Genomic DNA, 72,089 nt, shown 5'->3' on the forward strand with positions numbered 1-72,089 from the left:
ATATATCTTAATATGATATATATACATTTAAATGTCGTTACAACGATAATCGTTACATATATGTCTCGTTTCGAAATCGTTAAGTTAGTAGTCTTGTTTATATGTATATAACTCATTGTTAATATACTTATGGAGATACTTACTTATCATAATCTCATGTTAACCATATGTATATCCATATATATATCGTCATGTCATTTTTACAAGTTTTAACGTTCGTGAATCGCCGGTCAACTTGGGTGGTCAATTGTCTATATGAAACATATTTCAATTAATCAAGTCTTAACAAGTTTGATTGCTTAACATGTTGGAAACATTTAATCATGTAAATATCAATCTCAATTAATATATATAAACATGGAAAAGTTCGGGTCACTACAGTACCTACCCGTTAAATAAATTTCGTCCCGAAATTTTAAGCTGTTGAAGGTGTTGACGAATCTTCTGGAAATAGATGCGGGTATTTCTTCTTCATCTGATCTTCACGCTCCCAGGTGAACTCGGGTCCTCTACGAGCATTCTATCGAACCTTAACAATTGGTATCTTGTTTTGCTTAAGTCTTTTAACCTCACGATCCATTATTTCGACGGGTTCTTCGATGAATTGAAGTTTTTCGTTGATTTGGATTTCATCTAACAGAATAGTGAGATCTTCTTTAGCAAAACATTTCTTCAAATTTGAGACATGGAAAGTGTTATGTACAGCTACGAGTTGTTGAGGTAACTCAAGTCGGTAAGCTACTGGTCCGACACGATCAATAATCTTGAATGGTCCAATATACCTTGGATTTAATTTCCCTCGTTTACCAAACCGAACAACGCCTTTCCAAGGTGCAACTTTAAGCATGACCATCTCTCCAATTTCAAATTCTATATCTTTTCTTTAATGTCAGCGTAGCTCTTTTGTCGACTTTGGGCGGTTTTCAACCGTTGTTGAATTTGGATGATCTTCTCGGTAGTTTCTTGTATAATCTCCGGACCCGTAATCTGTCTATCCCCCACTTCACTCCAACAAATCGGAGACCTGCACTTTCTACCATAAAGTGCTTCAAACGGCGCCATCTCAATGCTTGAATGGTAGCTGTTGTTGTAGGAAAATTCTGCTAACGGTAGATGTCAATCCCAACTATTTCCGAAATCAATAACACATGCTCGTAGCATGTCTTCAAGCGTTTGTATCGTCCTTTCGCTCTGCCCATCAGTTTGTGGATGATAGGCAGTACTCATGTCTAGACGAGTTCCTAATGCTTGCTGCAATGTCTGCCAGAATCTTGAAATAAATCTGCCATCCCTATCAGAGATAATAGAGATTGGGATTCCATGTCTGGAGACGACTTCCTTCAAATACAGTCATGCTAACTTATCCATCTTGTCATCTTCTCTTATTGGCAGGAAGTGTGCTGATTTGGTGAGACGATCAACTATTACCCAAATAGTATCAAAACCACTTGCAGTCCTTGGCAATTTAGTGATGAAATCCATGGTAATGTTTTCCAATTTCCATTTCGGGATTTCGGGTTGTTGAAGTAGACCTGATGGTTTCTGATGCTCAGCTTTGACCTTAGAACACGTCAAATATTCTCCTACGTATTTAGCAACATCGGCTTTCATACCCGGCCACCAAAAATGTTTCTTGAGATCCTTGTACATCTTCCCCGTTCCAGGATGTATTGAGTATCTAGTTTTATGAGCTTCTCTAAGTACCATTTCTCTCATATCTCCAAATTTTGGTACCCAAATTCTTTCAGCCCTATACCGGGTTCTGTCTTCCCGAATATTAAGATGCTTCTCCGATCCTTTGGGTATTTCATCCTTTAAATTTTCCTCTTTTAAAACTCCTTGTTGCGCCTCCTTTATTTAAGTAGTAAGGTTATTGTGAATCATTATATTCATAGATTTTACTCGAATGGGTTCTCTGTCCTTCCTGCTCAAGGCGTCGGCTACCACATTTGCCTTCCCCGGGTGGTAACGAATCTCAAAGTCGTAATCATTCAACAATTCAATCCACCTACGCTGCCTCATATTCAGTTGTTTCTGATTAAATATGTGTTGAAGACTTTTGTGGTCGGTATATATAATACTTTTGACCCCATATAAGTAGTGCCTCCAAGTCTTTAATGCAAAAACAACCGCGCCTAATTCCAAATCATGTGTCGTATAATTTTGCTCGTGAATCTTCAATTGTCTAGACGCATAAGCAATCACCTTCGTCCGTTGTATTAATACACAACCGAGACCTTGCTTTGAGGCGTCACAATATATCACAAAATCATCATTTCCTTCAGGTAATGACAATATAGGTGCCGTAGTTAACTTTTTCTTCAATAACTGAAACGCTTTCTCTTGTTCATCCTTCCATTCAAATTTCTTCCCTTTATGCGTTAATGCAGTCAAGGGTTTTGCTATTCTGGAAAAGTCTTGGATGAACCTTCTGTAGTAACCAGCTAGTCCTAAAAACTGGCGTGTGTGTTTCGGAGTTTTCGGGGTTTCCCACTTTTCAACAGTTTCTATCTTTGCCGGATCCACCTTAATACCTTCTTTGTTCACTATGTGACCGAGGAATTGAACTTCTTCCAACCAAAATGCACACTTTGAAAACTTAGCGTACAATTCTTCCTTCCTCAATACTTCTAACACCTTTCTCAAATGTTCACCGTGTTCTTGGTCATTCTTTGAGTAAATAAGTATGTCATCAATGAAAACAATGACAAACTTGTCAAGGTATGGTCCACACACTCGGTTCATAAGGTCCATGAACACAGCTGGTGCATTAGGTAAACCAAATGGCATGACCATAAACTCGTAATGATCATAACGTGTTCTGAAAGCAGTCTTTGGAATATCATCTTCTTTCACCCGCATCTGATGATACCCGGAATGTAAGTCAATCTTTGAATAAACAGACGAGCCTTGTAGTTGATCAAATAAGTCGTCGATTCTCGGTAGTGGGTAGCGGTTCTTGATGGTAAGTTTGTTCAACTCTCGGTAGTCGATACACAACCTGAATGTACCATCTTTCTTCTTGACAAACAAAACAGGAGCTCCCCACGGTGATGTGCTTGGTCGAATGAAACCATGCTCTAAAAGTTCTTGTAATTGGCTTTGCAGTTCTTTCATCTCGCTGGGTGCGAGTCTGTAAGGAGCACGAGCTATTGGTGCAGCTCCTGGTACAAGATCTATTTGAAATTCAACGGATCGATGTGGGGGTAATCCCGGTAATTCTTTCAGAAATACATCGGGAAATTCTTTTGCAATGGGAACATCATTGATGCTCTTTTCTTCAGTTTGTACTTTCTCGACGTGTGCTAGAACAGCATAGCAACCTTTTCTTATTAGTTTTTGTGCCTTCAAATTACTAATAAGATGTAGCTTCGTGTTGCCCTTTTCTCTGTACACCATTAAGGGTTTTCCTTTTTCTCGTATAATGCGAATTGCATTTTTGTAACAAACGATCTCTGCTTTCACTTCTTTCAACCAGTCCATACCGATTATCACATCAAAACTCCCTAACTCTACTGGTATCAAATCAATCTTAAATGTTTCGCTAACCAGTTTAATTTCTCGATTCCGACATATATTATCTGCTGAAATTAATTTACCATTTGCTAATTCGAGTAAAAATTTACTATCCAAAGGCGTCAATGGACAACTTAATTTAGCACAAAAATCTCTACTCATATAGCTTCTATCCGCACCCGAATCAAATAAAACGTAAGCAGATTTATTGTCAATAAGAAACGTACCCGTAACAAGCTCCGGGTCTTCCTGTGTCTCTGCCGCATTAATATTGAAAACTCTTCCGCGGCCTTGTCCATTCGTGTTCTCCTGGTTCGGGCAATTTCTAATAATGTGGCCCGGTTTTCCACATTTATAACAAACTACATTGGCATAACTTGCTTCGACACTACTTGCTCCACCATTACTCGTTCTGACACCATTTGTTTCTTTCATTCTGTTAACCCCTGGTCCGTAGACCTCACACTTCGCCGCGCTATGACCATTTCTTTTACACTTGTTGCAAAATTTGGTGCAGAACCCCGAGTGATACTTTTCACACCTTTGGCATAGCTGCTTCTGATTGTTGTTGTTGTTGCGGTTGTTATTGTTGTTAGGATGATTGTTGTAGTTGCTGTTGTTGTTGTTGTTGTTAGGCCGTTTGTTGTAGTTGCGATTGATGTTGCGATTGTTGGGATTATTGTTGCGATTATTATTGTAATTGCTGTTGTTGTTGTATTGGTGATTCTTATCACCGTTTTCCTCCCACTTTCTTTTGACTTGCTTCACATTGGCCTCTTCAGCCGTCTGTTCTTTAATTCTTTCCTCAATCTGGTTCACTAGTTTGTGAGCCATTCTACATGCCTGTTGTATGGAGGCGGGCTCGTGTGAACTTATATCTTCTTGGATTCTTTCCGGTAATCCTTTCACAAACGCGTCGATCTTCTCTTCCTCATCTTCGAATGCTCCCGGACACAATAGGCACAATTCTGTGAATCGTCTTTCGTACGTGGTAATATCAAATCCTTGGGTTCGTAACCCTCTAAGTTCTGTCTTGAGCTTATTGACCTCGGTTCTGGGACGGTACTTCTCGTTCATTAAGTGCTTGAATGCTGACCACGGTAGTGCGTACGCATCGTCTTGTCCCACTTGATCTAGATAGGTATTCCACCATGTTAACGCAGAACCTGTGAAGGTATGCGTAGCGTACTTCACTTTGTCCTCTTCAGTACACTTACTTATGGCAAACACCGATTCGACCTTCTCGGTCCATCGTTTCAATCCGATCGGTCCTTCGGTTCCATCAAATTCCAAAGGTTTGCAGGCAGTGAATTCTTTGTAGGTGCATCCTACACGATTTCCTGTACTGCTAGATCCACGGTTATTGTTGGTATGTAGCGCAGCCTGTACTGCGGCTATGTTTGAAGCTAGAAAAGTACAGAATTCCTCTTCATTCATATTCACGGTGTGTCGAGTAGTCGGTGCCATTTCCTTCAAAATAGTCAAATGGAACAAGTTAATCATACAGAATATTAAGAGTAGTTAATAGTATTTCGTAGCATAATATGAACTCATTTATAAAAGCTTTTTCTTCATATTAGCGTTTTATAAGTTTAAATTCGGGTAGTACCTACCCGTTAAGTTCATACTTAGTAGCTAATATACAATTCAACTACTACAATTCTATATGAAAAACTGATTATAATAATATTTCGCGTTCAAACTTTTACACAATATTTTACAAACTTACAATACCGCTTATTTTACATATAGCATGAAATATAGCACACAATAAATTTGATACAAGATGGTTGTGAAGATAATTCTAGCTAGTACACAAGTCGTTCAGCAAAGGCAATAAAGACACGTAATTCATACGTCCAGAAACAAGTCATGCATTCTGGTTTTACTAAGATTACTTCCCATCCTTGGTCTTGTGGAACATAACCGTTATGGCCGTTGATAAGACAGCGTGTTGTAACGTCGTCAAAGGGACGAGGGTTACGTAATGTCCAACAGTCCCGTAACAATCTAAAAACCTCATTTCTTACCCCAATTACCGACTCCGTCACTTGTGGGAACGTTTTGTTTAATAGTTGTAGGCCGATGTTCTTGTTCTCACTTTGGTGAGAAGCGAACATTACTAATCCGTAAGCATAACATGCTTCTTTATGTTGCATGTTAGCCGCTTTTTCTAAATCACGAAGTCCAATATTCGAATATATTGAGTCAAAATAATTTCTTAACCCATTGCGTAAAATAGCATTTGGGTTCCCCGCAATATATGCGTCAAAGTAAACACATCGTAACTTATGGATTTCCCAATGTGATATCCCCCATCTTTCGAACGAAAGCCTTTTATAAACCAAGGCATTCTTGGAACGTTCTTCGAATGTCTTACAAACTGATCTCACCTTAAATAGTTGTGCCGAAGAATTCTGACTGACTCTAGACAAGATTTCATCAATCATGTCTCCGGGTAGGTCTCTTAAAATATTGGGTTGTCTATCCATTTTGTGTTTTTATACTGTAAAATAGACAAGAGTTAGATTCATAAAAAAAAATACTTATTAATACAAGCAATTTTTACATATATCATAAAGCATAAGCACACTATATTACATATATTACACCACACGAATACAACTATCTTATTCCGACTCGTTTGTTTCTTCTTCTTCGGTTTTGGTTCGTTTTGCCAAGTTTCTAGGGATATATGATGTTCCCCTAATACGAGCCGTCATTTTCCACATTGGTTTAGAAAAACCTGGTGGTTTAGAGGTTCCCGGGTCATTGTTACAACTTAAGGACTTCGGGGGTTGACGATACATATAAAGTTCATCGGGGTTGGAATTAGATTTCTCTATTTTTATGCCCTTTCCCTTATTATTTTCTTTTGCCTTTTTAAATTCAGTTGGGGTAATTTCTATAACATCATCGGAATTCTCGTCGGAATCCGATTCATCGGAGAATTGGTAATCCTCCCAATAATTTGCTTCCTTGGCGGAAACACCATTGACCATAATTAACCTTGGTCGGTTGGTTGAGGATTTTCTTTTACTTAACCATTTTATTATTTCCCCCACCGGTTCTATTTCTTCATCCGGTTCCGATTCTACTTCCGGTTCCGACTCTTCTTCCGGTTCCGACTCTTCTTCCGGTTCCTCTTCGGGAACTTGTGAATCAGTCCACGAATCATTCCAATTTACATTTGACTCTTCATTATTATTAGGTGAGTTAATGGGACTTGTTCTAGAGGTAGACATCTATCACATAATATCAAACGCGTTAAGAGATTAATATATCACATAATATTTACATGTTAAAAATATATAGTTTCCCACAAAATTTGTTAAGCAATCATTTTTCAAGTAAACACGGTCGAAGTCCAGACTCACTAATGCATCCTAACAAACTCGATAAGACACACTAATGCAAAATTCTGATTCTCTAAGACCAACGCTCTGATACCAACTGAAATGTCCCGTTCTTATTGATTAAAAACGTTCCATAGTAATTGATTTCGTTGCGAGGTTTTGACCTCTATATGACACGTTTTTCAAAGACTACATTCATTTTAAAACAAACCATAACCTTTATTTCATCAATAAAGGTTTAAAAAGCTTTACGTAGATTATCAAATAATGATAATCTAAAATATCCTGTTTACACACGACCATTACATAATGGTTTACAATACAAATATGTTACAACAAAATAAGTTTCTTGAATGCAGTTTTTACACAATATCATACAAGCATGGACTCCAAATCTCGTCCTTATTTAAGTATGCGACAGCGGAAGCTCTTAATAATCACCTGAGAATAAACATGCTTAAAACGTCAACAAAAATGTTGGTGAGTTATAGGTTTAACCTATATATATCAAATCGTAACAATAGACCACAAGATTTCATATTTCAATACACATCCCATACATAGAGATAAAAATCATTCATATGGTGAACACCTGGTAACCAACATTTACAAGATGCATATATAAGAATATCCCCATCATTCCGGGACACCCTTCGGATATGATATAAATTTCGAAGTACTAAAGCATCCGGTACTTTGGATGGGGTTTGTTAGGCCCAATAGATCTATCTTTAGGATTCGCGTCAATTAGGGTGTCTGTTCCCTAATTCTTAGATTACCAGACTTAATAAAAAAGGGCATATTCGATTTCGATAATTCAACCATAGAATGTAGTTTCACGTACTTGTGTCTATTTTGTAAATCATTTATAAAACCTGCATGTATTCTCATCCCAAAAATATTAGATTTTAAAAGTGGGACTATAACTCACTTTCACAGATTTTTTACTTCGTCGAGAAGTAAGACTTGGCCACTGTTGATTCACGAACCTATAACAATATATACATATATATTAAAGTATGTTCAAAATATATTTACAACACTTTTAATATATTTTGATGTTTTAAGTTTATTAAGTCAGCTGTCCTCGTTAGTAACCTACAACTAGTTGTCCACAGTTAGATGTACAGAAATAAATCGATAAATATTATCTTGAATCAATCCACGACCCAGTGTATACGTATCTCAGTATTGATCACAACTCAAACTATATATATTTTGGAATCAACCTCAACCCTGTATAGCTAACTCCAACATTCACATATAGAGTGTCTATGGTTGTTCCGAAATATATATAGATGTGTCGACATGATAGGTTGAAACATTCTATACGTGTCTATGGTATCTCAAGATTACATAATATACAATACAAGTTGATTAAGTTATGGTTGGAATAGATTTGTTACCAATTTTCAAGTAGCTAAAATGAGAAAAATTATCCAATCTTGTTTTACCCATAACTTCTTCATTTTAAATCCGTTTTGAGTGAATCAAATTGCTATGGTTTCATATTGAACTCTATTTTATGAATCTAAACAGAAAAAGTATAGGTTTATAGTCGGAAAAATAAGTTACAAGTCGTTTTTGTAAAGGTAGTCATTTCAGTCGAAAGAACGACGTCTAGATGACCATTTTAGAAAACATACTTCCACTTTGAGTTTAACCATAATTTTTGGATATAGTTTCATGTTCATAATAAAAATAATTTTCTCAGAATAACAACTTTTAAATCAAAGTTTACATAGTTTTTAATTAACTAACCCAAAACAGCCCGCGGTGTTACTACGACGGCGTAAATCCGGTTTTACGGTGTTTTTCGTGTTTCCAGGTTTTAAATCATTAAGTTAGCATATCATATAGATATAGAACATGTGTTTAGTTAATTTTAAAAGTCAAGTTAGAAGGATTAACTTTTGTTTGCGAACAAGTTTAGAATTAACTAAACTATGTTCTAGTGATTACGAGTTTAAACCTTCGAATAAGATAGTTTTATATATATGAATCGAATGATGTTATGAACATCATTACTACCTCAAGTTTAGTAGGTAAACCTACTGGAAGTGACAAGAAATGATCTAGTTTCAAAGAATCTTGGATGGCTTGAAAGTTCTTGAAGTAGGATCATGACACAAAAACAAGTTCAAGTAAGATTTTTACTCGAATTAAGATAGTTTATAGTTATAGAAATTGAATCAAAGTTTGAATATGAATATTACCTTGAATAAGAAAGATAACCTACTGTATATAACAAAGGTTTCTTGATCTTAGATGATTACTTGGAATGGATTAGAAAGCTTGGAAGTAAATTAGTAAACTTGAAGGGATTTTTGAAGTGTTCTTGAAGTGTTCTTCCTATGATGATTATAGCTTGATTCTTGAACTGATTTTTGATGAAGACGATGATTAACTACTGGAAAAATACGTTCATAATAGTGTGGGTGTGTTGAGAGAGAATTAGAAAGAGAATTGGAAGTGAAATGGAGTGAATGATGAGTGGTAATTGGTGAGTGGTGAGTGGGGTTAAAAGGAGTTCTAGTTAGTTGACTAGCTCATGGTAGAAGTTAAAATTGATTAGTCATACATGACATAATCAAGAGTGGAATCCCATGCTAGTTCCTATTGGTATATACCCATAGTAAGTACGTTTTGAAGCTGTGTATAATACGGGTAAGAATACGACTAGAATTCTTGATGAAAGAAAAGAATGGGAAAGTAACTGTAACCATTTTCGTTAAGTATGAGTGTTTTGATATATGTCTTGAAGTCTTCCAAAAGTATTTTAATACATCTAAATACACTACATGTATATACATTTTAACTGAGTCGTTAAGTCATCGTTAGTCGTTACATGTAAGTGTTGTTTTGAAACCTTTAAGTTAACGATCTCAATTAATGTTGTTAACCCATTATTTATTATATCTAATGAGATGTTAAATTATTATATTATCATGATATTATGATATATTAATATATCTTAATATGATATATATACATTTAAATGTCGTTACAACGATAATCGTTACATATATGTCTCGTTTCGAAATCCTTAAGTTAGTAGTCTTGTTTATATGTATATAACTCATTGTTAATATACTTATGGAGATACTTACTTATCATAATCTCATGTTAACCATATGTATATCCATATATATATCGTCATGTCGTTTTTACAAGTTTTAACGTTCGTGAATCGCCGGTCAACTTGGGTGGTCAATTGTCTATATGAAACATATTTCAATTAATCAAGTCTTAACAAGTTTGATTGCTTAACATGTTGGAAACATTTAATCATGTAAATATCAATCTCAATTAATATATATATAAACATGGAAAAGTTCGGGTCACTACACTAAGTATGAACTTAACGGGTAGGTACTACCCGAATTTAAACTTATAAAACGCTAATATGAAGAAAAAGCTTTTATAAATGAGTTCATATTATGCTACGAAATACTATTAACTACTCTTAATATTCTGTATGATTAACTTGTTCCATTTGACTATTTTGAAGGAAATGGCACCGACTACTCGACACACCGTGAATATGAATGAAGAGGAATTTCGTACTTTTCTAGCTTCAAACATAGCCGCAGTACAGGCTGCGCTACATACCAACAATAACCTTGGATCTAGCAGTATAGGAAATCGTGTAGGATGCACCTACAAAGAATTCACTGCCTGCAAACCTTTGGAATTTGATGGAACCGAAGGACCGATCGGATTGAAACGGTGGATCGAGAAGGTCGAATCGGTGTTTGCCATAAGTAAGTGTACTGAAGAGGACAAAGTAAAGTACGCTACGCATACCTTCACAGGTTCTGCGTTAACATGGTGGAATACCTATCTAGAGCAAGTGGGACAAGACGATGCGTACGCACTACCGTGGTCAGCATTCAAGCACTTGATGAACGAGAAGTACCGTCCCAGAACCGAGGTCAATAAGCTCAAGACAGAACTTAGAGGGTTACGAACCCAAGGATTTGATATTACCACGTACGAAATACGATTCACAGAATTGTGCCTATTGTGTCCGGGAGCGTTCGAAGATGAGGAAGAGAAGATCGACGCGTTTGTGAAAGGATTACCGGAAAGAATCCAAGAAGATATAAGTTCACACGAGCCCGCCTCCATACAACAGGCATGTAGAATGGCTCACAAACTAGTGAACCAGATTGAGGAAAGAATTAAAGAACAGACGGCTGAAGAGGCCAATGTGAAGCAAGTCAAAAGAAAGTGGGAGGAAAACGGTGATAAGAATCACCAATACAGCAACAACAGCAATTACAATAATAATCGCAACAATTATCCCAACAATCGCAACATCAATCGCAACTATAACAAACGGCCCAACAACAACAACAACAACAACAACAACAACAACAACAACAACAACAACAACAACAACAACAACAACAACAACAACAACAACAACAACAACAACAACAACAACAACAACAACAACAACAACAACAACAACAACAACAACAGCAACTACAACAATCATCCCAACAACAATAACAACCGCAACAACAACAACAATCAGAAGCAGCTATGCCAAAGGTGTGAAAAGTATCACTCGGGGTTCTGCACCAAATTTTGTAACAAGTGTAAAAGAAATGGTCATAGCGCGGCGAAGTGTGAGGTCTACGGACCAGGGGTTAATAGAACGAAAGGAACAAATGGTGTCGGAACGAGTAATGGCGGAGCAAGTAGTGTCGGAGCAAGTTATACCAATGTAGTTTGTTATAAATGTGGAAAACCGGGCCACATTATTAGAAATTGCCCGAACCAGGAGAACACGAATGGACAAGGCCGCGGAAGAGTTTTCAATATTAATGCGGCAGAGGCACATGAAGACCCGGAGCTTGTTACGGGTACGTTTCTTATTGACAATAAATCTGCTTACGTTTTATTTGATTCGGGTGCGGATAGAAGCTATATGAGTAGAGATTTTTGTGCTAAATTAAGTTGTCCATTGACGCCTTTGGATAGTAAATTTTTACTCGAATTAGCAAATGGTAAATTAATTTCAGCAGATAATATATGTCGGAATCGAGAAATTAAACTGGTTAGCGAAACATTTAAGATTGATTTGATACCAGTAGAGTTAGGGAGTTTTGATGTGATAATCGATATGAACTGGTTGAAAGAAGTGAAAGCAGAGATCGTTTGTTACAAAAATGCAATTCGCATTATACGAGAAAAAGGAAAACCCTTAATGGTGTACGGAGAAAAGGGCAACACGAAGCTACATCTTATTAGTAATTTGAAGGCACAAAAACTAATAAGAAAAGGTTGCTATGCTGTTCTAGCACATGTCGAGAAAGTACAAACTGAAGAAAAGAGCATCAATGATGTTCCCATTGCAAAATAATTTCCCGATGTATTTCCGAAAGAATTACCGGGATTACCCCCACATCGATCCGTTGAATTTCAAATAGATCTTGTACCAGGAGCTGCACCAATAGCTCGTGCTCCTTACAGACTCGCACCCAGCGAGATGAAAGAACTGCAAAGCCAATTACAAGGACTTTTAGAGCGTGGTTTCATTCGACCAAGCACATCACCATGGGGAGCTCCTGTTTTGTTTGTCAAGAAGAAATATGGTACATTCAGGTTGTGTATCGACTACCGAGAGTTGAACAAACTTACCATCAAGAACCGCTACCCACTACCGAGAATCGACGACTTATTTGATCAACTACAAGGCTCGTCGGTTTATTCGAAGATCGATTTACGTTCTGGATATCATCAAATGCGAGTAAAGGAGGATGATATTCCAAAAACTGCTTTTAGGACGCGTTATGGTCATTACGAGTTTATGGTTATGCCGTTTGGATTGACTAACGCACCAGCTGTGTTCATGGACCTTATGAACCGAGTGTGTGGGCCATATCTTGACAAGTTTGTCATTGTTTTCATCGATGACATACTTATTTACTCAAAGAATGATCAAGAGCACGAAGAACATTTGAGAAAAGTGCTAGAAGTATTGAGGAAAGAAAAACTGTACGCTAAGTTTTCAAAGTGTGCATTTTGGTTGGAAGAAGTTCAATTCCTCGGTCACATAGTGAACAAAGAAGGTATCCAGGTGGACCCGGCAAAGATCGAAACCGTTGAAAAGTGGGAAACCCCAAAAACTCCGAAGCATATACGTCAATTTTTAGGACTAGCTGGTTACTACAGAAGGTTCATCCAAGACTTTTCCAGAATAGCAAAACCCTTGACTGCATTAACGCATAAAGGGAAGAAAGTTGAATGGAACGATGAACAAGAGAAAGCGTTCCAGTTATTGAAGAAAAAGCTAACTACGGCACCTATATTGTCATTGCCTGAAGGGAATGATGATTTTGTGATTTATTGTGACGCATCAAAACAATGTCTCGGTTGTGTATTAATGCAACGAATGAAGGTGATTGCTTATGCGTCTAGACAATTGAAGATTCACGAACAAAATTATACGACGCATGATTTGGAATTAGGCGCGGTTGTTTTTGCATTAAAGACTTGGAGGCACTACTTATATGGGGTCAAAAGTATTATATATACCGACCACAAAAGTCTTCAACACATATTTAATCAGAAACAACTGAATATGAGGCAGCGTAGGTGGATTGAATTATTGAATGATTACGACTTTAAGATTCGTTACCACCCGGGAAAGGCAAATGTGGTAGCCGATGCCTTGAGCAGGAAGCACAGAGAACCCATTCGAGTAAAATCTATGAATATAATGATTCATAATAACCTTACTACTCAAATAAAGGAGGCGCAACAAGGAGTTTTAAAAGAGGGAAATTTAAAGGATGAAATACCCAAAGGATCGGAGAAGCATCTTAATATTCGGGAAGACGGAACCCGGTATAGGGCTGAAAGGATTTGGGTACCAAAATTTGGAGATATGAGAGAAATGGTACTTAGAGAAGTTCATAAAACCAGATACTCAATACATCCTGGAACGGGGAAGATGTACAAAGATCTCAAGAAACATTTTTGGTGGCCGGGTATGAAAGCCGATGTTGCTAAATACGTAGGAGAATGTTTGACGTGTTCTAAGGTCAAAGCTGAGCATCAGAAACCATCAGGTCTACTTCAACAACCCGAAATCCCGGAATGGAAATGGGAAAACATTACCATGGATTTCATCACTAAATTGTCAAGGACTGCAAGTGGTTTTGATACTATTTGGGTAATAGTTGATCGTCTCACCAAATCAGCACACTTCCTGCCAATAAGAGAAGATGACAAGATGGAGAAGTTAGCACGACTGTATTTGAAGGAAGTCATCTCCAGACATGGAATACCAATCTCTATTATCACTGATAGGGATGGCAGATTTATTTCAAGATTCTGGCAGACATTACCGCAAGCATTAGGAACTCGTTTAGACATGAGTACTGCCTATCATCCACAAACTGATGCTCAGAGCGAAAGGACGATACAAACGCTTGAAGACATGCTACGAGCATATGTTATTGATTTCGGAAACAGTTGGGATCGGCATCTACCGTTAGCAGAATTTTCCTACAACAACAGCTACCATTCAAGCATTGAGATGGCGCCGTTTGAAGCACTTTATGGTAGAAAGTGCAGGTCTCCGATTTGTTGGAGTGAAGTGGAGGATAGACAGATTACGGGTCCAGAGATTATAAAAGAAACTACCGAGAAGATCATCCAAATTCAACAACGGTTGAAAACCGCCCAAAGTCGACAAAAGAGCTACGCTGACATTAAAAGAAAAGATATAGAATTTGAAATTGGAGAGATGGTCATGCTTAAAGTTGCACCTTGGAAAGGCGTTGTTCGATTTGGTAAACGAGGGAAATTAAATCCAAGGTATATTGGACCATTCAAGATTATTGATCGTGTCGGACCAGTAGCTTACCGACTTGAGTTACCTCAACAACTCGCGGCTGTACATAACACTTTCCACGTCTCGAATTTGAAGAAATGTTTTACTAAAGAAGATCTCACTATTCCGTTAGATGAAATCCAAATCAACGAAAAACTTCAATTCATCGAAGAACCCGTCGAAATAATGGATCGTGAGGTTAAAAGACTTAAGCAAAACAAGATACCAATTGTTAAGGTTCGATGGAATGCTCGTAGAGGACCCGAGTTCACCTGGGAGCGTGAAGATCAGATGAAGAAGAAATACCCGCATCTATTTCCAGAAGATTTGTCAACACCTTCAACAGCTTAAAATTTCGGGACGAAATTTATTTAACGGGTAGGTATTGTAGTGACCCGAACTTTTCCATGTTTATATATATATTAAATGAAATTGTTATTTACATGATTAAGTGTTTCCAACATGTTAAGCAATCAAACTTGTTAAGACTTGATTAATTGAAATAGGTTTCATATAGACAATTGACCACCCAAGTTGACCGGTGATTCACGAACGTTAAAACATGTAAAAACTATACGATGACATATATATGGTTATATATATAGTTAACATGATTTTATTATAAGTATGTATCTCATTAGGTATTTTAACAATGAGTTATATACATAAAAAATGAGACTATTAATTTAAGAAACTCGAAAACGATATATATAACGATTATCGTTATAACAACGTCTTACTAGGTACATATGAATCATATTAAGATATTGATACACTTGGTTAATTATGTTAAATGATAAGTAAATATATTATTAAGTGTATTAACAATGAAATACATATGTAAAAATAAGACTACTAACTTAATGATTTCGAAACGAGACATATATGTAACGATTATCGTTGTAACGAAATTTAACTGTATATATATCATACTAAGATATATTATATATCATAATATCATGATAATATAACAATTTAACATCTCATTTGTTATAATAAACAATGGGTTAACAACATTCAACAAGATTGTTAACCTAAAGGTTTCAAAACAACATTTACATGTAACGACTAACGATGACTTAACGACTCAGTTAAAATGTATATACATGTAGTGTTTTAATATGTATTCATACACTTTTGAAAGACTTCAAGACACTTATCAAAATACTTCTACTTAACAAAAATGCTTACAATTACATCCTCGTTCAGTTTCATCAACAATTCTACTCGTATACACCCGTATTCGTACTCGTACAATACACAGCTTTTAGATGTATATACTATTGGTATATACACTCCAATGATCAGCTCTTAGCAGCTCATATGAGTCACCTAACACATGTGGGAACCATCATTTGGCAACTAGCATGAAATATCTCATAAAATTACAAAAAATATGAGTAATCATTCATGACTTATTTACATGAAAACAAAATTACATATCCTTTATATCTAATCCATACACCAACGACTAAAAACACCTACAAACACTTTCATTCTTCAATTTTATTCATATAATTGATCTCTCTCAAGTTCTATCTTCAAGTTCTAAGTGTTCTTCATAAATTCCAAAAGTTCTAGTTTCATAAAATCAAGAATACTTCCAAGATTGCAAGTTTACTTCCAAGTTTTCTAAATCCATTCCAAGTAATCATCCAAGATCAAGAAACCTTTATTACTTACAGGAGGTTATCTTTCTAATACAAGGTAATAATCATATTCAAACTTTAATTCAATTTCTATGACTATAACAATCTTATTTCGAGTGGAAATCTTACTTGAAATTGTTTTCGTGTCATGATTCTGCTTCAAGAACTTTCAAGCCATCCAAGGATCCTTTGAAGCTAGATCTATTTTTCTCATTTCCAGTAGGTTTATCTAAGGAACTTGAGGTAGTAATGATGTTCATAACATCATTCAATTCATACATATAAAGCTATCTTATTCGAAGGTTTAAACTTGTAATCACTAGAACATAGTTTAGTTAATTCTAAACTTGTTCGCAAATAAAAGTTAATCCTTCTAACTTGACTTTTAAAATCAACTAAACACATGTTCTATATCTATATGATATGCTAACTTAATGATTTAAAACCTGGAAACACGAAAAACACCGTAAAACCGGATTTACGCCGTCGTAGTAACACCGCGGGCTGTTTTGGGTTAGTTAATTAAAAACTATGATAAACTTTGATTTAAAAGTTGTTATTATGAGAAAATGATTTTTATTATGAACATGAAACTATATCCAAAAATTATGGTTAAACTCAAAGTGGAAGTATGTTTTCTAAAATGGTCATCTAGACGTCGTTCTTTCGACTGAAATGACTACCTTTACAAAAACGACTTGTAACTTATTTTTTAGACTATAAACCTATACTTTTTCTGTTTATATTCATAAAATAGAGTTCAATATGAAACTATAGAAATTTGATTCACTCAAAACGGATTTAAAATGAAGAAGTTATGGGTAAAACAAGATTGGATAATTTTTCTCATTTTAGCTACGTGAAAATTGGTAACAAATCTATTCCAACCATAACTTAATCAACTTGTATTGTATATTATGTAATCTTGAGATACCATAGACACGTATACAATGTTTCGACCTACCATGTCGACACATCTATATATATTTCGGAACAACCATAGACACTCTATATGTGAATGTTGGAGTTAGCTATACAGGGTTGAGGTTGATTCCAAAATATATATAGTTTGAGTTGTGATCAATACTGAGATACATATACACTGGGTCGTGGATTGATTCAAGATAATATTTATCAATTTATTTCTGTACATCTAACTGTGGACAACTAGTTGTAGGTTACTAACGAGGACAGCTGACTTAATAAACTTAAAACATCAAAATATATTAAAAGTGTTGTAAATATATTTTGAACATACTTTGATATATATGTATATATTGTTATAGGTTCGTGAATCAACCAGTGGCCAAGTCTTACTTCCCGACGAAGTAAAAATCTGTGAAAGTGAGTTATAGTCCCACTTTTAAAAATCTAATATTTTGGGATGAGAATATATGCAGGTTTTATAAATGATTTACAAAATAGACACAAGTACGTGAAACTACATTCTATGGTTGAATTATCGAAATCGAATATGCCCCTTTTTATTAAGTCTGGTAATCTAAGAATTAGGGAACAGACACCCTAATTGACGCGAATCCTAAAGATAGATCTATTGGGCCTAACAAACCCCATCCAAAGTACCGGATGCTTTAGTACTTCGAAATTTATATCATATCCGAAGGGTGTCCCGGAATGATGGGGATATTCTTATATATGCATCTTGTTAATGTCGGTTACCAGGTGTTCACCATATGAATGATTTTTATCTCTATGTATGCGATGTGTATTGAAATATGAAATCTTGTGGTCTATTGTTACGACTTGATATATATAGGTTAAACCTATAACTCACCAACATTTTTGTTGACGTTTAAAGCATGTTTATTCTCAGGTGAATACTAAGAGCTTCCGCTGTCGCATACTTAAATAAGGACGAGATTTGGAGTCCATGCTTGTATGATATTGTGTAAAAACTGCATTCAAGAAACTTATTTTGTTGTAACATATTTGTATTGTAAACCATTATGTAATGGTCGTGTGTAAACAGGATATTTTAGATTATCATTATTTGATAATCTACGTAAAGCTTTTTAAACCTTTATTGATGAAATAAAGGTTATGGTTTGTTTTAAAATGAATGTAGTCTTTGAAAAACGTCTCATATAGAGGTCAAAACCTCGCAACGAAATCAATTAATATGGAACGTTTTTAATCAATAAGAACGGGACATTTCAAAATATACATCCACTTGGTATTTTATTCCGTTCCTTTTTTCTTCCTGATTGTGGGCCGAATCAATCAACACCCCACTTGTGGATATGTTACGTTCCTAATATCAGTTGAACCCCACCACCTCAACAACTCGAAATTTAAATTAGAACATGTTAGTAGTCTTGATTTGAGTGGGCTTGTTAATGGGCTTCACTTGGGCCGCTTGTTGCTATGTTCAAATTGGGCCGATTATTGAATGTGTTGGGCTATTACTTGTTTCTTGGGTTCTTGAGCCAACTTGAGCCGGATTTCAACTCATCGGGTTCTTTTTCTTTTGTTATTAGACGACAACACAAAATCACGCACATTAAGTAAGTGTCAATGATGAACGAGATTGATGTTAAAGATGACGTCATATGTATTTTTACTACAAAATACATTAGGTGAGTTTCATTACTTCCTTTTTAAATGCTTTTGCAATATATATTTTTGGGACTGAGAATACATGCGCTTTTATAAATGTTTTACGAAATAGACACAAGTAATCGAAACTACATTATATGGTTGAATGATCGAAGCCGAATATGCCCCTTTTGCTTGGTAACCTAAGAATTAGTAAACCGATCTACTAATTGACGGGAATCCTAAAGATAGATTATGGGCCCGACGAACCCCATCCAAAGTACCGGATGCTTTAGTACTTCGATGTTGTTTTATATCATGTCCGAAGGATTTCTCGGAATGATAGGGGATATTCTTATATGCATCTTGTTAATGTCAGTTACCAGGTGTTCAATCCATATGAATGATATTTTTGTCTCTATGCATGGGACGTATATTTATGAGAACTGAAAATGAAAATCTTGTGGTCTATTAAAATGATGGAAATAAATGATTATGATAAACTAATGAACTCACCAACCTTTTGGTTGACACTTTAAAGCATGTTTATTCTCAGGTACGAAAGAAATCATCCGCTGTGCAATTGCTCAATTTAAAGATATTACTTGGAGTCATTCATGACATATTTCAAAAGACGTTGCATTCGAGTCGTTGAGTTCATCAAGATTATTGTTAAGTCAAATTTAGTTGGATATATTAGGAAATGGTATGCATGCCGTCAACTTTCGAAGTAATGAAAGTTTGTCTTTTAAAAACGAATGCAATGTTTGTAAAATGTATCATATAGAGGTCAAGTACCTCGCGATGTAACCAAATGTAATGCATTCGTCCGGATGGATTCGGACGGGTCGTTAGAGTTACCAGGTGTTCAATCCATATGAATAATTTTTATGCAGATGCATGATATTTATGAGTAATGAAATGAAAATCTTGTGGTCTATTAAATTAATGGAAATGATTGTTTATGATAAACTAATGAACTCACCAACCTTTTGGTTGACACTTGAAAGCATGTTTATTCTCAGGTATGAAAGAAATCTCCCGCTGTGCATTTTCTCATTTTAGAGATATTACTTGAAGTCGTTCATGACATATTTCAAAAGACGTTGCATTCGAGTCGTTGAGTTTATCAAGATTATTATTAAGTCAATTATAGTTAGATATATTATGAAATGGTATGCATGCCGTCAACTTTCGATGTAAAGAAAGTTTGTCTTTTAAAAATGAATGCAATGTTTGTAAATGTATCATATAGAAGTCAAATACCTCGCGATGAAATCAACTATTGTGAATCGTTTATAATGTATATGAACGGGGCATTTCACTTCGTTTGATGAAAGTGCAAGCAGTACTTTTGATTCAATGACTAGTTACTTTGATTTGAAAATACTACAAATGTCTACCGCGGGAATGGATGAACAAGATGCATTGGTTCTTCAAGTGAAGAAAGCGGCGATTCGGGCCAAGCTTCGAAGTGAAAATTGAATCGTTTCGTATTGGTTTTTAATAAATAGGAATTGTAATGTTTTTTTATTTAGTAATTGTAATCTTTTTTTTTAGGAATTGTAATGTTTTTTTGTTTTTAGGAATTATAATGTTTTATTTTTATTTTAATAGAAGTTATTTCTATTTTATGTTAATTTTTATATTTTTATTCATTTATGTTATTTTTAAAATCATAAAAATAATAATAAAAATATAAACTGACATGCCCAACTGACAGAGGTCACCACTCTCCACTTTTTCTGACTTAGCAAGTCAGGCCTGACATGCTAAATGACCTCAGTCACCACTACCAGTGCTCTAACAATCCTCTTTTTCAGGCGCGTTGAGACAATAAATTTGAGGCGTGAAACATTAGTACCACAAATAACACAATCAAATATTAGTATAAAATTTATTATCTTCAACTATCAATAATATTTTACAACACTTTCCATAATTTTCTATAACAACACTACTATAAAACCATTTCTCACAACATTGACATCATGACATGTCTAACACAATTACCCCTAGAACATCACATCAGTATAATAGTTACTTCTACCATAAAAAAATGTTTTATAGACTTAGCACAATGAAGAACAATTATCACACATTATTTTGTGGTGTAAGAAGAATGTGTTACGCACAAATTGTACCTACACACTAAATGAGATCTCAATTTGGGTCGTTACTTCAAACCAAAACGACATTCCAAATTGTATTGTACCTACACACTAAATGAGATCTCAATTTTTGTCGTTACTTCAAACCAAAACGACATTCCAAAAACATTTACATACACACCCCCTAAACTTACCTCTACGTATAATTTCAACCCCCAACAAAGGGGATAAGATGTAAACCCATAAATTAATTAACAAACTAAAAAAAAAAAAAATCACCCAAATTTTTACCGGATCGTATCTTTCCACTCGCTTCGATTTAAATTTTTTCGACTTCACCGTTCAACTCAAAATAATTTTACGAACGCAACGCAACTAGCTATGCGCAAAACGGACTACTTTTTAAAAACGTTAAATATTTCAGACTACTTTTTATACATATACATACAAGTATAACAAACAGCCCAAACTAACCACCTCATATCGATGGTTCTGTTCCCTTTGTTACGCGATTTTTCAGTCGTAAAAAAAATGCGCAGTACATTAGGCATATTAAATACTAACCACGTGCTTTCAAACATACCGTAGCAACGTGTTTTAAATTATTTAAATGCATAATGTTACGTAAAATATGAATATGCAATCAGAAAGGCCCCGCCGCATCGCGCGAGCCGGTGTTTTTCTAGTTTAACATAATTAATGAAGTAACAAATGAATAAAGGTGTGAAATGACTAACAATCTATTTATCATGGGCTAATGGTCGTAAAAAGTAACCTATAATACCAAATTTGACAATAAGGATAATATAGTTTTTGCTAAGGCATGAAAAGGTTCACGGTGTTTCAATATTTGCCTGAAAAGAATTATTGTTAAAAAAACTGTGCAATTGAGGTAATATCATCAAATTTATTGATGACTGTTAGTCGAATTTCGTTAAGTGCTCACATGTGCTTGGCATGTGAAGGAAAAAATTACACAGTTGGTCCCTTAAACAAATAAAAAAATAAAAATAAATAAATAAATAAAATTAAAAACTAAAGTAAATAAAAAATTTAAAAGTTAAATTTTTTATTATTTTTTATTATTTTTTATAGTGAAATTTATTTTTTATTATTTTTTATAGTGAAATTTATTTAAAAGTGAAATTGGCATGAGGGTTCCCACTACCTTTTCATCACACTACAAATAACCCAATCACCTCTTCATTTATCACTTCACATTCTTCCTGCTACCTTTAATACTTCAATTAAATCACATATACATACATTTACATTTACATATATATAATATCAATTTAAATAATTAATTAAATTAATTATGAAAGGAGGAGATTCATCAACAAAGGATTTGCAGAAAAGCTATTTTGACGTTTTAGGTTTATGTTGCTCTTCTGAAATTCCATTAATAGAGAAGATACTTAATCCTCTTCAAGGAATACATAATGTTTCCGTCATTATTACCACCAAAACTGTCATCGTACTCCATGATTCCGCCCTCATTTCACAAGCTCAGATCGGTAATTTTTTTTCTCTCTCTCTATCCATTTATACTCGTATTTATAATTAATTTATAATTTATAGTATGATATGAATATATGCATATGTATATGTATTAGCACGGACACTGGGCAAAACTACGGTAATTATTCTGCTGATTTTTATGATAAAAAGCAATTGATCTGATTTTTATGTTCGTATATAATATAATATTAATATTAATATTATTATAGGTGAAAGTTTTAATTGTACAGTATTTATTAAAGTACGAGTAGAGTTTTTTCTAACGTATTTACTTTTTATTTTAATTTTAGTTTCAATTCAATTTCAATTAAGATAAGGATGCAAACTGACAGCTCTTCATGCGAGTCTGTACTAGTTTTTTATGTTCTATCAAATCAATTCTATGTGAATCTCACTATATATATTGTTTAGGGAAGACATGATAACACATACAGTTCACTATATATAATTTATATAAAAAATTGATCCTTTATTAATCTTATTAGACAATCATACAGTTTATTGCACGGGTAATTTTTCTGAATTTAGTTATAAAAAAACATTTAGGAAGTTAGAAATAGAACCATATGTATATTGGATTGTTATTATTTGAGGTTAATTGTCAATAATATTTATTAATTTAATATTAATATGATATTATTGTTAATATTATATTTTGAAAGCGAGTGTTTTATAATCCTCTGTTTTACATCGTTCAAATTTAACATTCCTTTCATGCGCCCCATGCATTTACACCATAATTATGCAATGTAATAAAACTCAAAAATATTTCTACGAGTATATACATGTTCATTATTATGAACGAGTACATTAGTACATTGATACTGATAGACCAATGATCATTTGATAATCTAGCTAATCGTTTAGTTGTGTATCAACAACTAATTGTTACAAAGTTCTACAAGTAACTTCTATTGTTGAAGAAATTTATAGTTCTCACGTCTATGTCTTCATAATTAATGGTTTTAATTAGCCTATATTTTCTTTTCCCAAAAAAAAAAAATTAGTCTATATTTTTCTTCTAATATAGCATCATTTGATTCGTTACTATGATCAATTCATTAAAAAGTACGAGTAGTATCTTTTAAACAACTTTATATTTTAAACACGATAGACATGATATGTGTTAGGTTTGTGTGATCAAGTATTTGTTATAGTTGGTGAATTTATGTGAGTAAATAACTTTCATTTTTGAGTAAAGGAATTTTTTCCCGTAAATATAACTTTTTTAAGAAAAAAAAATAACAGGTTGATTCATTTGTTTTTACGTTTGAGATGTAAATAAGTGTTGACTCATTATTATGAAGTTTATGTAAAAAATTTATATCTAACTAAGCGGAGCTGTATAAACAAACGTTATTAATTTCAAAGATGGAATAATTTTAAATTTAAACGCAAAGTGTAATTATAAAATTAAAATGATGGATTATAAAACAACTATACAGTATGAAATTGAAATAACTAAAGACAATTGATGGGTCATAATTAATTAATAATTATGGTAAAAAAATAACTAAATTAATCAAGATGCTATTTTCCAAAAATAGTGATGAATCTGGAACATTTTAGTCTGGTAATGTTTCTTACTTGTTTTGATAATCATTATCATTATCTTATAGATTACTCCGTATTTAGTATTTAAATTATTTAAATTCAAATTTAGCGTAATAAAAATACAATTTAAGCTCTTAACACGTGCCATTTAACTTGTTAGAAGAATACATGTGTACATAACTAATTTGAATTTTATATTTTATTCGTGGTACATGTGTGTCGTTGCTGGTTTTAGCAATTTGTGATACTTTAATCTCAAAGTATGGGCCGACCAAACCTATTTAATGTTTAATTTAATAAAGTTGGAAGAAACGTAACGTTTTCGTGCTTCGAGGAAAGTGGAGGATAAACCGAAATCAAATAAAAGTAGATACGATTACTTTCACGGAATTATTATTATTTTTATTTATTTTCCAAAAAGGAACCATTCAGGCTTGCCTGAATGGCCACCGAGTTGCCTAATGAAGCACACAATTCGGGTTCAATTCATGACTATGCTAAATTGTTCAAAAAAGGAGTGTGACTAGAGGGTGCGCATTATGCGCAATTCACCCGGTGTCAGGTCTCGCGCTCGGGGGGCTTGATTACCCGAGGGTTTCCTCGCTTATAGGAGGGTTTCCTCGCTTATAAAAACAAGAAAAATTCCAGAAAGGATTAACATTAACAGTAGTATATATATTGAACTATGTAGTGAATTGATACTACCAGGGCCGGTCCTGAAAATTTAAGGGCCCCGAACAAGGTGAAAAAAGGGCCATTAGGCTCTAACGAATATTATAAACTATTTAAAAAAAAAAACTCTTTCAGCTTTATAAACTATTTAAAAAAAAAACTTTCGGCTTTACTAGAATGTTAGTGGACTTTATTTCTTTTATTTCTGAGCCTTTAATTGTGGTTTTGGGCCTATTGTGCTTTGTCTTCGTTGCTCCATTTGAGTTTTCCTAATTACTTCTCAAATCTCCGATTATGTATGTATATATAAAAAAATGGGTCCAAGAATATCATGAGCTCTGAGCGGTCGATCACTTTGCCCCCCCCTCCGAACCTCTCCTGGATACTACTATTTAGGAAGGTGATCTTCATACACTACATCTTGATCCATGTACATCTAATTACCTATAATACCCTTAATTATAATTAGAATATTAATATAAGTTTAATTCTCTAGATTAATTCAGGGGTATAATTGTAAGTTTATGAGACAAAAATGTACATGGATCAATAAGTAGTGTGTGAGGATCACATCCCTACTATTTATTTACTATGGAGTATTTATTTTTAATGATAGTATAGTTAACAAATTTTATCATCCATAAATTAATGGGTATACTATTATAGTTGGTGAATTGGCAATTTAAAAGTTTGTGGGGTTGTTAATATTTATGTACAAGTACAAGAAACTAGTCAATCACCCACGGACCGAATTCGAGGCTAAATGGTCTAAATTCGTGGGTAATAAGTGAGTTCCCACGAATTACCCACAAATTCAAGTATATGGGTAAACCCTTCGAGGGTAAATGTTTCCATACGAAAGCATCAATTTGTGGGCAATTTAACCCACGACACTTTTGGTGGGTGTTCTTGTTATATTTGTGGGTAAATATGTTGTGGGATTACATATGACCACAAAATTACCCGGAAATGTAGTCATGGGTAATTTATGGGTAAAGTTGTCCATTAAGATAATCGTGTGTAATAGTTGTGAGTAGATATTTTGATATTACATAAAATATATTTTGTGGGTGATTCGTATGTAAAATTAAGATTAAGATGAACATTAAAGAGTTATCGAATTAATATTGGTAGTAAAACTACAAGTTAACATTAACATAAACATTACCACTAACAATATAAACCATTAACTGGAGTATAATTGTACAACTAATTCAATTCAAATATTCAAATATTCAAATAAACTATAAATGAAAGGGAAAAACATTTCTATTAAGGTTTACAGTCATAATAACATAATTATTATCTTCCTCACTTTCACCTTCTTATTAATATAGCATCCCACATAGATTATTAACATTAAAGAGATTATTAAAATTAATATATTGATGCCGTCCAAAAAATAAAAATATATTGAACATCAAATTTGATATATTTATTCACATAAAGTATATAACATCTCAAGTAGATAATTTGAATTAATTCATACTCCGTCATACCTTAAATTTTTCAGAATAAAAGTTTAGTCTCTTTGAACACCATTCTCCACGTGTATGTGTGGTTCTCATTTACTCCGTATCAACAACCCCAGGAGTGTCTCTGTAATGGTTTGTAAATTGTAAATAGCCACTTAATTTGAGTAACCTGTTAAAATGATTAAATAAATAAACAAATTGAGAGATAAATTGACAAATACTTGCAATTAAATCACCACAAGTAGTTGCTTCCTTCCGTCTACACCTGGTGAATTTTCAATTTTGTAAGATACCAAAATCTGAACAAAAGTTATAGCGTTTAATTTTTTACGAGATGCTTCTTTTGAAGTCATGTTTCTTGAAAATTTGTGAAAAATCTATGAAACTTAATTAGTTTTATTAGATCCCTCCGAGAAAAATTTTGTGTGTAATTTGTACGTGACAAAAATTTACCCATGAAATACCCATAACTTTACCCATGAAATTTTAATCTGTGGGTGATCCGTGTGAGATATTCTGAATCTCTTGGTTTAGTCACAGTTTAGACACGTCATAAAAGTTTGTGGGCAAGTGCGTGAGAAATTTGTGGGAAATATTCGTTAACATTTTAAATTCTCAACCATGGTTAATCTGTGGATAATATGTGGCTGATTACCCACAAATTAGTATTTGTGGATAAAATTCGTGGGTATTTAGCATATTTCTTGTAGTGAATAATTAAATATATTCTAAAACCTTAAAGATAGCCCACTCTATCTTTAATTAATTAATTCATTTATTTTTATTACTACTACTCATAATTATTTTTGGATGATAATACTCTAATAATAATACTCTAATAATAATACTCATGAAAATTAATGTAATTTGGTTGGTTTAGTAATTATACATATGTAAATTGCATTACTAAATTGTAACAGAATGTAAACCCGTGAATATTATTGATAATAGTAGACGATATTTATAGAGTACAAGAACCCTAAATCACATCTAAAACCTAATGGACCCAAGGCCAGGGGCGGAAATGACATGGAGCAAATGGGGTCACCCGACCCCAGTGAATTTTTTTTTTTTAGTGCAAAAAATTTAGATTTTTTCGTTTCGAACCCAGTGAAATTTTGTTTGGGTAAAAGTCTTCATATTTTGTCCTCAAAGTCTCAAGATTTTGCCCCAAATCCTTTAATGTTTGCTCAAAAGCCTTCATTTTGCCCAAAAACCTTCAAATTTTGCAAAAAAACTTCAAATTTTGCCTAAAAACCTTCGTCTTTTGTCAAAAAAAAAAATTGCTACGCTTTTAAAAAATTTTCGCCCCCAGTGAAAAAAGTGTCTATTTCCGCCACTGCCTATATCTTTAATTAATTAATTCATTTATTTTTATTACTACTACTCATAATTATTTTTGGATGATAATACTCTAATAATAATACTCTAATAATAATACTCATGAAAATTAATGTAATTTGGTTGGTTTAGTAATTACACATGTAAATTGCATTACTAAATTGTAACAGAATGTAAACCCGTGAATATTATTGATAATAGTAGACGATATTTATAGAGTACAAGAACCCTAAATCACATCTAAAACCTAATGGACCCAAGGCCAGGGGCGGAAATGACATGGAGCAAATGGGGTCACCCGACCCCAGTGAATTTTTTTTTAGTGCAAAAAATTTAGATTTTTTCGTTTCGAACCCAGTGAAATTTTGTTTGGGTAAAAGTCTTCATATTTTGTCCCCAAAGTCTCAAGATTTTGCCCCAAATCCTTTAATGTTTGCTCAAAAGCCTTCATTTTGTCCAAAAACCTTCAAATTTTGCAAAAAAACTTCAAATTTTGCCTAAAAACCTTCGTATTTTGTCAAAAAAAAAAAATTGCTACGCTTTTAAAAAATTTTCGCCCCCAGTGAAAAAAGTGTCTATTTCCGCCACTGCCCAAGGCCACATATTGAACTTGGGCCTAACTAATATGTCTAACACTCCCCCGCAGTCCGAGCGGCGAAATCGCAAAAGCTCGGACTGGAAAAAAAACGTTAATATTGAAAAAATGCTAAAAAAAAATAAACAAAAGTAACTCTTTTTCCCCCCTCTTATTTGTCGCATTAAATAAACCGATAATCGTTTGTAGACTTGCAGATCTCTTTGACGGCTTCCTTTTCTGTAGCGTTTTTTTTACGTCGTGACTTGCTGTGCCTAAGGATCAAGTACCGCTTTTTTTATATGCTACTTTTGTCGATGATAACACTATTCTTCAACGCTGCAAAAGAGTTTTTTTTGTTTTTTTTTGTATTCCTCTTTTTTTTCGAGGTTTGGAACCTAGTCAGGCTAGGCGGCTCATCCCCACGCCGATTATTATTGAAAAAGTTGTTTCAATCGGAATTAATATAAAAGAAAAATAGGATTGGAGAAGACAGAAAAATAAATTTCAAAGTATGACGGCTCCTCTGGTCTACGACATTCATGAGGATTATTTTATATATCAAGAAACAGCAAAATTAATTCAAGATATTAGGGATAGGAATAAAGAGTAAGTGAATGATAAAAGAAATTACATAAGATTTGTCGGTGGCAGCCATCATGTGAGGTTACATGAATGGGTGATGTGACGATCGCATACACATACACAAAGTAATAATACCAATAGAAGTTTAAAGATTGGGGGAGAGAAACTAGTTACATCGATGGCTTGGGATCCCTCCGAATCATTAACAAGTAGTCGATGACCGGAGGATATTTGGTGATAGTAGGCGGAAGCGGTAGGTCTGAGGGTTAGAGAATCTGGTCTAATACCATGTAACAGAATGTAAATTCGTGAATATTATTGATAATAGTAGACGATATTTATAGAGTACAAGAACCCTAAATCACATCTAAAACCTAATGGACCTAACTAATATGTCTAACATAAATAAGTTATATAATAAAAGATTTTATTGGTTTATTGTTTAAATATGCTTAACTAAATTGCAGTATAAAATCATACATTACCATGAGCATTGATTTTTTTCCCTTGTTGCGAAAACAGAAATTTTGATTAATTAGATTCAAAGATTTGAATAGGATTGGATAGTGTTGTTCTTAGATGAAGCATAGACAAAATAAAGGGGTCCGTCTATAAATGTTATGAAGTTAAAAGTAAGAAATGTAATATTTTTCAAGCTGCACTTGAAAACTCAAAACACCTAATGTATATTTGGATGTGAGTTTCTTTTATTCTTTTAGCTTCTAACTTTTATGAAAAAGTTCGTATCTAATAGAAAGTTTCGTTTGGTTAAAAGAATTTAAGCTTTTAAGCGGAAGAAAAAAACTACTCGTAAAAGCTAAAAGTTAAAAGCTACTAGAACTAGCGTTTGAGAAAATGCTCTAACTTTTCGTCATTTTACTCTTTTTTTTAACATGCCAAACACCTAGATACATCTAAAAACCTACTAGCTACCAACAACTAGTTAAAAGCGTTAAAAGCTACAGTTACCAGCTAACATGTAAAAGCTACCAACTACGTATAAACATACACAAGGTCAGCGAGATTGAATAATATTATGGAAGGTAAAACTTGTTAACATTGCTTAATGTCAGATGAACTATTGCATTATATAATGTAATAATTTTCTTCTTATATTTTTGAACTTTTTTGATTCAGTTAAGGCATTAAACAAAGCAAGATTGGATGCAAATATTAGAATGCAAGGAGATAAAAACTACAAAAAGAAGTGGCCAAGTTTATTTGCAGTTGTGTGTGGATTACTACTTTTATTATCATTTTTTAGATATGTTTACGCACCTATGAAATGGTTGGCGGTTGGAGCCGTTGTTGCCGGTTTCATTCCTTTATTTCTGAAAGCTGTTGGATCGCTTCGCAATTTTAGAATCGACATTAATTTTCTCATGCTCATTGCAGGTACATTATTATATCACATTTTCAGTATGCATTATACATGTGTAGTTATGAATAAGAGAATGTGTATCAGACTTAAGTTAACCTGTTTATATTTTGCAGTTGGAGGATCAATAGTTCTTAAGGATTACTGGGAAGCAGCCACTATCGTGTTCTTATTAAATATATCAGAATGGCTCGAGACAAGGGCGAGTCACAAGGTAAATTTGTACAATTTTAAGTTCGTGCAGATATTTATTATTATATAATGTAATGAAATGTAATGTAATACGAGAAACTTAGGGTGCTTTTGATTGCCTCCTTAATTGAATGGTTCTAAATGTTGAACCGTTCAACATTCAATGTGTTTGTTAGTGACATCTAAATGGCAAATGATATTAAACCGTTCAACAATATGTTGAATCATTCAAAGCCGAAATACTCTTTTAAAACACCTCCATTTCCTTTAATATCCCAAACAATTTTGTTCTTTTAATTATTCATTTAAAAAGTTAATACATTAATTTTACATCATTTGTTGAGTTCATTTTGAATAATTATTATTAAGCATGTTATTGTCGTTCATAACTAAGTTCAATAATCATAACCTTTAAATCATTCAGATTTTGAATTATTCAACGTTTAATCATTTTGTTTTAGAAAATGCGCCATTAGTGTTAAAAAATTTGATCAACAAATTAAATGGGTTTAATATATAGGCGAATGCTGTGATGTCATCATTGATGAACATAGCTCCTCAGAAGGCTGTGTTAGCTGACACTGGTGAAGAAGTCAACGCTAACGAAGTCATGGTCAATACAAGACTTGCGGTTAAGGCTGGGACCATGATCCCGATTGACGGAGTAGTTGTGGAAGGGAATTGTGAAGTCGATGAGAAAACTCTAACCGGTGAATCCTTTCCCGTGTCTAAACAAGCGAGCTCCACTGTTTGGGCAGGCACAGTTAATCTAAATGGTATGTAAAAAATTACTTCATATGCTTATGTTTGAGATATGTTTATAATTTAATCTCATGAAACATTAAGCTTATTAAATATAATTATTTAGGATGTTTTATGTATTGAAAGTGTACTACATACAACTTTCGACCCATTTCACTGTTTTATTTCTTAAGAAATTTTAGTGTTTGGACACATTTGACCTTTAAAGTCAAAGTCAATACAGAAAACTCTTGCTAAAATTACTCTCACACACACACAGAGTCTGTTATTACTTTATCTGAAAATTCTTTTAACCTTTAATTTAAAGACAAAATCTAGTCAGTCCTTTTAGTTGATTTTTTATTTATTTATTTATTTATTTTTTTTTTTTGCAGGTTATATTAGTGTTAAAACTACTGCTCTAGCCGAAGCTTGTGTAGTGGCAAGAATGGCAAAGCTTGTCGAGGAGGCTCAAAATAACAAATCAAAAACTCAGAGATACGTAGACACAATCGCCCAGTATTACACCCCAGGTCAAAATTCAGTTCGCAACTCTATATTGTTTCTATAACCATTTCTCAATAAAGGAACGAAGTTTGCTGACATCACTTTTGTATTTGTGTCATCACAGTTGTTTGTGTAGTAGCTGCATGTTTGGCTGCAATACCAGCTGCTTTGCGTGTTCATGATCTTGAAAAATGGTTACATTTGGCATTGGTTGTTTTAGTAAGTGCGTGTCCATGTGCACTAATCTTGTCGACACCCGTTGCAGCATCTTGTGCGTTGTCGAAAGCTGCTAAATCTGGACTTTTAGTTAAAGGCGCCGAATACCTTGAGATACTTTCGACGATTAAGTTCATTTGCTTTGACAAAACTGGCACTATCACTAAAGGAGAGTTTTCGGTCTCAAATTTTGATCCGCTGATCGATAATGACAAATTGCTCTACTGGTAAACTAATAAGTAACGCACTATTTTAGTTGCTTACTAATAGATGTGGCAAAATGGGTGGGTCAGATTGGGATACGTTGACTTTTCTTTCGAACATCTATGTTTTATATGTTTTATGTTATTAGAAACGATTAGTCGAGTCGGGACTTTGAAACAATTGGTCGGGTCGAGTCTGACGATGACCGACGTTGACTTTTAGTAATATATATTTAACACACACACACACACATATATCACATAAATTTATTAAACATAAATATTCCAAACGTGAATGTTTCAATCATATGTATAGCGCACAAAATCTGACTATTAAAAAAATATTCAAAATTTGACCTAAATTTGACCAACCTTGACTTTGACTGACACTGACAGATTCAGACCCGACTAAGACCGACTTTGATTGACTTTGACCCGGATTTTTAGCGTTGACCAACTTATTAGACGTTTCTGGGTGAAACGAGACGGGCTGGTCACCAAACTGACTAGTCGGCCGAGGCGGCCGCCTTTTACGTCTTGATAATATTGTAACAAAATTTATTATTTTGCTTTTCAGGGTTTCAAGCATAGAGAGCAAGTCTAGTCATCCAATGGCTGCAGCACTTGTAGAGTACGCACAATCTCGTTCAGTTGAACCACAAGCGGACAACGTTGAGGAATTTAAAAATTTTCCCGGAGAAGGAATTTACGGGAAGATCGATGGACAAGATGTTTATATTGGAAATAAACGGATCGCCATTAGAGCTGGCTGTTCACAAGGTCAAATTAAATACCATATTTCAAATATCACGCTACTTCAATTATGTTTGTTTATTTTATTATCTTGATTTATTATAAACTATTTTTTTCTTTTTTTTTTACTTTTTTAGTTCCAAGAAATGCAAGTGAAAATAATGAAGGGAAGAGTGTAGGGTACATATATTTAGGGTCTACACATGCTGGAACCTTTAGTCTTTCTGATTCATGTAGAATTGGAGTTATGGAAGCACTTGAAGAACTTAAATCAATGGGGATTCGTACTGCTATGCTTACCGGAGACACTCAAGCTGCAGCCAATTTTGCACAAAATCAGGTGAAGATCAAATTCTTGCTCTTCAATTTTCACCTTTTAAACTTTTTAATTAAAAAAATTAGTTTTTTTTTGGTTTTGTAACTTGACATTTTTTTAAAAACTTTTAATTAGTTTTTGACAAAATATCACGAATAGTCCATGATGTATCAGAAATCACCGGTGGCCCCTGTACTTTTTTTCCATCAAGGATGGTCCCTGTGATTTGCATTTGAATCACCGACGGTCCCTGTGGTTTGTATTTTTTCGTCAAGGATGGTCCCTGTGGGTATGCACCACAGGGACCATCGGTGGTTCAAAATGCAAACCACAAGGACCATCCATGACGGTAAAAAAGTACAGGGACTACCGGTGATTTCTGATACAAACCACATGGGTCTTAGTTTTTTTTAATTGTGCTTAATTGAGGATTGATTATGCAGTTAGGAGACGCACTACAGGCGGTCCACGCAGAACTTCTACCTCAAGATAAAGCCAACATCATCAAAGAATTTCAAAAAGAATCAACAACGGCCATGGTTGGAGACGGGCTCAACGATGCACCTGCGTTAGCCACTGCAGATATCGGTATTTCTATGGGCGTTTCTGGGTCCGCATTAGCTAACGAAACTGGACACGTTATCCTAATGTCAAACGATATCAGAAAAATTCCAGTAGCCGTAAAACTCGCTAGAAAAGCCCGCAGAAAAATATTTGAAAACATCTTTATCGCTGTTATCACCAAAGCAGCTATAATTGCATTGGCTATTGCGGGCCACCCCCTGGTTTGGGCGGCTGTTCTTGCAGATGTTGGAACCTGTCTAATTGTAATTTTCAATAGTATGCTTCTGTTACAAGGTACAACTTCACAAAACATGAATAAGCATTCACACAATCATGCACATTGTGCTTCTGGTTCAACGGTTCAAAACGGGTGTTCTAATGTCGGTAAAAATCCGGGTGGTAGTTGTAGTCGTGAGGATAATGTACAAGAAACGAAGCAATTGGTACAAGCGAGTAAACAGGATAGTTGCTGTGAAGTTGATGATGATCATAATGATAGTTGTTGTGGTGTTGATGATCATGTGCATGATGTGGACCACTGCATACAAGAAACAAAAGACAACTGTTGTGATCATGATGCTAACGAGGTACACGAGTCAAAGCACGTGGTACAACCGGATCAAGTGAAAGAAAAACAAGGATGTTGTGCTCATGAAGATGATGAGGAAATACACGAAGTAAATCGAGCCGTAGAGATAGGTGAATGCAGTCATGACCAAACAAACCATGAGAAACCACATTGTCATTCAAACGGGGGCGCGAAAAAGCATGATAACCATCATCACCATCATCATCATGGTCATCATCATGACCATGGTCATCATCATCATCCAAAAGAATTTATCACAGGGGAGGAGTTAGGGAAAGCAGTGGATAACTGTTGCAGGAGCCATGGTTTGAAAAAGAGGCATATAAGTGGATGCTGCAAAAGCTTTGTTAATTACAAATGTTGCGGGCCTCAATATTTTGGACGTGGATTCAACCGCAAAGGATATTTAACAGAAATCGTGATCGAGTAATAGTACGAAGTCTATACTCTGTACAATATTTCAAGATTAGCTAGTTTGGTATAGATTATGGAGAACTTAAGCTTAAATAGTTTGTACTTATTGGCCTTTTTGGTAAAACTTTTACTATGTAGGCATTTTTATGAATATTGTTGTAGTGGGATTACATGTAGATTCACTATTACCTAAATTATTATATTATATTATTATATTATATTATACCTATATACTAATATGCATGGGAGTTATACCTATATACTAATATGCATGGGAGAATTTGTAGTTTCAATTGTATCCGAACGTCGTTTTGAGTTTGCGTTCACACTACACCCGGTCCTTCAAATTTTTACTATTTCAGGGGTAAAAAGCGTAACTATATAATTTTAAAAAAAAAAAAAATGATTCCACCCGTATTTTTAACGGGCCCTATCTTCACGCTCGGTCCGAGTTAAATTTTTCCGAAACCACCGTTCAACTCGAAAAAATCAGACGGACACAACGGGACTAACTATGCGTGAAACGGACATCGTTAAAAAAACACTAAATAACGGATCCTATATTCTCGCTCGGTGCGAGCTAAATTTTTCCGAGACCACCGTTCAACTCAATATTATTTTACGAACACAACGCGACTAACTATACGCGAAACGGACATCGTCAAAAAAACACTAAATATTTCGACCTATATTTCATACATATACGTACACGTCCAACAAACAACCCAATCTACTAGATATATTAGGTACCAAACAACGTATATACAAATATGACCGCGAGTTGAATACAACCGCAGCAACGCGCGGTCGAATTTTTCTAGTTGTTATTAAAATGGGCATTTGAAGCACAACACATATATGTAACCAGACACCGGTTACATGGTACGTTTTGATTGGCCGGTTACCGGTGTTGATTGGCCGCAGTGGAAGAAAATATTGCGATTGCGAGGCCCTCTCGTGTGATGGTTTTTGTAAATCATGGTACGTTTTGAATAGAGATGTTTCAAGAGGTTTACTTGGCGATTGTAATCCGAGGTCAAGAAAGAAGGTGAACGAGACTTCCACTTCGGGTGCTTATAAGCTTAAAGATTACAATGATGACTTGGATTATGGGGGACGTAATTCAAAACTTGTTCTTAGGGTCTCAAAATGGTAGAGACAGCGGTTCATTGACTAACGAGAATGGAAAAATGTCCGCGGAGGCTTTCGCGACAATCGATATAATGATACACGTTTGGCTGAGGAGACCGAACCGGGTGATGGATCCGTCAATGTGTTAGCTTACAAGATAGAGAATCGATCCGGGAAGAACACTTTGAATGAGATGGTTAACGGCACTGGCGGATCTTTGTAGAGACAAAAGGGGGCTATAGCCACCCTACATTTTTTAGTTAGAAGTGCAATTTTATTATATGAAAAGGGTAAAAAAAAATATAGGTATTTTAATAGCCCTTTTAAATTTGCATCTTTGATTTCCCTTTTTGAGAACTGAAAACTCAACCATCCCCACAGTGTGACTGTCCGTTTTTCTTCATCCATAAAAGTTTCCTTTTTATATGATTTTTTCCATTTTTTATATGATTTTTTCCATACTCCAAGTCTTCAAAAACAAAAGTAATACATATAGTGGTTTGTAAAAGAACAAATGTTGTCACTACTTGGCTCAATTGTCAACATTCAACAAACCCAAATTAAATAAATCGAGGTATGTTTATATATATTTTATATTTTATATTTAATATATTGCATTTAGAATTCAAGAATTGAAACATGGTCACATTGTCTTCTATGGCTAGATAATTGGAACTTCGCGGCTAGAGTAAAGGATCATTTGTATGTTATTTTGGCGACTTATATGTGGATGATGTGGAAGTTCAGAAACAGCATTTTGTTTGGTCAAGACAAGATTAAAAAATGCGACTTATTTGATTCCATATGTAATTTTTCCTTTCATTGGATTAGATATAGGAACAAATGTAATTTGTCCAAAAACGATTGGCTTTATAAGCCCTTGTAATGTTTTGCTATCCTCCTCTAGTGTCTTTCTAGAGTGAGTTGTTAATAAATGGTTGTTCAAAAAAAAAAAAAAAATTGAAAATCGTTTCTGTTTTTTAGAAGAACATTTGTGTTCAAGAGTAATAAAATTAGAGGTTGTTATATTTACAATTTGAGGTTGTTATAATTAGATGTTTTTAGAATTGCAAATTGTTTCTGTCCTATAGTTCTAAATAAAATTAGAGGTTGTCATGTTGACAATTTGATGTATATATTTCTAAAGTGCAGGAGTGCTTATTATGAATTAATAATTTGAGGTGGTTAATGTTCGCCCTCCTACTCATAAATTTCAAGTTCCGTCACTGGTTAACGGTAAGTTGAAAAGGGCGGGACCTAGAGGTTGATTGATTGGGTTCGTCTCGTGTTCTTTCGTATATTTTTTCCAAATTTTTAATTTCACTTAGTTCGTTTGGTTTGGCTCCTATTATTATCGTGTAGTATTCGGTTTAGTATTAGTTAGTTTATTTTTTAGGTTTTTCAAGTGGTTGGGAGGGCTCGTTTGTATATAGTTTTCTTGGTTGTAATCTAGGTGCGAGCTTCCCCGTTTCCTCCGTTTATTTGTATTCTCTGTTGAGGGCGTTTTCCTCGAGAAAAAGACCTCGTTTCTATATGAGTTATCGTTTTTTTGCAACAAAAAAAAAAAAAAAAAAAAAAAAAAAAAACATATATGTAACCAGAATAGTGCAGCTAACATTATCTCATTAGAATGGCCAATTAATTTCTGATTGATAAACCACATGTTTTTTTAATGATGTCATACAAATTTTAATACTGAACCTAAAAAACATGAGAATAAAACATGACTGCTCTTTCATCTTTGTACATGCTCATACCGTTTTGTTTAAGGTTTTTGAGTGTACCGGATTTCCAATCTGCTTTGCGAACCGACTAATCCAAGGGCGACCATCCGCTTTGCGAATAGTCGGAGTCATAGCGAGTGAACCTCTGTAGCCACGCGAGTGAACCTCTGTAGCCACAAGCGGATTTATTTTGCACTATGAGGAATTCGAACCTTGGATCTCTTAGGAGTTTCACACGTTTTTAGAGAGTAGCACATATTCGTTCGAGACTCAGTAAAACTTCTTCACTTGACGGTCTATCCTTAGGTTTGTATGCAAGACATCTTAATGCAAGTGTAAAACATTCAAAAACGCCTTCTTCAGGGTAGTTTAACATACATGGATCCACCTTTTCTTTTAGCCTTCTTCTTTTTTGCAAAATGAGACTCGTCCAATGTGTCAAATCCTGCGGCTCATAGTCTCGCATAATGTCCACCGCCTTTTTCCCTGTTATAGTTTCTAGCAACAACGCTCCAAAACTATAGATGTCACTTTTCACACTCAGATGACCTGTAATTCGTAGTGTATCAATGACAATCAATGAACAGATTATGGAAGTACAGTGTTATTACAGTACAATTTCTGCGCAAATATTCTATGATGTCATTGATACATAAGAGTTGAGCCTAGGGATGGCAATGGATCGGATATGGATCGGGTGCGCCTATATCCATATCCATATCCATTTAAATTTTAAAATCCATATCCATATCCATATACATTTAAATATAATTCATCCATCCATATCCATATCCGTTGGATTAAGCGGGTTATCGGGTATCCGTTGGATGTTACGTTTTTATAAAAAAAAATACCTATTAAAAAATGAAGTCATCAAAATGTTTTTAACGAAGATGTGTAATATATGTAAGATATATGAAACTATTCAAAAATCGTTATATCATCGCAATCTATATTTTCGATAATAATTTATAGCTTACAGTGTACACATATAACGATATTTAGATATATAGCATATATTTAAGTAAATATGTATATATTTATATGTATATATGTATTTCGGGTGGTAAATGGACATATCCATGGATGATAAATTGTCATCCATACCCGATCCACTAATTTTTCACATCATCCATATCCATATCCATACCCATTTATCATCCGTTTAGATCATCCATATCCATCTAAATGGATCGAATCGGATGGATATCAGATAGATCGGGCATCCATTGCCATCCCTAGTTGAGCCTCAGTGATATGATTGTAACTTACCGGTGCGTATGTACTCTGGGGCAATAAAACTTCCTGTGCCAACAACACGTGTAGTAACATGTGTTTGTGTAAGATCGGGGCCAAATCTTGCCAACTTAAAATCTCCCAGTTTTGCATCAAATTCCTGGAATAAGGCATAGCTTAACGTAAAGTATGTTTCGAATTCGAGTGGCGTAAAAACACTGCCGATTCTAGGATCAAAACTCAAAGAGGTCCTACACAATTTGAGTGTTACTATGCAACTTTTTCCAGAATGGTTGTTTATTTAAAAAAAGCATCAATTTTAAAATTTTAAAAACACATGAGGTACTAACTTTAATTTTAGTGGTGTATGAGTAGGAATTTGTAAAAAAGAAATAAAAAATAGTGGCGTCATTGGACCCCACACATATAGGTAAATTCGCCCTCTGCGTAAAAACCAATAGTGTATTGGTTGACCACAGTCATATATAAATCTCAAGTGCACCTGATTCAGCAATATACTTGAGCTTTTAACATTATTGTATATGATTTGCTCTTTTGACGAATGCAAGTAAGCGAGTCCACGTGCTACCCCCATCAGTATGGCGAGTCGTGTTCCCCAAGATAGTGGTGTAGCGTTAAGACGTGGATCTGCAGAAAGTTATTATTCACTTCATTCGAATTGAAACATTTCAAGTCTAACTTGATGATATTTTTAGCTAGAGAGATTTAAGTGTAGCTCACTATTACGTAAAAAGCGATCAAAGCTACAATTTTGCATATACTCGTAAACAAGCAAGCATTCATGGTCATCACTGCAGTATCCCAAGAGACTAATAATATTGGAATGAGCCAACCTTCCTAAAATTCTCACCTCTGCCTGAACTCACAATAAATTAACCAATTTGTACATAATGCTTCTTAGTCCATTAATTAATTAACTTAATTAATTGGGACCATATATAATTTACTAGTACTTACAAACCATTCAGCATGTCCTTGAGAGCTTAAGGCGCTACGCCTTTTAACAGCAACAGGAATTCCAACACCACAACTTGAAGGAGCGAACGTTTTCTGATTAACCCAACCTAAAAACACTTTTCCGAAAGCTCCCTCACCCAAAAGCAAATCGTGACTAAAGTTACTTGTAGCCTTTTTTAAATCAGCGAATGTGTATACTTTTAAACCTGGATTAGGAATTTTGAAATCCGAGGGAACTTTGCTGCAGTCCAGAAACCTGCGGCTAGCTATCGCAGTCTTACCATTGCTATTACTTGGTATCATCTGATCATTATTCGCTGAAATACAAGATTAAAAACAGATTACGTACGTAATAGCTCTATTAATTTTTTGTGGCCGTTTTGGTTTTAAATTTTAATGCTACAACGAAAGAGACAAATTAACATTAAGGCCAATGAGCTTGAAATACCCGAGTTCTCTTGGGTTGAAGGGAACGGAAGCATATTACTCATTTTACCAAATATTGTCCTAAATCCTGGTTTTTGTGAGCTATTGACTTTCTCTTGTAAGGTCAATATTGACTCAAGACAAACAATAACCTCAGCCATCGTAGGACGCTGCTTTGGGTGGTTATGCAAACATCTCTTTGAAATTCGAACAAAATCCTTCAAACTTTTTTGAGATATTTGATCCCTTATATCACTATCAACTATACTCCTTAAATTGCCTTCATTGATTTTATCTTGAGCCCATATAGCTAAACCCAACTGATCCTCATCGAGATGTCTATCTACTGCGCGTTTCCTACACAACACTTCGAACAATACCACCCCAAAAGCGTACACGTCGGATTTTCTTGTCAGCCTTCCCGTTGTAAAATAATTTGGATCCAAATACCCAAAAGTGCCTTTGACATGTGTATTGACATATGTCGAAGGCTGATTCGTCGGACCAATCTTTGACAACCCGAAATCTGATATTTTAGCTGCCCAAGTTTCATTTAGTAAAATATTAGAGCTTTTGACATCACGATGAATCACACCAAACTCAATCCCTGTACCAGTGTGAAGGTAGTGTAACCCACGACCAGCACCTATGCAGATGTTAAGTCGTTGAAGCCAAGAAAGCGGAGTACCAAGTTTGTGTAGATGATCTTCAAGTGATCCATTAGGCATATATTCATATATAAGAATCATGTTTTCACCATGATTACAATAACCAATCAAAGACACAATATGACAATGGCGCAGATTAGAAAGCATTTCAATTTCTGCCCAAAATTCTGTTGCCCCTTGACTTGACATTGAATCCAAACATTTAATGGCAACGATGGCATCATTTGATCCATTACTTATTATGTTACCTTTGTAAACTTTTCCAAAACCTCCACTGCCAATTACTAGAGATTTGTTAAAGTTGTCAGTTGCTAATAAAATTTCAGGAAAATCGAATTCGCGACATTGTAGTGATAATTGTACTGAGGCAGAGGAGGTAGAAGCCATAATTATTATTAAAAGAATGAAGAAGGTTGTCAAGAATGTTAAAACCACCCAATTTCAAGAACACATAAGAACAATTAGTCAAACAAAATGAAAAGATTGACTATTACTAGTGAAAACCAAATCGGATTAAAACTCACAAACAAGACAATTGGGCATGTTCACTTTCCACTTCATGATCTGTTTCTATACAGCTCTAGATAAAATTGTTTTTTCTTTGTCCATTAATCTGAATATTGGTATATTTCTAGGAGATATAGAATCAGACACCCCTTCCAAAAAAGCAAATGGAAACGAGAGTTAAGAAAAAAAGTAAACAACCCTTAAATCTTCACATAGAGACTCAAAACACTATGATTCATCAACTAACCTGAGACGATCATATCACTAAATCCTTAATCTAACTCAAACCCTATTCAGATACATAGTGAGACAAAAGAAGATGAAGAGATCTATATATTGATACAACATGTATGTAAAGATAAAAGAAGAAATAAAATAGAATAAAAGAGAATAAATTACAAAGAAGTCGAAATCTTGAATCTTTGAGGAATGAAAATTGTTGAGTTATTCTTCCACACGTTATATGAACATAACAGGAGATAAGGTTATTTTTTGACTGACTTCACATATCTGCAGTTTAGACCTTGATCTTTCATAGGCAAATAACATAACAAACTCTATTAACCACCTAAGAATTTTCACGATAAGTAATAAATGAAGAAATCAAGATTGAATATACAATTACAATTTAATTTTTAACAAAGCTCGTTTTGAAATGGTTTATCCATAGATGAGGTACTATTAGTAGAAGTTCATATTCAACCTAACATGTATCGTGGGGCCCTGAGTTAGACTATTAATTTTTAAGTCCAAAAAAGTATGCTGAGTAGCATGCACAAGACCGTGGTGGTGGTGGTGGTGGTGGTGGTGGTGGTGGTGGTGGTGGTGGTGGTGGTGGTGGTGGTGGTGGTGGTGGTGGTGGTGGTGGTGGTGGTGTCGTCGTTATTATTCTTATTATTATTATTGCACAAGACCGTGGTGGTGGTGGTGGTGTCGTCGTCGTCGTCGTCGTTATTATTCTTATTATTATTATTATTATTATTATTATGGAAATGGAAATTATATTAACTTAAAAGTTTTAAAACTTACAAAAAATTAGTGGGAAGCCTAGAGACAATCTGGGCCCCCACACCTCTAGCAATAGCAAAACCTATCCTAGTAAAAATATGAGCAGCAGCACCGGCACCAATATCTTGCGCCATCGAAATCTTCTGAACCCGCTTTATTATTATTATTATTATTATTACTACTAGTTTAAGACCCGCGAATTCGCGGAATTTTTTAAGGACAATCATGTTTTGAAACCAAAACACTTTGCGTAGTAATATTGAATTACTGAAAATAAAGAGCGCAAAAATAACACAGTTGAAAACACTAATGAAGGTTTACGTTGTAGCTAACATTTTGGTCGAGTTTGACACATATTACTCCATGATTGTAATCTCTTAACATGACAAAGATAGTTGTTTTATTATGAGTATCCTTTGAAAATCCCTCAAGGCAAAAGCGCATAATCTATCTGCCTGCAAAATTAAATAAATAGCACTAGAACATTCTACAACATAAATAAACATGTGTGTAAAAAAAAAAAAAAACAGATGAAAAATACAGCAGATGCCAAAATAAAAATTTACATACTAAATAGCACAAAAAATGGAAGCTATTACAACTACCTCACATACAAATGGAACTTATAAATATGTCATATCCTCAAGTCATGATGTTAGTATGGAAGCATGAGCTATCTATAAAAGATGGTCCAAATTAGTTTGAGGAACACCATTGATTCAAGAGATTGACGAAAATTACACGTCCACCACGTGAAGTTATGAGGAACTCTACAGATAGTACCAATCACTTAATAACTAATACAATTGAAGTATAGTTGTATTGTAAATTGTAAACAATCTCAAGATATCCTCGTGGTTGGGGCCTATGTATCCTCACAACAGGTCTAAGTAAGCCTCGCAAGAAGCATATTTTGGCCTGAAAGGGTAAAAAACGGTGAAGGGATAACTCGGTTAGGCCGCATATATCTGAGTATACTACCTTCCCCGAGTAGCATACACATGGAAAACTTTATCCGTGTACCCATTTATATTGTGCATTGCACTGAGTTTACCCTAACTATGAATGACAAGCAAATTGAATTAACTTTTATTGCATCCGGAAGCTTGTTTTCTGAAAATTTGTATATACTACAATAACGAAGTCGGTACATGCCATCATCAGATCAATCACACTAACACTGCCATTAGTTCTCTATGCACCATTTTATATCACAAGATACAAACAGACTCTGAAACTATTGTCGTTAAAATAAGAGACTTCAATACAATTTTTTTTTACGACGATTTTTTTGCATCAGTAGATCATTTCTTTCAATGACCCTCATCATTTGCACGTAACACACGTTCGGGCGGAAACCCGAACCCGATCGACGGTACCCAGGAACACATCCATTCGGGCAGTGGTTCCGGGTAGGGGTCCGTGAACGAACCGGTAAAACCTCCCTATAGGGTCAATATATACTACCATTATTGGTGTTCAATACAGTTAAACCAATATATCTAACATATTTCATATTAAATCCATACAACTCACCTTAATTGTATGGGCTTTAGATACACTTCATGTAAGATATGATGCATAAAACTGATTTACTTTTTGAGAATTGAGACCTCTGAAATTCAAGCAAATCCCATTGAGCAGTTTCATCAAGCACGAGCAGGTCAACCGTCTATTTCAAAATTTATAAATTCAACTTGGAATTACTTACATTGTGACTTATTATATCACTTTTCATAATAAACAGCTACAATAGAAGTCATAAGACGCCCGATGAAAAGCGTACCCATTGGTTAGGAGAGACTTGTGGTCTACCATATCGTGAATTACCTTCGAGCATATTATCCTAAGATGCTAAAATCACAACCGTCACAATTTGCGTCCCAAGACCTCTCCTCAACATGAGTTCCTCTATGCCAGTCCCATTTATCATGCTCATAAAAGTTAAAATTTCAAAAATTACCTCCTGCAATAAACATCACTATTTCATAAGCTACCACTTAATGCGCATACTTGCATACAACAACTATTCAACTATATTAAACCATATACAGATTCACGATTTTAGAAAACAATAATAATCAAAGATAAAGGTTGGGGTATCACTTACCATGAACTTGGGACCCACTTATCATCCATATGCTAACATCCATCCATATAGCTTGATTAGTTTATTCATTTTTTGAAATAAAGACACATATAGTACATTTATGTAACCTTTATCATGAATGGAAAATATCAACTTACATTTTTGGACACTTTCTGACTATACAGCATCCCATATTCTTCTAGTGATGGACCAGTGTAACGTTTTGAATTCGACTTCAAATTTACGTACGTCATTTCAAGTTTGTTATACTAATATACTAAAATGGTCAAAACAAGTTTGTTATGTTCTTATAAGAGTAATACTTGTGTTTCAGTGCAGACCCATGTTGCCATGTTAGATAAAGGTTCATTCAAGAATACATCCCTCTCCTATACCGAATTAGTCAAAAACTTCAAGTTGTTACCTCGGCATTTAAATACTTAAATACCCAGAATACTAAACATAATGGGCTATAAACACAATTAAAAACCATAGTCAATCAAACATCCACGAGTAATACACCATCCGAGTTATACACAGAACCAATCTAACTACTAAACTTGTCAACACCCTCAAACCCATGCAAACACAAAATATTTACACGCTAAAAAAAACTTACACGCTAAACTATACCTCAATCATAGCTATTATCGATATATTTTCAAATCAGGTTCTGTAAATTACTTTCTAAGTATTCTTATGCAAACCAGGTTATGTAATCAAAAGCAACGAAACACATAAAAAATAAAATTACTTATAACGATTCGATTGCTCAGATTTTAAATCTTGAGATTCAACGGCAATCACTGACCATAGCAGGGGCTCATGCCGGAGTATGAAAAATACAAGCTTTGAGTTCTAATTCTAATTAAAATAAAATCCCAATCAAAATCCCTAATTTAATTGAGATTGTTAAATACTTACCCTTGATTTCCTAATTCAGGGCTATGAAGACGTTGTCAACAATAATGTAGTGGTCAGTGAACACATCATATAGATCGAAGGATTGATTATCGGATTGTATATATACCTCTTGAAAAAACCTCCATTTATTGATTTTAGGATGCAATCAAGTAGTATATTACTTGATCTTGAGAGAAACCTAGGGTTTTTTAATGTGGAAATGGTGAATGAACGTGAAGTTTTGAAACCCCTAATTTGGATTGTCTATCCCGTGTGTTTTTTAATTTGAGGGGTAATTTAGTATTTTTCGATGTATTGGTATTGATTATGAGGTCATAAAGTTGTGTCATCAAAATTAAGGGTTACGATTAATTAGTAGTTAACTAATGAATGGTTAGGATTAAAAGTTATAAATTTAGATGACCTATTTTTGTGTTTATTTTAATAGATAGTATAGATATAGATTATTATTATATGGGCATGGTCATTTGCACTTGTTACGCAGAGAATCTGTATATTAGGGGTAAAAACGAGCAGAGTCGAGCTCAACTCATTTAAAATACAAAGACCTAAAACTCAACTTTTTTCGAGCATAATACGGAGTGACGGAACTTGAACCGGAATACAAATGGGGTGAGTGTAAAAAAATTAAATAAATTTTTCATTGTCAGGAGGAGTAAATACTAAAAAAAACCTTATTTTTTAGTAAAAAAAAAAAAATTTAGTGTAATTTTTTTTCCCCGTTAAATATAGGTGGTGCGTGAAATGTCCCGTTCTTATTGATTAAAAACGTTCCATATTAATTGATTTCGTTGCGAGGTTTTGACCTCTATATGAGACGTTTTTCAAAGACTGCATTCATTTTAAAACAAACCATAACCTTTATTTCATCAATAAAGGTTTAAAAAGCTTTACGTAGATTATCAAATAATGATAATCTAAAATATCCTGTTTACGCACGGCCATTACATAATGGTTTACAATACAAATATGTTACAACAAAATAAGTTTCTTGAATGCAGTGTTTACACAATATCATACAAGCATGGACTCCAAATCTCGTCCTTATTTAAGTATGCGACAGCGGAAGCTCTTAATAATCACCTGAGAATAAACATGCTTAAAACGTCTACAAAAATGTTGGTGAGTTATAGGTTTAACCTATATATATCAAATCATAATAATAGACCACAAGATTTCATATTTCAATACACATCCCATACATAGAGATAAAAATCATTCATATGGTGAACACCTGGTAACCGACATTAACAAGATACATATATAAGAATATCCCCATCATTCTGGGACACCCTTCGGATATGATATAAATTTCGAAGTACTAAAGTATCCGGTACTTTGGATGGGGTTTGTTAGGCCCAATAGATCTATCTTTAGGATTCGCGTCAATTAGGGTGTCTGTTCCCTAATTCTTAGATTACCAGACTTAATAAAAAGGGGCATATTCGATTTCGATAATTCAACCATAGAATGTAGTTTCACGTACTTGTGTCTATTTTGTAAATCATTTATAAAACATGCATGTATTCTCATCCCAAAAATATTAGATTTTAAAAGTGGGACTATAACTCACTTTCACATATTTTTTACTTCGTCGGGGAGTAAGACTTGGCCACTGGTTGATTCACGAACCTATAACAATATATACATATATATCAAAGTATGTTCAAAATATATTTACAACACTTTTAATATATTTTGATGTTTTAAGTTTATTAAGTCAGCTGTCCTCGTTAGTAACCTACAACTAGTTGTCCACAGTTAGATGTACAGAAATAAATCGATAAATATTATCTTGAATCAATCCACGACCCAGTGTATACGTATCTCAGTATTGATCACAACTCAAACTATATATATTTTGGAATCAACCTCAACCATGTATAGCTAACTCCAACATTCACATATAGAGTGTCTATGGTTGTTTCGAAATATATATAGATGTGTCGACATGATAGGTCGAAACATTGTATACGTGTCTATGGTATCTCAAGATTACATAATATACAATACAAGTTGATTAAGTTATGGTTGGAATAGATTTGTTACCAATTTTCACGTTGCTAAAATGAGAAAAATTATCCAATCTTGTTTTACCCATAACTTCTTCATTTTAAATCCGTTTTGAGTGAATCAAATTGCTATGGTTTCATATTGAACTCTATTTTATGAATCTAAATAGAAAAAGTATAGGTTTTTAGTCGGAAAAATAAGTTACAAGTCATTTTTGTAAAGGTAGTCATTTCAGTCGAAAGAACGACGTCTAGATGACCATTTTAGAAAACATACTTCCACTTTGAGTTTAACCATAATTTTTGGATATAGTTTCATGTTCATAATAAAAATCATTTTCTCAGAATAACAACTTTTAAATCAAAGTTTATCATAGGTTTTAATTAACTAACCCAAAACAGCCCGCGGTGTTACTACGACGGCGTAAATCCGGTTTTCCGGTATTTTTTTTGTTTCCAGGTTTTAAATCATTAAGTTAGCATATAATATAGATATAGAACATGTGTTTAGTTGATTTTAAAAGTCAAGTTAGAAGGATTAACTTTTGTTTGCGAACAAGTTTAGAATTAACTAAACTATGTTCTAGTGATTACAAGTTTAAACCTTCGAATAAGATAGCTTTATATGTATGAATCGAATGATGTTATGAACATCATTACTACCTTAAGTTCCTTGGATAAACCTACTGGAAAAGAGAAAAATGGATCTAGCTTCAACGGATCCTTGGATGGCTCGAAGTTCTTGAAGCAGAATCTTGACACGAAAACAAGTTCAAGTAAGATCATCACTTGAAATAAGATTGTTATAGTTATAGAAATTGAACCAAAGTTTGAATATGATTATTACCTTGTATTAGAATGATAACCTACTGTAAGAAACAAAGATTTCTTGAGGTTGGATGATCACCTTACAAGATTGGAAGTGAGCTAGCAAACTTGAAAGTATTCTTGATTTTATGTAACTAGAACTTGTAGAATTTATGAAGAACACTTAGAACTTGAAGATAGAACTTGAGAGAGATCAATTAGATGAAGAAAATTGAAGAATGAAAGTGTTTGTAGGTGTTTTTGGTCGTTGGTGTATGGATTAGATATAAAGGATATGTAATTTTATTTTCATGTAAATAAGTCATGAATGATTACTCATATTTTTGTAATTTTATGAGATATTTCATGCTAGTTGCCAAATGATGGTTCTCACATGTGTTAGGTGACTCACATGGGCTGCTAAGAGCTGATCATTGGAGTGTATATACCAATAGTACATACATCTAAAAGCTGTGTATTGTACGAGTACGAATACGGGTGCATACGAGTAGAATTGTTGATGAAACTGAACGAGGATGTAATTGTAAGCATTTTTGTTAAGTAGAAGTATTTTGATAAGTGTATTGAAGTCTTTCAAAAGTGTATAAATACATATTAAAACACTACATGTATATACATTTTAACTGAGTCGTTAAGTCATCGTTAGTCGTTACATGTAAGTGTTGTTTTGAAACCTTTAGGTTAACGATCTTGTTAAATGTTGTTAACTCAATGTTTATAATATCAAATGAGATTTTAAATTATTATATTATCATGATATTATCATGTATGAATATCTCTTAATATGATATATATATATATACATTAAATGTCTTTACAACGATAATCGTTACATATATGTCTCGTTTAAAAATCATTAAGTTAGTAGTCTTGTTTTTACATATGTAGTTCATTGTTAATATACTTAATGATATGTTTACTTATCATAGTATCATGTTAACTATATATATATATATATATATATATATATATATATATATATATATATATATATATATATATATATATATATATATATATATATATATATATCCATATATATGTCATCATATAGTTTTTACAAGTTTTAACGTTCGTGAATCACCGGTCAACTTGGGTGGTCAATTGTCTATATGAAATATATTTCAATTAATCAAGTCTTAACAAGTTTGATTGCTTAACATGTTGGAAACATTTAATCATGTAAATATCAATCTCAATTAATATATATAAACATGGAAAAGTTCGGGTCACTACAGTACCTACCCGTTAAATAAATTTCGTCCCGAAATTTTAAGCTGTTGAAGGTGTTGACGAATCTTCTGGAAATAGATGCGGGTATTTCTTCTTCATCTGATCTTCACGCTCCCAGGTGAACTCGGGTCCTCTACGAGCATTCCATCGAACCTTAACAATTGTTATCTTGTTTTGCTTAAGTCTTTTAACCTCACGATCCATTATTTCGACGGGTTCTTCGATAAATTGAAGTTTTTCGTTGATTTGGATTTCATCTAACGGAATAGTGAGATCTTCTTTAGCAAAACATTTCTTCAAATTCGAGACGTGGAAAGTGTTATGTACAGCCGCGAGTTGTTGAGGTAACTCAAGTCGGTAAGCTACTGGTCCGACACGATCAATAATCTTGAATGGTCCAATATACCTTGGATTTAATTTCCCTCGTTTACCAAATCGAACAATGTCTTTCCAAGGTGCAACTTTAAGCATGACCATCTCTCCAATTTCAAATTCTATATCTTTTCTTTTAATGTCAGCGTAGCTCTTTTGTCGACTTTGGGCGGTTTTCAACCGTTGCTGAATTTGGATGATCTTCTCGGTAGTTTCTTGTATAATCTCCGGACCCGTAATCTGTCTATCCCCCACTTCACTCCAACAAATCGGAGACCTGCACTTTCTACCATAAAGTGCTTCAAACGGCGCCATCTCAATGCTTGAATGGTAGCTGTTGTTGTAGGAAAATTCTGCTAACGGTAGATGTCGATCCCAACTGTTTCCGAAATCAATAACACATGCTCGTAGCATGTCTTCAAGCGTTTGTATCGTCCTTTAGCTCTGCCCATCAGTTTGTGGATGATAGGCAGTACTCATGTCTAGACGAGTTCCTAATGCTTGCTGTAATGTCTGCCAGAATCTTGAAATAAATCTGCCATCCCTATCAGAGATAATAGAGATTGGTATTCCATGTCTGGAGACGACTTCCTTCAAATACAGTCGTGCTAACTTCTCCATCTTGTCATCTTCTCTTATTGGCAGGAAGTGTGCTGATTTGGTGAGACGATCAACTATTACCCAAATAGTATCAAAACCACTTGCATTCCTTGGCAATTTAGTGATGAAATCCATGGTAATGTTTTCCCATTTCCATTCCGGAATTTCGGGTTGTTGAAGTAGACCTGATGGTTTCTGATGCTCAGCTTTGACCTTAGAACACGTCAAACATTCTCCTACGTATTTAGCAACATCGGCTTTCATACCTGACCACCAAAAATGTTTCTTGAGATCCTTGTACATCTTCCCCGTTCCAGGATGTATTGAGTATCTGATTTTATGAGCTTCTCTAAGTACCATTTCTCTCATATCTCCAAATTTTGGTACCCAAATCCTTTCAGCCCTATACCGGGTTCCGTCTTTCCGAATATTAAGATGCTTCTCCGATCCTTTGGGTATTTCATCCTTTAAATTTCCCTTTTTTAAAACTCCTTGTTGCGCCTCCTTTATTTGAGTAGTAAGGTTATTATGAATCATTATATTCATAGATTTTACTCGAATGGGTTCTCTGTCCTTCCTGCTCAAGGCATCGGCTACCACATTTGCCTTCCCCGGGTGGTAACGAATCTCAAAGTCGTAATCATTCAATAATTCAATCCACCTACGCTGCCTCATATTCAGTTGTTTCTGATTAAATATGTGTTGAAGACTTTTGTGGTCGGTATATATAATACTTTTGACCCCATATAAGTAGTGCCTCCAAGTCTTTAATGCAAAAACAACCGCTCCTAATTCCAAATCATGCGTCGTATAGTTTTGTTCGTGAATCTTCAATTGTCTAGACGCATAAGCAATCACCTTCGTTCGTTGCATTAATACACAATCGAGACCTTGCTTTGATGCATCACAATAAATCACAAAATCATCATTCCCTTCAGGCAATGACAATATAGGTGCCGTAGTTAGCTTTTTCTTCAATAACTGAAACGCTTTCTCTTGTTCATCATTCCATTCAAATTTCTTCCCTTTATGCGTTAATGCAGTCAAGGGTTTTGCTATTCTGGAAAAGTCTTGGATGAACCTTCTGTAGTAACCAGCTAGTCCTAAAAACTGGCGTATGTGTTTCGGAGTTTTCGGGGTTTTCCACTTTTCAACAGTTTCTATCTTTGCCGGATCCACCTTAATACCTTCTTTGTTCACTATGTGACCGAGGAATTGAACTTCTTCCAACCAAAATGCACACTTTGAAAACTTAGCGTACAATTCTTCCTTCCTCAATACTTCTAACACCTTTCTCAAATGTTCACCGTGTTCTTGGTCATTCTTTGAGTAAATAAGTATGTCATCAATGAAAACAATGACAAACTTGTCAAGGTATGGTCCACACACTCGGTTCATAAGGTCCATGAACACAGCTGGTGCATTAGTTAAACCAAACGGCATGACCATAAACTCGTAATGACCGTAACGTGTTCTGAAAGCAGTCTTTGGAATATCATCTTCTTTCACCCGCATTTGATGATACCCGAAACGTAAGTCAATCTTTGAATAAACAGACGAGCCTTGTAGTTGATCAAATAAGTCGTCAATTCTCGGTAGTGGGTAGCGGTTCTTGATGGTAAGTTTGTTCAACTCTCGGTAGTCGATACACAACCTGAATGTACCATCTTTCTTCTTGACAAACAAAACAGGAGCTCCCCACGGTGATGTGCTTGGTCGAATGAAACCACGCTCTAAAAGTTCTTGTAATTGGCTTTGCAGTTCTTTCATCTCGCTGGGTGCGAGTCTGTAAGGAGCACGAGCTATTGATGCAGCTCCTGGTACAAGATCTATTTGAAATTCAACGGATCGATGTGGGGTGATCCCGGTAATTCTTTCGGAAATACATCGGGAAATTCTTTTGCAATGGGAACATCATTGATGCTCTTTTCTTCAGTTTGTACTTTCTTGACGTGTGCTAGAACAGCATAGCAACCTTTTCTTATTAGTTTTTGTGCCTTCAGATTACTAATAAGATGTAGCTTCGTGTTGCCCTTTTCTTCGTACACCATTAAGGGTTTTCCTTTTTCTCGTATAATGCGAATTGTATTTTTGTAACAAATGATCTCTGCTTTCACTTCTTTCAACCAGTCCATACCGATTATCACATCAAAACTCCCTAACTCTTCTGGTATCAAATCAATCTTAAATGTTTCGCTAACCAGTTTAATTTCTCGATTCCGACATATATTATCTGCTGAAATTAATTTACCATTTGCTAATTCGAGTAAAAATTTACTATCCAAAGGCGTCAATGGACAACTTAATTTAGCACAAAAATCTCTACTCATATAGCTTCTATCCGCACCCGAATCAAATAAAACGTAAGCAGATTTATTGTCAATAAGAAACGTACCCGTAACAAGCTCCGGGTCTTCCTGTGCCTCTGCCGCATTAATATTGAAAACTCTTCCGCGGCCTTGTCCATTCGTGTTCTCCTGGTTTGGGCAATTTCTAATAATGTGACCCGGTTTTCCACATTTATAACAAACTACATTGGCATAACTTGCTCCGACACTACTTGCTCCGCCATTACTCGTTCCGACACCATTTGTTCCTTTCGTTCTATTAACCCCTGGTCCATAGACCTCACACTTCGCCGCGCTATGACAATTTCTTTTACACTTGTTGCAAAATTTGGTGCAGAACCCCGAGTGATACTTTTCACACCTTTGGCATAGCTGCTTCTGATTGTTGTTGTTGTTGCGGTTATTATTGTTATTGGGATGATTGTTGTAGTTGCTGTTGTTGTTGTTGTTGTTGTTGTTGTTGTTGGGCCGTTTGTTGTAGTTGCGATTGATGTTGCGATTGTTGGGATAATTGTTGCGATTATTTTTGTAATTGCTGTTGTTGTTGTATTGGTGATTCTTATCACCGTTTTCCTCCCACTTTCTTTTGACTTGCTTCACATTAGCCTCTTCAGCAGTCTGTTCTTTAATTCTTTCTTCAATCTGGTTCACTAGTTTGTGAGCCATTCTACATGCCTGTTGTATGGAGGCGAGCTCGTGTGAACTTATATCTTCTTGGATTCTTTCCGGTAATCCTTTCACAAACGCGTCGATCTTCTCTTCCTCATCTTCGAACGCTCCCGGACACAATAGGTACAATTCTGTGAATCGTCTTTCGTACGTGGTAATATCAAATCCTTGGGTTCGTAACCCTCTAAGTTCTGTCTTGAGCTTATTGACCTCAGTTCTGGGACGGTACTTCTCGTTCATCAAGTGCTTGAATGCTGACCACGGTAGTGCGTACGCATCATCTTGTCCCACTTGCTCTAGATAGGTATTCCACCATGTTAACGCAGAACCTGTGAAGGTATGCGTAGCGTACTTCACTTTGTCCTCTTCAGTACACTTACTTATGGCAAACACCGATTCAACCTTCTCGGTCCACCGTTTCAATCCGATCGGTCCTTCGGTTCCATCAAATTCCAAAGGTTTGCAGGCAGTGAATTCTTTGTAGGTACATCCTACACGATTTCCTGTACTGCTAGATCCAAGGTTATTGTTGATATGTAGCGCAGCCTGTACTGCGGCTATGTTTGAAGCTAGAAAAGTATGGAATTCCTCTTCATTCATATTCACAGTGTGTCGAGTAGTCGGTGCCATTTCCTTCAAAATAGTCAAATGGAACAGGTTAATCATACAGAATATTAAGAGTAGTTAATAGTATTTCGTAGCATAATATGAACTCATTTATAAAAGCTTTTTCTTCATATTAGCGTTTTATAAGTTTAAATTCGGGTAGTACCTACCCGTTAAGTTCATACTTAGTAGCTAATATACAATTCAACTACTACAATTCTATATGAAAAACTGATTATAATAATATTTCGCATTCAAACTTTTATACAATATTTTACAAACTTACAATACCGCTTATTTTACATATAGCATGAAATATAGCACACAATAAATTTGATACAAGATGGTTGTGAAGATAATTCTAGCTAGTACACAAGTCGTTCAGCAAAGGCAATAAAGACACGTAATTCATACGTCCAGAAACAAGTCATGCATTCTGGTTTTACTAGGACTACTTCCCATCCTTGGTCTTGTGGAACATAACCGTTATGGCTGTTGATAAGACAGCGTGTTGTAACGTCATCAAAGGGACGAGGGTTACGTAATGTCCAACAGTCCTGTAACAATCTAAAAACCTCATTTCTTACCCCAATTACCGACTCCGTCACTTGTGGGAACGTTTTGTTTAATAGTTGTAGCCCGATGTTCTTGTTCTCACTTTGGTGAGAAGCGAACATTACTAATTCGTAAGCATAACATGCTTCTTTATGTTGCATGTTAGCCGCTTTTTCTAAATCACGAAGTCCAATATTCGGATATATTGAGTCAAAATAATTTCTTAACCCATTGCGTAAAATAGCATTTGGGTTCCCCGCAATATATGCGTCAAAGTAAACACATCGTAACTTATGGATTTCCCAATGTGATATCCCCCATCTTTCGAACAAAAGCCTTTTATAAACCAAGGCATTCTTGGAACGTTCTTCGAATGTCTTACAAACTGATCTCGCCTTAAATAGTTGTGCCGAAGAATTCTGACCGACTCTAGACAAGATTTCATCAATCATGTCTCCGGGTAGGTCTCTTAAAATATTGGGTTGTCTATCCATTTTGTGTTTTTATACTGTAAAATAGAAAAGAGTTAGATTCATAAAAAAAAAATACTTATTAATACAAGCAATTTTTACATATCTCATAAAGCATAAGCACACTATATTACTTATATTACACCACACGAATACAACTATCTTATTCCGACTCGCTTGTTTCTTCTTCTTCGGTTTTGGTTCGTTTTGCCAAGTTTCTAGGGATATATGATGTTCCCCTAATACGAGCCGTCGTTATCCACATTGGTTTAGAAAAACCTGGTGGTTTAGAGGTTCCCGGGTCATTGTTACAACTTAAGGACTTCGGGGGTTGACGATACATATAAAGTTCATCGGGGTTGGAATTAGATTTCTCTATTTTTATGCCCTTTCCCTTATTATTTTCTTTTGCCTTTTTAAATTCAGTTGGGGTAATTTCTATAACATCATCGGAATTCTCGTCGGAATCCGATTCATCGGAGAATTGGTAATCCTCCCAATATTTTGCTTCCTTGGCGGAAACACCATTGACCATAATTAACCTTGGTCGGTTGGTTGAGGATTTTCTTTTACTTAACCGTTTTATTATTTCCCCCACCGGTTCTATTTCTTCATCCGGTTCCGATTCTTCTTCCGGTTCCGATTCTTCTTCCGGTTCCGACTCTTCTTCCGGTTCCTCTTCGGGAACTTGTGAATCAGTCCACGAATCATTCCAATTTACATTTGACTCTTCATTATTATTAGGTGAGTCAATGGGACTTGTTCTAGAGGTAGACATCTATCACATAATATCAAACGCGTTAAGAGATTAATATATCACATAATATTCACATGTTAAAAATATATAGTTTCCAACAAAATTTGTTAAGCAATCATTTTTCAAGTAAACACGGTCGAAGTCCAGACTCACTAATGCATCCTAACAAACTCGATAAGACACACTAATGCAAAATTCTGGTTCTCTAAGACCAACGCTCGGATACCAACTGAAATGTCCCGTTCTTATTGATTAAAAACGTTCCATATTAATTGATTTCGTTGCGAGGTTTTGACCTCTATATGAGATGTTTTTCAAAGACTGCATTCATTTTAAAACAAACCATAACCTTTATTTCATCAATAAAGGTTTAAAAAGCTTTACGTAGATTATCAAATAATGATAATCTAAAATATCCTGTTTACGCACGACCATTACAAAATGGTTTACAATACAAATATGTTACAACAAAATAAGTTTCTTGAATGCAGTTTTTACACAATATCATACAAGCATGGACTCCAAATCTCGTCCTTATTTAAGTATGCGACAGCGGAAGCTCTTAATAATCACCTGAGAATAAACATGCTTAAAACGTCAACAAAAATGTTGGTGAGTTATAGGTTTAACCTATATATATCAAATCATAATAATAGACCACAAGATTTCATATTTCAATACACATCCCATACATAGAGATAAAAATCATTCATATGGTGAACACCTGGTAACCGACATTAACAAGATGCATATATAAGAATATCCCCATCATTCCGGGACACCCTTCGGATATGATATAAATTTCGAAGTACTAAAGCATCCGGTACTTTGGATGGGGTTTGTTAGGCCCAATAGATCTATCTTTAGGATTCGCATCAATTAGGGTGTCTGTTCCCTAATTCTTAGATTACCAGACTTAATAAAAAGGGGCATATTCGATTTCGATAATTCAACCATAGAATGTTGTTTCACGTACTTGTGTCTATTTTGTAAATCATTTATAAAACCTGCATGTATTCTCATCCCAAAAATATTAGATTTTAAAAGTGGGACTATAACTCACTTTCACAGATTTTTTACTTCGTCGGGGAGTAAGACTTGGCCACTGGTTGATTCACGAACCTATAACAATGTATACATATATATCAAAGTATGTTCAAAATATATTTACAACACTTTTAATATATTTTGATGTTTTAAGTTTATTAAGTCAGCTGTCCTCGTTAGTAACCTACAACTAGTTGTCCACAGTTAGATGTACAGAAATAAATCGATAAATATTATCTTGAATCAATCCACGACCCAGTGTATACGTATCTCAGTATTGATCACAACTCAAACTATATATATTTTGGAATCAACCTCAACCCTGTATAGCTAACTCCAACATTCACATATAGAGTGTCTATGGTTGTTCCGAAATATATATAGATGTGTCGACATGATAGGTCGAAACATTGTATACGTGTCTATGGTATCTCAAGATTACATAATATACAATACAAGTTGATTAAGTTATGGTTGGAATAGATTTGTTACCAATTTTCACGTTGCTAAAATGAGAAAAATTATCCAATCTTGTTTTACCCATAACTTCTTCATTTTAAATCCGTTTTGAGTGAATCAAATTGCTATAGTTTCATATTGAACTCTATTTTATGAATCTAAATAGAAAAAGTATAGGTTTATAGTCGGAAAAATAAGTTACAAGCCATTTTTGTAAAGGTAGTCATTTCAGTCGAAAGAACGACGTCTAGATGACCATTTTAGAAAACATACTTCCACTTTGAGTTTAACCATAATTTTTGGATATAGTTTCATGTTCATAATAAAAATAATTTTCTCAGAATAACAACTTTTAAATCAAAGTTTATCATAGGTTTTAATTAACTAACCCAAAACAGCCCGCGATGTTACTACGACGGCGTAAATCCGGTTTTCCGGTGTTTTTCGTGTTTCCAGGTTTTAAATCATTAAGTTAGCATATAATATAGATATAGAGCATGTGTTTAGTTGATTTTAAAAGTCAAGTTAGAAGGATTAACTTTTGTTTGCGAACAAGTTTAGAATTAACTAAACTATGTTCTAGTGATTACAAGTTTAAACCTTCGAATAAGATAGCTTTATATGTATGAATCGAATGATGTTATGAACATCATTACTACCTTAAGTTCCTTGGATAAACCTACTGGAAAAGAGAAAAATGGATCTAGCTTCAACGGATCCTTGGATGGCTCGAAGTTCTTGAAGCAGAATCTTGACACGAAAACAAGTTCAAGTAAGATCATCACTTGAAATAAGATTGTTATAGTTATAGAAATTGAACCAAAGTTTGAATATGATTATTACCTTGTATTAGAATGATAACCTACTGTAAGAAACAAAGATTTCTTGAGGTTGGATGATCACCTTACAAGATTGGAAGTGAGCTAGCAAACTTGAAAGTATTCTTGATTTTATGTAACTAGAACTTGTAGAATTTATGAAGAACACTTAGAACTTGAAGATAGAACTTGAGAGAGATCAATTAGATGAAGAAAATTGAAGAATGAAAGTGTTTGTAGGTGTTTTTGGTCGTTGGTGTATGGATTAGATATAAAGGATATGTAATTTTATTTTCATGTAAATAAGTCATGAATGATTACTCATATTTTTGTAATTTTATGAGATATTTCATGCTAGTTGCCAAATGATGGTTCTCACATGTGTTAGGTGACTCACATGGGCTGCTAAGAGCTGATCATTGGAGTGTATATACCAATAGTACATACATCTAAAAGCTGTGTATTGTACGAGTACGAATACGGGTGCATACGAGTAGAATTGTTGATGAAACTGAACGAGGATGTAATTGTAAGCATTTTTGTTAAGTAGAAGTATTTTGATAAGTGTATTGAAGTCTTTTAAAAGTGTATAAATACATATTAAAACACTACATGTATATACATTTTAACTGAGTCGTTAAGTCATCGTTAGTCGTTACATGTAAGTGTTGTTTTGAAACCTTTAGGTTAACGATCTTGTTAAATGTTGTTAACTCAATGTTTATAATATCAAATGAGATTTTAAATTATTATATTATCATGATATTATCATGTATGAATATCTCTTAATATGATATATATATATATACATTAAATGTCTTTACAACGATAATCGTTACATATATGTCTCGTTTAAAAATCATTAAGTTAGTAGTCTTGTTTTTACATATGTAGTTCATTGTTAATATACTTAATGATATATTTACTTATCATAGTATCATGTTAACTATATATATAATATATATATATATATATATATATATATATATATATATATATATATATATATATATATATATATATATATATATATATCCATATATATGTCATCATATAGTTTTTACAAGTTTTAACGTTCGTGAATCACCGGTCAACTTGGGTGGTCAATTGTCTATATGAAACATATTTCAATTAATCAAGTCTTAACAAGTTTGATTGCTTAACATGTTGGAAACATTTAATCATGTAAATATCAATGTCAATTAATATATACAAACATGAAAAAGTTCGGGTCACTACAGTGCGAATATCCCATTTGCAGGGGCGGATCTTAGTGGAACCCAAAGGGGTATCCGCCCCACCTGGATTTAACAGATAAAAAAATTTTACACTAAATTTTTTTTATATTAAAAAATAAGGTTTTTATTAGTGTTTACCCCCGCTGAAAATGAAAAATTTATTAAATTTTTTCATCCGCCCCACCTGTCTTTGAGTTCAAGTTCCGCCACTGCCCATTTGGGTTGTACTAAGTACTGATAAGGCTAAAAAGGAATATATATTTCATAGCATTATCCCCCAAGAAAGACAAGATTTTAGTTGCAATTGTTCCATTTTCAAGTAATATTCGTTTATATTAAATAAGTGCGAAGACAAAAGGCGAAAATGACGAATTGAAGACACAAAGGTCCAAAAAGCTCAAAAGTACAAGATACAATCAAAAAGGTTCAAATTATTGATGAAGAACGTCTAAAAATGACAAGAGTACAAGTTACAAAACGCAAAGTACACGATATAAAATTGTACGAAAGGACGTTCGAAAATCCGGAACCAGGACATGAGTCAACTCTCAACGCTCGACGCAACGGTGTAAAAATTACGAGTCAACTATGCACAAGAATAAAATATAATATTTAAATAATTCATAATAAGAATAATATTAAATAATAAAAAGTTGTTAATTGAGCATAGTTCAGGGGTGGTAAATGAAAATTCAATTTCAAAATTCGCCTATAAAAGGCAGTGTATTCGATCAATTTTATGTACACCCTTTTCCATCCTTTATCAATATCAATATCAAAATTCTATATCTCTCTATCATAATTATAATATAAATGTTCTAATAATAATCTTAATTTTAATTTTAAATTATGATAATAATAAGATTTATGATAGAGATCGTTTGAGTGTGTAAGTCGAAATTCTGTCCGTGTAACGCTACGCTATTTTTAATCATTGTAAGTTATGTTCAACCTTTTTAATTTAATGTCTCGTAGCTAAGTTATTATTATGCTTATTTAATCCGAAGTAATCATGATGTTGGGCTAATTACTAAAATTGGGTAATTGAGCTTTGTACCATAATTGGGGTTTGGACAAAAGAACGACACTTGTGGAAATTAGACTATGGGCTATTAATGGGCTTTATATTTGTTTAACTAAATGATAGTTTGTTAATGTTAATATAAAGATTTACAATTGGGCGTCCCTATAAATTACCATATACACTCAATCGGACACGATGGGCGGGGTATTTATATGTACGAATAATCATTCATTTAACCGAACACGGGAATGGATTAATAGCCACTAGAATAATTAAAACAGGGGTGAAATTATGTACAAGGACACTTGGTATAATTGATAACAAAATATTAAAACCTTGGGTTACACTCAGTCGACATCCTGGTGTAATTATTAAACAAAATATTAAAATCTTGTTACAGTTTAAGTCCCCAATTAGTTGGAATATTTAACTTCGGGTATAAGAATAATTTGATGAGAACACTCGCACTTTATATTTATGACTGATGGACTGTTATGGACAAAAACCAGACGGACATATTAAATAATCCAGGACAAAGGACAATTAACCCATGGGCATAAAACTAAAATCAACACGTCAAACATCATGATTACGGAAGTTTAAATAAGCATAATTCTTTTATTTCATATTTAATTTCCTTTATTTTATATTTAATTGCACTTCTAATTATCGCACTTTTATTTATTGTTATTTAATTGCACTTTTAATTTTCGCACTTTAATTTCTGTCATTTTAATTATCGTCATTTAATTTACTCTTTAAATTAAGTTTTAGTTATTTTTATATTTTGCATTAGGTTTTAATTGTGTTTTAAGTTTTAAAAATCGACAAACCGGTCATTAAACGGTAAAAACCCCCCTTTTATATAATAATAATACTACTACTTTATAGATATATATTTTTCTATTTTTCTATTTTGTGTACGTTAAACTTCTCGAGCTTTCCCTGTGGAACGAACCGGACTTACTAAAAACTATACTATAATACGATTAGGTACACTGCCTATAAGTGTTGTAGCAAGGTTTAAGTATATCCACTCGATAAATAAATAAATAACTTGTGTAAAATTGTAGCATATTTAATAGTATTTCGTACTAAAAATAATACTATTTCGTACCCCATCCCTACAACATCAAGTATTTTTGGCGCCGCTGCCGGGGACACGCCGAAGCGAAACGCCACATAAAAGTTTTTTTTTATTAAGTTTTTTTTAGTTCTTGTAAAATATATATATTTAAAAAAAAAAAATTGTAAAAAAAAAAACGTTTTTTTTTTAAGAAAAAAAAAATTCGTTTAAAAAAAAAAATTATATTTTTAAGATTTTGTCTATAAAATTAAAAAAAATATATTTTAAGTTTTATTACCTTTAGTTTTTTTTAGACTATAGTCACAACTTTTAGTATTAAATTTAGTTTTTTTTGCCGTAGTTATTTTTATACTACCAGATTTTTAGGCTTTGCCGTAAAATCCCTTAAGTGCTTATTCCTTAGACTAAGTTTTAGGTGCTTTAGAATTTTGCGACGCCATTTTTCGCGCTATTTTCTTATTTTTATTTTTCGACGCCGTTTACCTATGTATCAATTACAATTCCAATTAGTGATCTCTATTTGTAGTTTTAATTTTAAGATAGTGATAGTTATAAGGTTGGATTAACCGCGTGTTTACAAACCACTCTTCGTCTTTTTCATTTTTCGACACTTTTCGACGCGCAATCTTTTTCTCTCTTATTTCTCGCCATTCTAGTTTTTAGGACTTAGAATTTTTTCTACTTCTTCTCTAAATTTCTTAAAATTACGAAAATTTATTTTAAGTGGTTAAATTAATAGACATCAAAATTTTCTGGTCCGTAGTAATAGTTGGATTTGTACGTGGACCGGGTTATTGGAGCCAAACAGTCCTCAATTATATTGAGACCAAACGAATCCTGTCCCTCTGCTGCATCTTTTGGCTATTCAAAACGTGGGCAAAATCAGAAAAGTCTATTGATTGGATAACTTATATAATTTTTCTTTCTTTTTTAAAAACTAATAGGATATTCTGTGAATGCACCGAGCAAGACGTTCACCACCTTTTGTACGTTCACCACCTGTAACTAGATCAAGACATTTAGCAAATATAACCGCCGTTGATTTTTCTTTAGAATCGTCATCCAGTCGACCAAGTACTTCAGTTCAAATTTCCGATAATCCATTTTTTGAACCCGACCTCACAATTGAGAATCCGGAGAATATTCAGGAACGGTTCGTAGATCCTGAACCACTAAACTTTCCCCCGGAACCACCAATCATTCAAACAGAGATTGTTGAGGAACGAACCATTAAATCAGAATCCTCTAGTGATTCCGATTCAACAAATTCAATTATGGAAAATCTAGAACCTCTAAGTATGGAAGACCGAATGAGAGCTAAACGCACTGGCCAAGGTCACGCAATTACTCATCCAGACATTAATGCGCCAGATTATGAAATCAAAGGACAAATTCTACACATGGTGACTAATCAATGCCAATTTAGTGGTGCGCTGAAGGAAGATCCAAATGAACATCTACGTACCTTTAATAGGATCTGCACACTATTTAAAATCCGAGAAGTGGAGGATGAACAGATATATCTCATGTTATTTCCCTGGACTTTAAAGGGAGAAGCCAAAGATTGGTTGGAATCGTTACCTGAAGGGGCGATCGATACATGGGATGTTTTAGTTGACAAATTTCTTAAACAATTCTTTCCTGCATCTAAAGCCGTAAGACTTCAAGCAGAAATTGTTACACAGAAACCAAATGAAACTCTATATGAGGCATGGACAAGATATGGAAAGTTATTAAGAGGATGTCCGCAACATGGTTTAGACACCTGTCAAATAGTACAAATATTCTACCAAGGATGCGACATCACTACAAGAAAAGACATAGATATAGCAGCTGGTGGTTCTATTATGAAGAAAACCGAAACTGATGCTTACAAAATTATTGATAACACTGCTTCCCACTCACATGAGTGGCACCAAGAAAAAGATATCATTAGATCATCTAAAGCAGCTAGAGCCGATTCTAGCCATGACTTAGATTCCATTTCCGCAAAGATAGATGCTGTGGAACGACGAATGGAAAAGATGACTAAAGATATTCACTCAATACGAATTAGTTGTGAGCAGTGTGGAGGACCACATTTGACAAAAGATTGTCTGAGTATTGAATTAACAATGGAACAAAGAGAGAATATTTCATACATAAACCAAAGGCCTGGAAATAATTATCAGAATAATTATCAACCGCCAAGACCTATTTACAATCAAAATCAGAACTATAACCGAAATATTCCATACAACAACCAACAAGGTCCTAGCAATCAACAAGTATCCAACAATACTTACAATCAGCAAAGACCTAATTTTCAAAACAAACCACCACAACAAACCGATGATAAAAAGCCGAATTTAGAAGATATGATGACGAAGCTAGTTGAAACTCAAACGCAGTTTTTCACATCTCAAAAACAAACCAATGAACAAAATGCTCAAGCATTTAGAAATCAACAAGCTTCTATTCAAAATCTGGAACAAGAAGTAAGTAACCTAGCAAGATTAATAGGTGAAAGAAAACCGGGAAGTCTACCTAGCGATACAAATGCTAACCCCCGGAATGAAACAGCTAAAGCCATTACCACAAGAAGTGGTACAACACTTAAACCACCTGAAATACCTGTAACTTCTGATGAAACTATTCCTACTCCACAAGAACCACAACCTGATCAAGATAAGGAAAAAGAACCGGTAGTTGAAAAGGTTAATGAAGATAACACAGTTAAGGCTAAACCTTATGTTAAACCATACCAACCACCACTTCCTTACCCGAGTAAAATGAAGAAAGAGAAACTTGAAGCCGAGCAATCCAAATTCTTGGATATGTTTAAACAGATAAATGTAAATCTTCCTTTCATTGATGTGATTTCAGGAATGCCTAGATATGCTAAATTCTTGAAAGATCTAATCTCAAATAGAAAGAAAATGGAAGAACTCTCGGCTGTTACTATGAATGCTAATTGTTCAGCAGTACTGTTGAATAAGATACCAGAAAAACTATCTGATCCAGGAAGTTTCACAATTCCATGTTTTCTGGGTAGTCTTAGTTCAATAGAAGCATTGGCAGACTTAGGTGCTAGTATAAATCTAATGCCGTATTCACTATACGCTAAACTAGACCTTGGAGAATTGAAACCAACCAGAATAAGCATACAACTAGCCGATAGATCAATAAAATATCCTAGAGGGATAATGGAGAACATGCTAGTTAAAGTTGGTAATTTAGTATTTCCAGTAGATTTTGTTGTTCTGGACATGGAAGAAGATTCTCAAGTTCCTCTCATATTAGGAAGACCATTCTTAAACACGGCTAAAGCAATGATAGACGTGTTCGGTAAGAAACTGACCCTAAGTATAGAGGATGAGAGTGTTACCTTTTCAGTTGATAGAGCAATGCAACAACCACAATCTGCAGATGATACATATTATTATATTCAAACTATAGATGCACATGCAGAATTATTAAAAGAATTTCCAGAATTACAAGGAACATGAGAATGTTCTTTAGGAGAAGGAACAGAACAAATTGATGAAGCTGAAATGTTAGATACACTAATAGCTAATGGATATGAACCAACAACAGAAGAAATCCAAATGCTAAAAGAAGAAGACAGATATCGATACAAATCATCGATAGAAGAACCTCCGAAATTAGAGTTAAAGCCACTTCCAAACCATTTGGAATACGCTTATTTACATGGTGAATCTGAATTACCTGTAATAATATCGTCTTCTCTTACTGAAAATGAGAAATCACAACTCATTTCTGTGTTAAAAGCTCATAAACCAGCTATTGCATGGAAGATTCATGATATTAAAGGCATAAGTCCTTCGTATTGCACTCATAAAATCCTTATGGAAGAAGGTCATAAAACGTATGTGCAACGCCAACGAAGACTAAATCCTAATATGCAAGATGTAGTTAAGAAAGAGATTATTAAACTGCTAGACGCAGGTCTAATTTATCCAATCTCTGATAGTCCATGGGTAAGCCCAGTTCAATGCGTGCCTAAGAAGGGTGGCATGACTGTCATTACAAATGAGAAAAATGAGCTTATTCCTACTAGGACTGTAACAGGATGGCGTGTGTGTATTGATTATAGAAAATTAAATGACGCCACCAGAAAAGATCACTTTCCCTTACCTTTTATAGATCAAATGTTGGAAAGATTAGCCGGAAATAGTTACTATTGTTTTCTAGATGGATTTTCCGGATATTTTCAAATTCCAATAGCACCCGAGGACCAAGAGAAAACCACATTCACGTGCCCTTATGGTACTTTTGCTTACAAAAGAATGCCATTTGGACTTTGCAACGCCCCTGCAACCTTTCAAAGGTGAATGATGGCGATTTTTCACGACATGATAGAAGAATGCATGGAAGTTTTCATGGATGACTTTTCAGTCTTCGGTGATACATTTGAATCATGTCTAGTTAATATGGAACGAATGCCTCTTAGATGCGAACAATCAAATCTAGTACTTAATTGGGAGAAATGCCATTTCATGGTTAAAGAAGGCATCGTTCTTGGACATAAAATTTCAAAAGAAGGGATTGAAGTGGATAGAGCTAAAGTAGATGTAATTGCTAAACTTCCACATCCCACCAATGTTAGAGGAGTTAGGAGTTTTCTAGGGCATGCCGGTTTTTACCGACGTTTCATAAAATATTTTTCTAAAATTGCCACTCCTATGAATAAACTCCTAGAAAAGGATGCTCCATTCATCTTTTCAGATGAGTGTATCAAATCTTTTAATATTCTTAAAGAGAAACTCACTAATGCGCCGATCATGATAACACCAAATTGGAATCTACCATTTGAACTAATGTGCGATGCAAGTGATTTTGCAATGGGAGCCGTTTTAGGACAAAGGATTGAAAAACGATTTCAACCTATATATTATGCTAGTAATATGTTACAAGGAGCACAAACGAACTATACAACTACTGAAAAAGAACTCCTTGCTATTGTCTTTGCTTTTGACAAATTTCGATCATATCTCGTTCTAGCAAAAACGGTGGTCTATACCGACCATTCTGCTCTTAGATACCTATTTTCGAAACAAGATGCTAAACCACGATTAATCCGTTGGATCTTACTCTTACAAGAGTTCGATATTGAAATCCGAGATAAAAAAGGAGCAGAAAATCTCGCCGCTGATCATCTTTCTCGTCTTGAAAATCCTGAGTTAGAAGTTCTAAATGAATCGGCCATACAAGACAACTTTCCTGATGAATATCTATTGAAGATAGATTATAATGAAATACCATGGTTTGCAGACTATGCAAACTACTTAGTTTGTGGATTCCTTGAAAAAGGATTATCGTACCAAAGACGAAAGAAATTCTTCAGTGATATAAAACACTATTTCTGGGAAGATCCACATCTGTTTAAAAGTTGTCCCGATGGAATAATACGCCGATGTGTATTTGGAGATGAAGCTAGTAAAATATTAAACCATTGTCACACAGGACCAACAGGAGGGCATTATGGGCCTCAACTAACAGCAAGAAAAGTTTATGATGCTGGATTCTATTGGCCTACAATTTACAAAGACGCACACTTTCTTTGCAAATCCTGTGATGCTTGTCAAAGGGCCGGAAAAATAAGTCAACGTGATGAAATGCCACAAAATGTCATCCAAGTATGTGAAGTATTTGACATTTGGGGTATTGACTTTATGGGTCCATTTCCAAAATCTCATAATAATCTATATATACTCGTAGCCATTGATTATGTATCTAAATGGGCGGAAGCACAAGCTCTCCCAACTAACGATGCACGAGTTGTAGTCAACTTTTTAAAACATCTTTTTGCAAGGTTTGGAACACCGAAAGCTTTAATAAGTGATCGGGGAACTCATTTTTGTAATAATCAACTTGAGAAAGTTCTCAAACGTTATGGAGTAACTCATAAAATCTCAACCGCATATCATCCACAAACAAGTGGACAAGTTGAAAATACCAACCGAGCTTTAAAACGTATTCTAGAGAAAACCGTAGGATCAAATCCGAAGGAATGGTCCATTAAATTAGAGGATGCACTCTGGGCTTTTAGAACAGCCTACAAAACTCCAATTGGAACCACACCTTTTAGACTTGTTTATGGAAAAGCATGTCATCTTCCAGTAGAAATTGAACACAAAGCATTTTGGGCTTTGAAAACATGTAATCTTGATTTACATGAAGCTGGACGTCTACGATTAAGTCAACTAAACGAATTAGAAGAATTAAGACATGAAGCATACGAAAATTCGTTAATCTATAAAGAAAGAACGAAGAAATGGCATGATAAAAGAATCAGAAGTTCAAAAGAATTTAAAGAAGGAGACAGAGTTCTTCTTTTCAATTCACGATTCAAGCTATTTCCTGGAAAATTGAAATCAAGATGGTCTGGACCATTCATAATCAAAAGAGTTTTCCCATACGGAACGATAGAATTGATAAATTCAAATGGGATTGAATTTAAAGTTAATGGTCACAGAGTTAAACACTACATACATGGTCCGATGGAAGTTGACAATGAAGTTAATCACAATTTCGACACCACAGCTAACTAAGTGTGGGGAGAATCAAGTCTTTAAAGGATAATATGTATTTCTGTTAGAGTTAGATTGTCTGTTTTCGTGTAGTTTTCGAAAATGGAACCCGAATGGTCTTTCCCTAGCAGACCCTAAAGAACTAGTCTTCTCCCCCCATTCTGAATTTTTATTTTTTTTAGGAAATGAAGACTGCCTGTGAACTAAACCATGGTCTAATGCTACACGCTTTGATCACTAAACGTAATAATGACATACTACCGAGTGAAATAGTATCAGTAATCAGAGAAAGAATGGACGGAGTTAGAAAAGAATCCATATGCGAAGATAATAAGTTACAATTTGGTAAAGGAAAATCAAAATTCGCAGCGAAAAGAAGAGCACGACACCTAGAAAGATGTCACAAATGCGGAAAATGGTCACATGGAGGTAAATATTCAAATAATCAAACCTATTCAAATACCGAATTTGTTACTTTATGCAGAGACGGACCGTTCATATGTTTAGAAGAAAAGACACTGAATGCTCGAGGTTACGCCTATGTAGCTATGGAAAACCAATTAAACCGACTATCTTATGAATGTGATAGATCATATAACTAAGAAATCTATTTCACAAGTATGTCTGTACAGTTTTTATTTTTATTTTTATTTTTAACCTTTTGATAATAAACGCTAATTTGTTCGCTAAAAAGTATTAAATTGGTATTGAATAAAATTAGGTTTGGCGACCGAAATTATTGATATCATTCAAAAATTTATTACATCACTGCGAAATTTAACGTTTATTCTTAAGGTATAAATATCTTTAATCAATCAACCCAAAATATTTCAAAAATTCGTCATGAGTTAAATTAGGTCTTGGAACCGAAATTACTTTACCGAAAAGAGGGGCGCATATTTTTGATAATATTTGATTGATTAAAGTGGGATAAAAAGCCAAAAAAAAAAATTTTTAATTTTATTTTTACCATATTTTTAAAATTAATATATAAATCTTAAATTAATATTGTAAACTTTGTAAAAACAATATATTTAAAATTGTAAATATTTGAAAAATTAATATAAGTTTGGTGTGAATTTATAATATGAATTTTTAAATTAAGTTTGGTGTGAATTTTTAATTTTTAAAATGTGAATTTTTTAATTTTATGCATTTCAAATTTTAAGTTTGGTGTGAATTTTTAATATTAATTTTGAATTTTATATTTAAATTGTGTGAATTTAAAAACAAAAATTTACTTTATCTCATTAAGTTAAAAATATGATTTTTAAAATTCGTCGTAAGTTGAAGACTAGGTCATTAAACCGAAATTGCTTTACCCGAGGAAGGGACGAGAACTTTTATTATCATTATTTTTAATCTTATTGATTTAAAGTATGCCAAAAAAATTAAAAATTCCAAAAATCTAAGCTTTTAAAACAATTGCTTGAAAATGACAAATTTTAAAATTTTGTCGAGGGACGGACTAGGGCATCGTTCCGAAACGCCCTCATTCTTAAAAGAAACAAATTTTTAAAATTAATTAATATTTGTTTTATAAGTTAAAGGTTTTATAAAAAAAAAAAATAGTATGTATATATTTGTTTGTAGTTTATCTTACAGGACAGGGTAAAACAACGCGTTTTCAAAGACTGGCATTAAGTTCAGCAAAAGCAAGTAATTTTGACGACAAGATGCAAAATATGTGTGAAATAACAAACAAGACGGAATAAATAAATGACGTGCACCATTTATCATTCAACAAACAAACAACAATATGTTTGAAACTTTGGTAAAATTTAATCACTTTTCCACGCTTATCACCCTCAATAATTTAAATTGTTACTGATTTCTTGCAAATGAGGGCATTGCAAGATCTTAAGTGTGGGAAGGGGTTAAATTCTTTCGGATTTTAAAAATTTTTATTTTAAACACTTGGTTACCATTAAAAATACTAGTAACGCAGTAGTTGTATTAGAATCTAGTGCTCTCCGATAATAAGGAACAGCCCTAATCTTATATACTGACTACCCACTTCTAGTAAATTTTTCAAAATTTTCAACAAAATGAATTCAAAATCATGTTTATACATATTTATGAACGATGAAAACTAGGTCATTGAGCCGAAATTCTCGTTACCTCGGAAAGGACATAAATTGAGAAACAACCAAAATGTTAGAATTCATTTAAGAATGGAATAGAGGAGAAAAAGGCAAAGAAAAACATAAATAAAAGCCAAGTGTGGGAAAACTTTACCAAACTATTCAAAACATATATCACATATTTTTGTACAAATTTTTGAAAATACTTTTGTTTTGGAACGATAATCAACTGTTTTATCCGATGAAAGAAAAGAAGAGATAGATCTACACGATGAATCAATTCCATCATTAAAAGGAAGTAAAGTCTTCCGAAAAAGACACGCGCTTCTTGATTTAGGTCAAGAAGTTGTCGTCCAGACCAGCTGTAGGTTGACGAAAAATCTAGAAAAGTCATCACTAAAATCAGCAGGAAATCCACGGACCTCAGCATTAAATAGGGTCGTCAAGTGGTCAGATTTATCCTAACCATGAGAAGGATTTATCTTGTAAAATGAGGGGGCACCATGCAAATTAGCTGGATAAGACTAATGAATCAGATCCCCAGAAAGGATAATCTCCTTAAAAGATTAAAAATCAGCTTTTAAGACTGATATTATTCAATCCTAGAGATTGACCTTAAAGATTGAGAATTCAAACTCATGGAATTCGATGATATCTAAACTCGAGCTTGAACGAGAAAATATTTTGATAAAAAATACAAACCGATTTGTTTTCTGAAAACCCATTTTCAATGCGTTCATTACCATTGAACGTAAAATCCTAGGAATTCACCTGGATTCATTAGGTCACCTGAACAAAATCGGGTGTCAACCGTAAGAACGGTGGTTGCATAGCATGGTCGGAGACAGGACCTTGTGCCAGACCGAAAAATCATAGGATGATCTTTACTATTGCTCCTACCAAGGATAGTACTAGCATCCGACACGTTAATAAGACCATAATCATCTGCATGTCACGGGACATTGCCTTAATAGTTTCTTGTTCATCGCTTTCCTTTACAACCGGACGGTAGTTTACTGAAAGGTAATATACGGAACAAGTAAACTGGATGTGTGCTTTTCGATACCGGGATAGCAGTGGATTACACGAGCCTAAAAGTTTTAGCCAAAATAATGATCCACAAATATATTTTGCAACACCGATGATGGATCAAATCAGAAAACTTGTCTAGGGTAAAATCTAGCTTGAATTTTCAAAAGATCAAATGTTTTCATAAAGATCCAATTTCCTTAAAGGATCTAAATTTTTATAGTCATGTGGGACTGTAAACCGCCTTTCAAATGTGCACTTTGCTTTGGAAACCGAAAGTAAATCGGCTATTTGATTGCCAGTGTCGTTGACCTAAACCCGAGGCAACTATAAAAGACACACCCACCTTTAACCACATCGTTACTACCATTGTTTATACCGCCGTATTGAAGTCACTGATGTATAAAGTGTGAAGAATAAAGAAGTGATTCAAGTGTTTTTCAAGACTATATTGCTTGAGGACAAGCAACGCTTAAGTGTGGGAATATTGATAAGGCTAAAAAGGAACATATATTTCATAGCATTATCCCCCAAGAAAGACAAGATTTTAGTTTCAATTGTTCCATTTTCAAGTAATATTCGTTTATATTAAATAAGTGCGAAGACAAAAGGCGAAAACGACGAATTGAAGACACAAAGGTCCAAAAAGCTCAAAAGTACAAGATACAATCAAAAAGGTTCAAATTATTGATGAAGAACGTCTAAAAATGACAAGAGTACAAGTTACAAAACGCAAAGTACATGATATAAAATTGTACGAAAGGACGTTCGAAAATCCGGAACCAGGACATGAGTCAACTCTCAACGCTCGACGCAACGGTGTAAAAATTACGAGTCAACTATGCACAAGAATAAAATATAATATTTAAATAATTCATAATAAGAATAATATTAAATAATAAAAAGTTGTTAATTGAGCATAGTTCAGGGGTCGTAAATGAAAATTCAATTTCAAAATTCGCCTATAAAAGGCAGTGTATTCGATCAATTTTAT

General features: G+C 34.2%; 2 protein-coding genes across 6 annotated transcripts; one reads left to right on the forward strand and one right to left on the reverse strand.

The window, feature by feature from the left end:
- The first annotated feature begins 22,279 nt into the window (after window positions 1-22,279).
- Window positions 22,280-34,830, forward strand: LOC139894298 (cadmium/zinc-transporting ATPase HMA2-like). 2 transcript variants are annotated; one of them, XM_071877511.1, is made up of 9 exons: window positions 22,280-22,557; window positions 29,900-30,157; window positions 30,257-30,354; window positions 30,853-31,108; window positions 31,469-31,606; window positions 31,705-32,023; window positions 32,577-32,779; window positions 32,890-33,092; window positions 33,512-34,830. In XM_071877511.1, exons 1-9 carry the CDS (start codon window positions 22,359-22,361, stop codon window positions 34,649-34,651), a joined length of 2,814 nt encoding a protein of 937 aa, XP_071733612.1. In that variant the 5' UTR covers window positions 22,280-22,358; the 3' UTR covers window positions 34,652-34,830. The 2 variants fall into 2 exon arrangements, with proteins under 2 accessions (XP_071733612.1, XP_071733613.1); XM_071877512.1 differs by having other exon boundaries at window positions 33,498-33,620.
- Window positions 34,831-37,655: 2,825 nt separating this feature from the next.
- Window positions 37,656-41,939, reverse strand: LOC139894301 (receptor-like cytoplasmic kinase 176). Of its 4 annotated transcripts, XM_071877518.1 has the most exons (7): window positions 41,705-41,939; window positions 40,153-41,082; window positions 39,705-40,021; window positions 39,468-39,603; window positions 39,229-39,374; window positions 38,763-38,886; window positions 37,656-38,039 (listed from the first exon to the last, which is right to left on the reverse strand). In XM_071877518.1, exons 2-7 carry the CDS (start codon window positions 40,985-40,987, stop codon window positions 37,732-37,734), a joined length of 1,866 nt encoding a protein of 621 aa, XP_071733619.1. In that variant the 5' UTR covers window positions 40,988-41,082; window positions 41,705-41,939; the 3' UTR covers window positions 37,656-37,731. The 4 variants fall into 4 exon arrangements, with proteins under 4 accessions (XP_071733619.1, XP_071733618.1, XP_071733617.1 ...); XM_071877517.1 differs by having other exon boundaries at window positions 39,474-39,603; window positions 40,153-41,939; XM_071877516.1 differs by having other exon boundaries at window positions 40,153-41,939.
- Window positions 41,940-72,089: the final 30,150 nt, after the last annotated feature.

This window comes from Rutidosis leptorrhynchoides, chromosome 2 (genome assembly GCF_046630445.1).
Source record: "Rutidosis leptorrhynchoides isolate AG116_Rl617_1_P2 chromosome 2, CSIRO_AGI_Rlap_v1, whole genome shotgun sequence".
NCBI classification, from domain to species: Eukaryota; Viridiplantae; Streptophyta; class Magnoliopsida; order Asterales; family Asteraceae; genus Rutidosis; species Rutidosis leptorrhynchoides.

Excerpts from the sequence above, each read along its gene's own strand:
- LOC139894298 (XM_071877511.1), top strand. The coding sequence starts at position 22,359 with ATGAAAGGAGGAGATTCATCAACAAAGGATTTGCAGAAAAGCTATTTT. Across the intron at positions 22,558-29,899 it reads CATTTCACAAGCTCAGATCG|TTAAGGCATTAAACAAAGCA; the intron begins GTAATTTTTTTT and ends TTTTTGATTCAG. Across the intron at positions 33,093-33,511 it reads CCAATTTTGCACAAAATCAG|TTAGGAGACGCACTACAGGC; the intron begins GTGAAGATCAAA and ends TTGATTATGCAG.
- LOC139894301 (XM_071877516.1), bottom strand. The coding sequence starts at position 41,185 with ATGGCTTCTACCTCCTCTGCCTCAGTACAATTATCACTACAATGTCGC. Across the intron at positions 40,022-40,152 it reads TTCAACCCAAGAGAACTCGG|CGAATAATGATCAGATGATA; the intron begins GTATTTCAAGCT and ends CTTGTATTTCAG. Across the intron at positions 39,375-39,467 it reads TGATCGCTTTTTACGTAATA|ATCCACGTCTTAACGCTACA; the intron begins GTGAGCTACACT and ends AACTTTCTGCAG.